At 45.9% G+C, this 72,089-nt stretch overlaps 1 protein-coding gene across 1 annotated transcript; it reads right to left on the bottom strand.

The window, feature by feature from the left end:
• Positions 1–20,115: 20,115 nt before the first annotated feature.
• LOC119163155 (uncharacterized) lies at positions 20,116–44,372 on the bottom strand. The gene is made up of 5 exons (XM_037415097.2): positions 44,151–44,372; positions 35,234–35,370; positions 35,102–35,169; positions 24,310–24,396; positions 20,116–20,375 (listed from the first exon to the last, which is right to left on the bottom strand). The coding sequence occupies exons 1-5, from the start codon at positions 44,259–44,261 to the stop codon at positions 20,224–20,226; spliced, it is 555 nt and encodes a 184-aa protein (XP_037270994.2). The 5' UTR covers positions 44,262–44,372; the 3' UTR covers positions 20,116–20,223.
• Between the last annotated feature and the right edge of the window lie 27,717 nt (positions 44,373–72,089).

Below are 72,089 nucleotides of genomic sequence, written 5' to 3'. Positions count from 1 at the left end.
GCTAGGCTGTCAGGGACACATCGTTCAAAGAACATCGTTTGAGGTCCTCGGCGACGGCCCTGGCCTGCTGGACGGCCCACACCTGGTCTTCGAGGGCAGGAGAACCTGCGTCAAAACTAAGCCGTTGGTTCTCTTGGAGCGGGAAGCTCTGCGCTTGTGTCTGGGGCTCCCTAGGTTTACAGCAATTGATGTTTTTATCAGGAAGCATGTCTGCCGACATTGCTGTGTCGATTCCGCTTGTTAACAGTACAGACATTTCTAAAAACTTGCAGCTTACCAGTGAGAAGAGCTGAATACGTTTTCATCAGTGACCCGAATTCGTTCATTCTCCCTCATTGTCCTCCTTTTCATACACCGCAGATAACTTATGTACAAAAGAAACTGACAACTACTGTCAACAAACTGTCAACATTAGTGAGGTCATTGGATCTGATATCTCAAACCATATTCTTAATTTAGAATATGATGAGATTTTTTCTCCACAATGTAAATTTAAATCCCGCAAATTCTGTGGAAACAGTCTAGCAGATTTCCTGCAGCACACACAGACACGGAACATAATAGCCACAAATGCTTACGTCATAGCTGAAAGGGCTGGCGTAGGAATAGCCTCCCAATCACTTGACTGGTCATTTGCCGTGAAGCTTCCCGATTTCACACCTGTTTTTGAGGCGGAGCCAATGGCACTCATTATGGCACTGCGAAAACTTCACAAAAATGAGAACGCGGCAATAATAATTACTGATTCGCTCTCGGTATGCACAGGTCTTACAACTTCTCATACCTCTCGTGTCATCACGACGTTACGATATTTAGCTCCATCTCAGCTGAAGTACCTGAAATTAGTATGGGTCCCTGGTCACTGTGGGTTAACACTAAATGAAATGGCTGACGCCTTAGCCCACTCATTCCTGGATCTCCCAATAATTCAGGCTCTCTCGGTGCTAGAATACCTTACCGCAATTAGGTTTAAAAGATCAGCTATCCACACAGATAGGATGGAAGCAACACCCACGTGGACAAAATAGAATCACCTAAAATATCCGCGGAAATCGCAGTGGAGCCATTCTCGACAAGTAGAAGTGATGATCACCAGATTTTGATGTCATGTCCCCCTATAAATATTTACTGGTACAAGGCTGCTTTGACGATATAACCCCTCGGCCAATTCTGCGGAGAACTAGGAAATATCGCGCATTACTTTTTGTCATGTGCAAGATATTCTCGTATCAGAACTCGAATTCCCATTACTCCTTTTACAAAAATATGCTTGACCTTAAGGGGGGAAAACGTTTTAACCTTCGTTGCCTGCAGTTTGAGATATTGCCACAAGGGTGCCTTTGACTCCATGTGTAGTTTCCTTTTAAATACTCAACAAGTACTATTTTATTCTGGTTTTAATATTGTTCGTCGTTTCTTTAGGTTAGAGCTTATGTTTTCAAAATTATCCCCGTCAGGTTATTACAGCAGTGTAGATTACAAGCTCAAAAGCGTAATACTTGTATTTAAATTGAATATTTTACGTAGTTTACTATTTCCTTTCTTTATTTTTGGTTGTATATATCATACCTTACCTAAAATAACATATACAGTCTCTACGTTGCATTCTTAGCCAATCCCCCAAAGTGGTTACGTGCCATATATCTAAGGAAGCAAAGGAAAGCCTTGTCAGACCTTGCTGCGACCATCGATCACCCCGCCTGTACAAAAAACATCTTTCACCATAACACAATTGGTGGAGAGTGCTGGGTAACGCCTTGGAACACGGGAAAAAGTATGGCGGAAGACACATCCCTGGAGCTTCACTGAAGCCGCAAACTCACAGGACTTCCACCGCTACACTGAAGCCGCAGACTCACAGGACTTCCACCGCTACCTGTCATCATGAACCCTGACAGCCAAATCCAACCAGCTGCGCCTAGCACCTCTAGATACCAGCATAGGGAACCGCACCCATTTTCTGAGAAACATGGATAGGACTTCGAGGAATGGCTCAAGCACTATTAGCGGGTGAGTCTGTATAACCGCTGGGACACTACCCTCCATCTAACTACGTACCACTTTTATTAGGGAACCGCGTTGAGGTGTTACAATAACCATGAGCAGAATTCGACTACGTGGGCGAACTTCATCGACGAAATCAAGAAATCTTTTGGAGATCCAACCGCTACAAAGACGCGTGTTGGGCAGGCCCTGAGCTAACGTGCTGAAGTCCTACGGGACACGTGCACGATGTATATTGAGGTAGTTCTCAAGTTGTACAAGAGTGTGGACCCACTAATGACTGATGAGGATAAGGTCGGGCATCTCCTCAAGGGCATTACAGAGGATCTCTACCTCTACCTTAGAGGAAACGATGACCTTCAGTGGGCAAATGACATCATTTGACATTGCCGAACATTTCAGGCCCCTAAATCTCGGTGCATTTCGGCAAAGTTTGGTAGACTCCCCAACGTCACTATGGTTGCAAGCATAGAGCGGTCCCTCCGCCCAGCGATCTGGCTTCAGCAATGCGACAAATAGTGCGCAAAGAACTTGATCGGCGGTACTCTGCTTTGCTGTCGATAGCACATGGTCGCGGATGTTTCACGCCATGCGGTCCCCGCCTGTGTTTGTCAAAGCTGCGGCCACCGAACGGCTACTACAGAACCGGCTTCCAGCAGACCTTCCGCAGTGATTCGCCAGCTTCTGAGCGGAGGGTGACCCCACCAGCCTCTTTCCACCAGCATCGGTCACCATCACTACGTCATCGGCGTCTCACTTCTCTACCGCCGGGAAACTAGACAACGCGGCCGATGGAGGTCAGGTCACTGGACATTTTTCACTGCGTACAAATATGCCTCCTCCAGTTTTTGTGCTACAAAACTAGGTCAGTGTTCTTATAGATAGTGTGTCCACTTCAGCGTTAGTCGACAGGGGAGCAACTGTTTCCGTCATGAACAGCAATTTGAAGACTCGTCCCAGTAAGAAAGATCTGTTTTCTTGGGGAAGCCAGGCAACCTTTCTTCTAGTGAGTGGAGAACCGTTGCGTCCATTGAGAGTGTGTTCTGCAACTGTTACTTTAGGCGCTAAATTGTGTAAGGTAGAATTTGCAGTTATTCGGAATTCTACTCATGACGTTATCCTGGGGATAGTCTTTCTGATAAAATGTGGAGCCACTGTGGATTAAGCAGCTGAAAAAGATTTACTGTCTGGTTTTTGTGAGGAGCCCACCCGTTGCCAACCAACTATCGCAGTCGTTGGTGAGACAATTTTGCCGGTCCAGTCGACAGTTCAATGCCTGTTGCTGTTTGTGATATCACAACCGATAAGGTTGACGTTATAGTTCCCCCAATTCAGCTGAGCTGAGCAAAGAACGATGTGGTTGTACCGCGTTGCATGATTTCTGCAAGTAATGGCAAAGCCTTGGTATGGGTGGTCAACTCCTCTTTGGAGCCGATTGTACTGGCTGTGTTTAACCCTTTATTGACGAACGTTGCCCACAGGCAACATAGCGGAAATATTTTTTTTTTGATCACTTTCGGTTTCGCGAGCTTCTTTTTCCCTCCAAAGTCTCCCCATGTTACTGCCACATGGATGTGTGGCGCCCTCCGATTTGTAACTAAGAAACCGACGAAGAGAAAAAAGAAGTTTGGCGCGCAAATCTCTGCAGAGCGCTCTACGACGCGACTTCAGCGTTCGAACATCTATTTCCGGGTAAGCATTCGTTGTTCTCTCTCTGGCTTTTTGCAATGACTTAGAAAAATGCCTCACTTTCCTCGTTGTCAAATTATATAAACGGCGCTGCTAATTTGGGCCCGTACGGGCGCGTGAGGTGTTTGTTGCCTACAGGCAACACGAGGCACAATGCTGTGTTTCTCATCCCGCTAAGGTTGCGCTGTGCAATTTTGTCTGGTAGCGCGCTCCTCTGCCTGCACTGCTTCCATTATCGCTGCACCACCTCACGCAGGACACGCAGACAAAGCAACGATTTTGAAGAATGGACCCGGGTGCATTTTATGGAAAATTTGCTGCAAAAGTGCCCCTGACTACAGTGATGACTCTGACCTGGGTTCATCGAGCGACGAAGAGCCTGAAAACGCTGTTTTAGCCCGGACAAGTAAGTATTTATTTTGTCGTGTCAGTCGGAACTACGCTATCATTCGATTGACGAATAAAGTACGGTCTCTTGCATAATAAAGCGCAGCGGGATGAGGTGAAGGAAAGGGTTGTTTGTATTACAAAAGGTTGTGTGGCCCGGCGCTTTCACTTGAGGCTGTCGGTATCTCTCACAGCAGACGCTTCTAGGTGTTCCCAAGTTCGGCAGCTCTGCGTGGGACGCGGATAGTCTGGCATTCCGTTTACGCTTTGCAGCAGGCTGGCTCTGTGTATTTCAAACAGTGTCATTGTTTAGGCCAGCTAGCGCAACAGTATTTCCGCAACTTTTTTCTTCACTATAAAATAGACTTTACTGAACACAGAGAGCACTGATGAAATTTACGAGAGTAATTACTATTTTTAATTTTATTGGCTTTTTCTTGCACTTTGTTGACATCGCAATCATTTTCTGTGCAATTTTTACAGCACCGCCAGCTGACAGTGAGGATGAAGAGGTCTCAGGAGCTCCAAGCGCGGGCAGTATCGACAATGCGCTTGAAGAAATCCCCAAGCCTTCGAAGGATTCTCCCACATGGAAGGCTGTCCGAGGCTCCTCGAGTAATGCCATGCCTGAGTGGAAACACGTACCACCCTACCCATCCCCGGTGGAGTCTCCCATCACCTATTTCAGAAACTTCTTTGACGTGACATTCCTGTCTCACATCTGTGAGCAGTCCTCCCTATATAGCGCTCAGAGGAATCCCAACAAAGTTACTTCAATGATTTAGAGCAGTTCATCGGTACAGTGCTCACTATGTCGCTTATGAAGCTGCCTCAAACACGCATGTACTGGTCGCAGAGGTTCCGAGTCAGTCAAGTCGCCGACACCATGACGAGAGACAGGTGGGAAGAAATCAAGCAGTCACTGCATTTTAGTGACAACCAGGAAGCACCAGACCAGAATGACCCCGAACGTGACAGGCTTTACAAAGTGCGGCCCCTGTTGGACCACCTGGTCGCCAAATGCCACGAGATACCAAAATCTCAAAAGCTATGCCTTGATGAGCATCTGGTGCCGTTCAAAGGCCGCAGCTCATTGAAACAGTATTTGCCCAACAAGCCCAAAAATGGGGTTATAAGCTTTTCCTTTTCTGCGATGAACGCGGCATAATGTACAACTTTGAAGTTTACACAGGCAAAATTCTTCCTCAGCAAGGTTTTCCCGACATCGGCGCAAGTGGCAACATCGTCCTGCGAATGGCGAGTATCGTGCCCCGCGGTCTAGACTACATCTTGTATTTTGACAACTGGTTTTGCGGCGTGGACTTACAAGTAGTCCTCAAGAAGGTTGGAATCAGTTCCGTAGGGACAGTACGCGAGGCTCGCCTAAAAGAATGCAAACTTCCATCCGACAAAGATCTGAAGAAGAAAGGGCGTGGCTCTTACGTGGAAATGGCGACCACATTTGAAGGGGTGAGCCTGAGGGCTGTCAAGTGGTTTGACAACCGCCCCGTGACTTTACTGTCCACGTTTGCTTCAGCGTCACCCGAGCAGGCCGTGAAGCGCTTCGACAAGAAGACCCGAACGACTGTGAGCATACCCCGCCCTGCTGTTGTCGGCATCTACAATGAATGCATGGGAGGTGTTGATCTTTTGAACATGCTTGTGGCACTCTACCGCATCCACGTAAGGTCAAAAAAGTGGTACAGGAGGCTCTTTTTTCATTTATTGGATGTAGTAGTTTTCAACTGCTGGCTCCTCTACCGCCGAGATGCCACCGCGGCTAACGTGCCTTGCAAGCACCAAATGACCCTGCTAACATTCAAAGCAGACATTGCCTGCGCGCTGAGGCAACAGGGAAAGGTATCAACCCCTTCGAGGAAGCGACCATTGGGCCCATCAAAAGTCGAGAATGAATTGCAGGCGAAGAGGCGGCGCGGGCCATCAGCTCCTGTTCCATGCAAGGAGATAAGGCTCGACACTATCGACCATCTCCCGATGTTTTCTGCAAAAAAAGGCCGTTGTAAATACCCAAACTGCACAGGAATCACGCGAGTCATGTGCAGGAAGTGCAACGTACACCTTTGTTTCACTCCAGGGAAGGAGTGCATGCACAAATTCCACACTAACCCGTAATAAGCACGCAGTGAAGCCTACCTTATGGCTCGTGCCTACTGTTGCCCACAGGCAACAAAGCTGTATTTTAGAAACTATACGCAGAATTTTTTTCTTTTTATGAAATATGCTTAGTCTTGTTGCAAAAATTGTAAATATGTAGAAAATAAATGTTTTTGCAAGTATTTTATTGTCTCGTCAATAAAGGGTTAAACTCGACGCCAGGAGCAACGTTAACATTGCAGCCATTAGCGTCAACAGGGAAAAGAAAAATGCGTCTGATGGGGCTTGTCCTAGTGGTAACATGCTCATGGGTAAGGTGAATACGTCACTATCGCCAGAGAAGGCACGAATGTTAGTTAGGATCTTCACCAATTATGCATTCGTTTTTGAGTCCGCACTGAATAGGCACGCAATTTCTGCGCCACTTTCACGCACTTGTGATGACATTGATACTGGTGCCACCCATCACATTCGCCAGAGACCATACAGAGTATCTTGGTGTGAGAGTAAGGTTATTGCAGAACAGATGGAAGAAATTCTGTGAAAGAAGGTTATACAGGAGTCGTCTAGCCCCTGGGAAGAACCAGAAATTCTTGTGAAGTAAGGAAAGACGATAGTTCCTGGAGATCTTATGTTAATTACCAGCGTCTCAACTTAGTCACACAAAAGACGTATATCCGCTTCCCCGCATTTATGACGTTATCGATTGATTGTCACCTTCACACAAGAAATTCAGCTCGCTAGACTTCGGGGAAGCGACTAGGGCTAGCAGAACCTCAGCGTTAGGTCAAGCTGCCCTTTGCTCACACACTCTTGTGAGCTTGTAGACAGTTAAGGCTAATAGATTTTCACCCCAGCAAAAAAGTTGTGACGCTTTATGTACAGCCACTTTATGTTACATTTTGTGGAGAGTCATTAGCAAAAAGGAGAGCAAAGATCGAAACGAATAAAAATGCGATGTGCACGCGGTTTTTTTTTTGTTTGTAATTTGCTCTTTTCAGGCACTCACCGACGGAAGAAAATTACCATAAACGATTAGAGTGGTCCATAGTGAATGGCATTTGCGCAAAAAACAGGAGTGCTCAAATGAGAAACCATGAGACAAGCATCTACTCTTAACTGAAAGTTTATTGTCTGAAAGATGTAAAATGCGAGGACAGATTGTTGATGTTACTGGCTGGCGGTTAGATGATCATTCTGAAGTTTATGTAAGGTCACCACTGGCCTTGCCACACGCATCACCAAATTTTTGAATGAAACAAAAGCGTTGAAACAAAGTGAAACAAAAGTGTTGTCAATGCTCAACGAAAATGATTCCTGTGAATATCGAGGTCTTCTGCATGCGCAATTTTAGCGACGTGTGTGTAGCAAAGCTATTGGTGAACTCGCATAAACTTTAGATTGACCAACTACCATACTATAATAATAAAAATGTGTCTTCACACTTTACATATATCTGAGTATATGGACAGTGAAGTTTTAGTTCTGTCATTATCTTATTTTTTTCATCAGCTACTTCTTTCCCAAATGCCATTCAGTATACGTTAAGAACAGGCCACTGCAGGGCATTCCTGCCTCAAGATTTTTATCAGCCTGTCTATCCGCTTCTTTAAAGCTCTTCTCAGCCATCTCGAAAAGAGAGACTCAGGAGTGTGTTGATTCAACAGGAGACACTTGACTCACCATGCAAAAGAATATAGGAAGAAACAGTATTCTGGCAACCGTGTGGAAAAAGGACGATTACGTGACCACTGTTAGCCACTTTGTGCCGTTAGTAGCAATAACATTTTTTGCTTGCCTGTCATAGATGCAGGTCATGCACACTGTTATTGGGAATTTATTCGCCTTTATGAAAAAAATTATTCCGCACATTTATGATGTCGGAGACCTTAGGTGTGTTTGTCTGCCTATTTTCAGGGCCTAAAACATTGTTTTGCTGGCATCATTTTGTCACCTAAAATACACCTTTGTAAATCCTACAAATCCAACTTCTAGTCATTATTTGCAGTTCAATAAAGTGCACTTTATGTCGACATTTGCTTTACGTGTGCATTTCAAGGGTCTTCACAGCTGATCTACTTGACGGAGTTCAAAACATTGCTTCATCACCAACACAAAGTGACACCAGCCTAACCTATGTGAGTTTAGACTCGTAAGCATGTGGTCATGCTTCCAAAGCTCAATATGGTCTACTTTACAGCTGGTAATGGGTTCTATTTCTATGTGTTTATGAGTGGCTCTTAAAATTTTATTTTCAAAATGTTCAGCTCCCTTCCACATTTGCTGTTGTATGCGGCCAGTGAAAACTTCACTGTTATTCAGAAACACTTGAATTGTTTATTTTTCATTCTTTCTGTATTGAGTCTCAAGTATGTTGAATGAAAAATTTAACATTTTCTGCCAATCTTATAGAATTTGTACATCTCTCTATTCAACAAGAAGCCTCAGAAAAAGAAAGAATAGCTAAGGACACAAGATAACGTGATCCCACTGAAGCTCTTCTTCTCCTTAGTGCCCTCCCAGCAGAGTTTTACGACGTTGATAGTGCTTCAGTAGTGTCCCTGTTGCAGTTAAACCAGAACAAGACGACGGAATCTCTGCATAAGGCTGTGCAGGTCAACACAGATACAGCACCCAGCATTAACCGAACACTCATGGATTCGTCTCGCAGTGACGCTTGTGTTAAAGCGTTCACAGGTGTAGAAAGTATGAGGCTTTTAACCACTATTGCTGAAGATGTGGCTCAGGTAGACAATGTTAAGGCAGACAGAACTGTATTATAATGCGTAACTATAGTACTCGTGCACCGAAAGAATTTTCTTTCCTTTATAATGCCTAGCAACATTATTTTCAGTGTGTGAAGCCACTGTGCACCGTTTTTTATGGCACAATAAGCCTCTTGGCAGCTGTTTCTAAAAGCAGCCATTCCATGGCCAAGCAAAGCAGAAGTGCAGCAGAATGAGCCTCAATCCTTTGAGACGCACAGGAATGTTAGAATCGTGATTGACTGCACAGAAGTTGAAGTGGAAAAATGTCACTCTGCATCACGCCGCATTCTAACATACTCCCACTACAAGAGAGTTCATACCGTCAAAGTTTTAGTTGGAGTATCCCTAGGTGCTCTGGTAACATTTTTGAATGACTGTTTTGGAGGTCGTGCTTCTGATAAGCGTGTGGATGTTTAAGATACTTTAGATAAGCCAGAACGTTTCAAGGACGATGTAATGGTCGATAAGGAATTTATTATTGATGCGTCTTGTGCAAGCATCAGAATTGCTGTTGTGCAGCCTCCAGTTCTGCGGAAGCAGACACAGGTCTCTAAAGAGGATGCGGCCGAAACGCTGCAAGTCACTCGGGCAAGCGTGAATGTGGAAATGGCTATTCAGTGTTTGCAACTGTTCCGAATACTGCAGGGCGGCCCTTTGCTGTAGGAAATGTTGGCTGTCATTGACGAAGCAATGAGTTTAATAGCCGGCATTGTTAATCTGTCCTCTCCTGTGCTCGCACACAACAGATTTCACTAACTTTTCTTGTCAACGTGAACCTTGTATATAGATTTGCAGCTGAATGTTCCAGTCAATATTTGCCGACATCATACTGCGATGAATAAATATAGAAAACAAAAATAGAATACCACAGCCAACTGTTCATCTGTTTTTGTTAACAATTGAAGTCTGATAAGATGAGGACAAAACAAAAACGTGGAACGTGTGAGCAAGAAAAGAAAATATAAGAGGAGAAAAATAAAGACGTGTGCGCGGGAACATAAAATTTGGAAGGCAGGTGGGTGCAGAAAAGAATGTTTGCCAAAACGGCAGATGGTGGAGGCCGCCTGGGTCCTGGCCGAGAACTTTGACACTTCGAAAGCTGCCCGAGTTCCCACCATGGGCAGCTGCTGTCTTCGTGCTCCGGTCGTCCAATTGGCTTACGGTGCATTGAGTGGCTGGGACAAGTTAGCGTCACGCCGCCCGCCTTGACAAGCCCGGGCTTGCGGACACTCGTCTCCCATGCCAACAGCGCACGGGCCAGAGTGGACTGCGACGTGCCTGGAGTACCTGCCGGCATGAGTACCATCACCGACGGCTGTGCACGTTGCGTCATTTGCGGAGCTGCTTTTACACTTGCGGAGACGCCAGGACCGACGGACGTGGTGAGCAACTGTTGGATGTAAGCGCAATCAAAAGTCGTCCCAGGTGGCTGACACAGCATCAATTTAGTCGGCAGTTACCGAGAAAGACGAGAGGAGTTTAGAGACGTACGTGAAATGTGGCAATGCCAGAATGTGTTATCATTTGTGTTTAGGGGAACTTAGTTGACTCTAAATATTTTATTCTTCTGTGGGTGTTATTTTTATAATTAGGATGAGAGAAATTGAGTGTGTTTTGGGGCCACTGTGTCCCCTTCATGTGTCAATCCTACAGACTCGGGCAAAACGTGCCGGGCACTATCCACATGGTGACACCATCTTTTCGCTTGCCTTATCATTACATGGTCATGTCCTTTATATACAGTCCTTTCGCAGACCCTCACACTTTTTTCCCTCCAAGTTTATGCTATGCGTACCATGTTATGTAACTGTGCTAGCACAAAATCTGGTTGAAACAAAGCTATTTGAGTGAAAGATGATTTATTCTTCCTTTGTAATACCGTAAAATGCTGAGAAAGCCACCCCTCTCGAGCAAGAACCTGCCTCTCTTCTTCAATATACCATTTAAAATAAGAACGGATGACCGAGCAAGTGCGGCCACTCCTTATTTCAACACGATCATTGCTTGTGTAAGAAGTAGCACTAAAACGAGCACACTGAATGTATATTTAGTTTATGAAATTCATTGCTGTTAATAAATGAAGTATTTTTATAGAAATACTGATGGGCCTTTTATATTTTTAACAGCTCTCTTGCCGCCATCTCGAATTTCGGTTCAGGACCGAGCAAGTGCCCCTCGACAAATCTGGTCGGATTATTTTTCATTGTAGGTGGGGAGGGGAGGCTTGCTCGCCTTTTTACGGTAGTATTTCTATAGCATGAAAATACTTTGCGGCAATAATTGATAGTAGTGGCTTCCACTTTACGCCTAGGTTTGTGACACCCGAAAGGTCTCGAAGTGGTGCACTCAAAATTTTTCATAGCCAGTCGAATAATGTGGATATGTTCGAATTGACTGATGGACTCATTGAGCAGACAGGACTATTCAGTGGAAATAACAAAGAAGTATTTATTCAAAAGAGCGCGATGGGTAGAGGTAAGAAAGTCAGCGAAGAAGAAGACATATATATTTGAAATGAAAAAAAAACAGCACAAGAAATTACACAAAGTTAAGACGAGGACAAACGGTAGTGTACGGACAGATAAATAACGAAATACACAGCGCTAACGCCAACCAGTCTAAATGGGCGCTCTCCAGCAATAATATTATGCACTGAATGAAGAATTAGTAGTTCAAAAAATGCATAGACATTGTGGTATGCTAATAAACTTCACAAGATAGATCAACAAAAACTATAAGAAAGATCATGCTCCTGCTTTGAAGTTTCTTGTTCATCACAAAGCGCACTACTACAAGGCTACCTGAAGCTATTTACATTTTTTAAAAAAGTTAACAAAATAGTCACATTAGAAAATTCTGGGTGACCATGCCTGCTCATTGTGCTGGTAGGGGAGTTGACGAAATTGGCACGGATGGTCTCGCCAGCTTAGATGACGAGGGTCTAGTGTTGCAGCAGATTTTCTGTTCCGCAGTCGTACTTAGCACATCAACTGGTAATTTGTTCAAAATGGTGTTCATTATTTTAACTTAAAATTAGCTCTCGTACGGCGTTAAAATCAGTTTACATGGATGCCTTAAGCTTTACCACGTGCAATGCGACTGAACAGATCACGCTTCAACAGTCGGATCCAACCAAGTATCTTTTGTTAACAAGCGCCTAAGAATGTAGTTTCGGCCGTTCAAAACTGTACACAGTCGTTCACTTGAGAACACGTGAGCATAAGCCGTACTCTTCAGGGCACCAGCACTTCCGTCGGAGGCGCTAGTCGAGGCGAAAACACAATAAGTAAGACGTCCAGCTCACTCCACCCCTGTGCTGCTTTTCCTTCCCTGCGCGGTGCTTCAGCCGTACTTTCCTGAAGGGCACCACAATCTGCTCGCATGTTCGAGCCAGCAGAGAACGACACTGTGCATACACGCATCAGCAGCAAGCGTTTTATCCGTGTGGGCCCTGTAGGCAACAAGTGTTTCCTAAATATTTCTCTGTGGCGAACAAATCAATTCCCATAAGTGCGGACAAACAAGCAAAGTCGTGGGCTTACCTTGATCGTTTCGTCACTCTCTAATTCGAACCACAGCTCGTGTGGGTTTTGCCGCACTTGTGATGTCTGCAGGCACAATTCTTGTATGGTGTATGATGATGCTGTACAAGCCTTCACTACGCAGCAAAGTATGTGCCCGGCGTTCAGACCTTATTCGCCTTCAATCAAACAGCGCAAACACGTTTCTGAGCTCCCACTATGGGACATAATACATCCTAACCTTAGTGATCTTCCGAATAACGCCATGACAAGACCCTGGCTGTACCCGGAGCGACAATGCGGTTCGAAGGGACGGACACACAACTGCCCGAACCGCTACCATGCCGGCACAATTCCCTAAACAACAACCATAGGATGTATGGATGGATGGATTGATGTGGCTGTACCCTTTAGATCAGGCGGCAGCTAACGCCACCTAGCCGTGATACTTAGTGAACCAACAACTAGATATATTTTTTCTTCTTTAAACATTGAAGTATGGGACTGGTACTTTGCAGTGATTGGTTTAACTTTTACTCGTGCTTTGACTATAGCCATTAATCAGATAACCTCCTTCCAGTTAATTCTACCCGCTTAAAGTCTAATTTGCACTCCCAGTCTCTAAACCCCAGTGCTTTGAAAAACTCTGCGCCATCATCCTGAACTATAGGGTGCAGCCTTTTACAGAACAAAATCAAGTGTTAGGCAGTTTCATACCGTGTCTACCCCTTTGTATTTGTCCCGACATGTCTTCGCTCACAATACTCCTGTCCTGGCCTCAAACAGTAGAGACATACCCCGAGTATTATCATAGATCCTTTCCTTGGCAATTTCCCACTTGAAAGTTTGATAGATCTCCAGTGCGGACTTTTTATTCATGCCGATTCTCCCCATGTCAGCCCCCTTTTCCTTCACCTTCTTCTTAACCGATAGTTCTTTTTGGTTTGGCCCCCTGCTGTTTTATAAGAATTTACCCGTCAATTTTCTGGTTCGCTTCCTTCATTATGTATACATTCTTCATGTACATGTACCTTAAAACCTTCCTGGCCCGACGCTCCTCCCCAATTTCTCTGAATCAATTACCAAATATTCTCTTGCTGCTAGCTTCCCGCCTTCAAACGATGTCAATCCTATATTACCTTGTACTTCCATAATTGAAGTGCTCCCGTGAGCTCCTAAAGCAAGCCTACGTATTCCACGTTGCTTTACTTTTAATTTTTCTTCAACCTCTGATATTATGCACACAACCGCTATGCCAAACGTCAGACCAGGAATCATGACCCCTTACCATATTCCTCTCAGAACATCATACCAGTTGTCATTCCACAGAGCCCTACTTTTCATCACTGCTGCATTGTTGTTACCTTTATTTGTGCGTATATATCGTGTTCCATTAGGTACTCGGTCCCATTGCTTATACATACGCCAAGATATTTGTATTTATCTGTTATCTCTAGCGTGACCTCATGTATCCTTACCTCACTACCTTCATTATCATTAAAAATTATGCCTGCTGATTTCTCTTACTGAATATGAAATCAAAGCTCTCGCTCTCATTACCGCAGATGTCCATCAATCTTTGCAAATCATCCTTTTTGTCGGCCATTAGCACTATATCATCTGTGAACATCAATGCTGGAAGTGCCTGTTCAATGAGTTTTCCTTGTTTGACGAAAGAACGGTTGAAGCCAAGTCCACTTCCATCCAATTCGGCCCCTAATACTTGTAGGGACATCATGAATAACAAGGATGACACAGGACACCCCTGCCTAAGCCCCCGTTTTACCTCTGTGGGCTTGCATACCTGTTTTTCCCACATTATACTACCTTGTTACATTTATATGTATCCTTTAAAAGATTAGTGACTACATCTTCTATGCCTAGTGTGTCCAGTATTCCCCACACTTCCTCTTGAACCACGCTATCGCATGCACCCTTGATATCCAAAAATGCTAGCAGCAGGGGCCTGTGTTATTTTTATGCTATTTCTATGCACTGCGTCAGTGAGAAGAGATTGTCTTCCAACCTCCTGTGTTTCCTAAACCCATTCTGCAGTTTCCCAAGCACTCCCGCATTCTCTATCCATGCCTGGAGTCATTCCTTTATAATCTGCAACGCCAGCCTGTAGACCACTGATGTCACTGTTATAGGATGGTAATTGTGTATGTCAGCTTTGTCCCCCTTTCTTTTATAGATCATGCTCATCCTGCTAAGTTTTCATTCATCGGGGACTTCACCATCGATTATTGTTTTGCTCACTGCCTCTCTCAAAGTCTGTTTAGACTTCGGACCTAATGTCTTTATCAACATAATTAGAAGGTCATCTGGTCCTTTCAATGTACTACTAGAAACCCTCTTCGCAGCCCTTTCCCACCCTCGTTGTGAATATGGAGCCATTGCACCACTTGAGCCATCCTTGTCTATTGTGGTGCATAAGGCACTTCTTCGTTGAAAATTTTCTGTCACCCTTGTTTTTATATAATTAATAGCTTCGTCCCCTTCTAGCCTAGCACCTTGAGCTGTAGTCATGAACCTCTGTTCTAGGCTTGTCTTATTTCTCAAGGAGTTTAGGTGGTTTCAAAATTTTGCAGCTGCCTTTCTATTCTTTTATGTACTTCTGCCAGCCACTGAGCCCCCTTTCTTCTAATCTTTTCATTGATCAGAAGGAATGCTTCCCTTCTGCAGCTTAGAATGATGTCCCATTTTCTTCCAACATCATCTGTCGGTTCACTCGCTGCCTAGCATGTCTGTGTTCCCTAGAGGCTGCCTGACATTTTGCTATGGCTCTCCTAACTTCCTCATCTCACCAACTTTTTGGTTTGTGTCTTCTTTTCCGGGGTGACTTGTCACGTGCCTTACCAAGCTCTAGCTCAAACAGTCTAATTAGAGTCGTGTATGTCCACACTGTTTTATTATCCTCAGGGATTACTTTCTCATTTTGTTTAGTAGCCATTTCTATTTGCGTTTCTGAATAAAAAGTTTCGTGTAGTTGCTCATCTCGTCTCCTTCCCAGTTTCATTGCTCTTCCAAAACGTAGCTTGATAGGTTTATGATCACTACCCAGACTTCTCGAGCCACATTCATATATGTGCATTCTCCTGAACCTACCGTAATCCCATGTGAAATCACTGCATAATCTATCGTCAACTGCAGCCTTCCTACCTCCAATCTTATTTGCCCTTCCCACTTCTACGTACTGTTGAAAATGATCAAATCTTGCCTTCAACACATATCTATGATCATTTCACCTGTTGGGTCAGTGTATCCATCTATATATTCGATGTGCGCATCCGTATCTCCTAGTATAATAATCTCGCAGTCCCCTTCTAATTCCTCAATGTCCTTTATTATACACTCTGCCATTAGTGGTTTTTCTCTCTGGCCTTTCCTCCCATCCACAAGTACACCAATCCATCTAGCCAGCTACTTTCCATCTTCACCATAAATGTTTCATGCATCCCTGCTTGACTCTTGGCCAACCTATACTTTTATGTATGAGTGCACCAATTCCACCCCCCTTTTTGCTGCCTTCCGTTCTATTGAAATATTCCTATACATAGTCCGGAATACAAGATGGTTGCTCCATAATCCGAAGATGTGTCTCCACAACCCCATATATAATTAGCTCCTCCTGCCTCAACCGATCTTCTATCTCTTCCCACTTTAACCTATTCCTGCCACCCTGCATGTTAATAAAGCCTCTGTCTGACTTAGCTCAGCCCTTGTGCTTACGTCGATTTCTTCTCCTACGGACTCCTTGTGGCTTGAATATTTCTGCCCTTTTAGAACCGTCTTTTTCTACACTGTTGGCCTCAAGGCTCTGGGTCCCATTAAAAATGTTGTGGCTTGACGACCCACCATATTACTGACCCTCCTGCTCGTCGCACAACTATAGTGCATGCCATCCTGTGCAAAGGGGCGAGCGCCGGGCTCGTACGCGTATTGGTTCACTTTTATTACGCTGTATCCGAGTTGCTGGCTCATACCCTTGATCACACAGTTGGTCTCCACTGTCCTTCTTTCAATCTCATGAGACTGCCCCCAAACCTCTGGGACTGTGCATATGGTCCCATGCACACTCCCAGAAGCTTCTCAGAGCATACGCATCTCATCCTTTAACTGTCTCTGAAGATTCTGATCCTTGCCCTTTAACGCATCATTGAGCTTAGCATAAATTATGACGAGATTTTGCCCTCCATGCTGTCCTCTATAACCTCCTGAGCTTTGGCCAGTACATCCACCATGCTCTTCCCTGACTGGGCCTCCACGCATACTCTACCATCTTCCTTCACTGTCGTGAAGACGCCATACCTAACACTGGCCACGTTAGAATCCCCCACCTCTAGGACCCTTCTACGCTCCAATCGCTGGCTTCCTGTTTGTGATGACGCCCCTGTTTGATTCACCTGTTTCTGTCCCTGCCGTCTGTCCTGTGTTCTTGCCCTGCTCGAAAACTGCCGCGCCACCGAGCTGTATGTTCTCGGAGCTTCCGTGCTGTGGCCAGACACTGCGGCCCCCTGGCCTCCCTTCTCGCCTGCTCCTCCCCGCCTGTCACCTCCTCCGCTACCCACGCCTTTCATCTCACACTGCTCGAGGCCGGGGCACAGCGCCATTAGCTCCTTCACCAGCTGCTCGAGCTTGGTCCGCCTTTCACGTTCTTTTCGAAGGTCGCCTTTCATTTGCTCTAATAGGCTGGTGGTCGCCTCCTCCCGCTCACGCGACGCTCCGAGATGTTTTTGAGTTCTACCCTCTACTCCTGTTCCGCCCCAAGCTCCTCCTGAAGCCCCTCGATGCTAGCCTCCATGCGCTGCACGGCCGCCTTCAAATTCTCGCACAGCCTGCACGCAAAGCTCGCCTTCTGCACGTCGGCCCAACTCGAGAATTCTGTCTCGCCTAAGTAGCACCAGCGCTTACATTCTTCGCATTGCACCAGCTCACTCTCGCCCGTGGTTTTCCTAGCCTCCTGAGCCATCACCCGCCCGACCATCGGACCAAATGCCCAACAGCCTTAAGTTCAACCCTAATCTTGCTATCCAGCCGCCCCCACCACTTCTCCTATCTCAACAACTGTTGGAAGCTGCCGCCTACACCACAAACACGTGTTCGATTTCGCTAGTGGCCTCTCACTATCAGGATAGCGCCCTATTGAATGCCCTCTACAGGCTGTGAAAGTTGCGAATTGCGACTTGCCCTTCCTACGACTGAACGCAACGCCGACAATTCAGAGAACTGTGTAGCCGCTCTGGACTCGCGGTTTCCAGATTTGGAAACGTTCTTTACAGAACAACTTCAAGACCGTAGTTTGGCTCTTTTTTTCTTATCTGCCATCGAGGAGCCCCATCAGTTTGCATTCGTCATGCAGAATGACAATCTGTGTAAGAGAAATTTTGCTGCAAACGGGGCCCGCCTACTGTTGGTTGTCCCCAAATCTTTTCGACCCAACGTGCTGCAAGCTATGCACAACGATCCAACATCGGGGCATATGGGGTTTGTCAAGACCTATTACTGCACACTGGAACGTTTCTACTAGCCCCGCATATGCGTCAAGCTACAAATAAATATGTAGCCAGTTGTGAGCATTGTCAACGATAGAAAACTTCAAGAAGTGCGCCGCAAAATTTTCTCCATCCCATAACGCTTCCAAGTGTTTGTTCCTTTTGAGGTCGTTGGTATTGACTTGATCGGCCCTTTTCCACGATCGATCACTGGGAACCGCTAGATTATAATCTGTGTTGACCACCTCACTCGGTATGCTGAAACCGCAGCGATCTCTGCTGCAATAACCGATCTCGTTTTTGACTTCCTACTACGCTACGTCATCCTTTGGCAAACGTCCCCTCGTGCCATAATCAGCGACCGTGTCCGGCAGTTTCTAGCCGACGTCATGGAAGAGTTTTTTCGCTGGTCCGCTTCCCAAATTCATCCCGCCACTTCGTATCATCCACATGCAGACCAATGGTCTAACTGAGCGTGTTTACGAGACGCTGGTTAACATGCTCGCAATGTACATCAATTCTGAGTATAAAAACTGGGACGCAGTTTTGTCGTTTATGACTTACGCATACAACACTGCGCTACAAAAGACCACCAGCTTTAGCCCATTTTGTCTTCTCTACATCCGTGGGCCTCGGACGACCCTCAACGCAATACTCCCGTTTTCCGAGCAAGTAAGCCCCTCCCTTGCAGAGACACTCTATCACGCAGAGGAGGCACGGCACATTGCGAATCTCTGAACTTTCGCAGCCCAAGACCGTTCAAAGGCTCGCTACGACAAGCGACATCGACGTGTGTCGTACAGCGAAGGAGATATGGTGTGGCTGTGGACTCCATACCGCAAGCATAGCTTGTATCGAATGTTCTTCGCCTGCTATAGCAGTTCCTTTTATGTTTTGTCCCGTCTTAGTGACGTTACGTACGTGATATCACGCCTCACATCTTCTGGTCATCGCTCCAGAAAAACTGACGTTGTACATGTCGCCCGGTTGAAGAAATAGCTACGCGCGACACTAACTCGCCCAGTGGCCATCGTCTGCAATGGGGGAAATGGTACGAGACCTTCGTCGAAGTGGAAAACAGGAGACTGAAGTGACTGCGTTCGTTGCCAGGCTTTGTTCTGCGACCATCGATCATCCCACCTGCACAATAAACATCTCCCACCGTAACACTATTTAGAGCTTTAAATTTCGAATTCCCTCTAATCAGCTTGACAGCCTGCCCTGGCCTAAATTAAATTAAAGAGGAGGCAAGATAGCCCTTCGTCGGGTACCCTTGGCTGGCATGTTTTTGCAGAGAGTTTCCCTAGGCAGGATGTGAGGATAAGGGTACATAGGATCCGCAGACTGTGAGGTTTGCCGGCTTTTTGAATAAGTATTATGGGGGCATTTTTTCATTGTTGGAAAAAGTGTCCAGTCTCCCAGAGTTGGTCGTTAATGTATTTACACAGAGTGCTCGAACTGCTCATCGTCCAAATTGGGGAGCCTGGGTTAGGCTATACTGTCTTTTTCGGATGATGACTTTATCTTTAATACTTGTGCGGCAGCAAAAAGCTCTGTCTTAATTTGAGGGGCGTCTAGCGTGTCAGTTTCTATGCCTACATAAGCGTGTTTAGCATACTTTACGCTTGTTGATTACACAAGTATTGATTGATTGATTTGCATTCGGCTAGCCCGAAAGTTCTGCAACCCTTCTTAATTACTAGTTAAGTCTTTGCTCCTTCTATATTTTGAGGCACTCTCTGCCTACAGTCCCACAAATGAAGCAGGTCCGAGTCGACCATGGGGTTTTTTGTAGTTTGTGTACTTTTCTTGGTAGAAGATTTATAAGCCTTTTTAAAACCCAGTGCACATTCTTCCAGGCATTCTGGCGTGTGTATAGCGAATGAGTACTTGTTATATAACGGCCAATCTATTATGGCTGCAAGACAAAGTCCACGTTAGAGTTTGTGAGTGGTAGCTTAGGATAAAATGATTGCTTCCCAGGTTTTGCCAACGCTGGTCTCGAACATTTAGCGAAAAGGTTGTGAAATGCTTATTACGATAAGATTGTCGATAGTAGCGTTTCTTACAAGCAAATGGTTTGAACACAACATCAGCAATAGAAGCAGATAGCTTCAGTTTCTTTTATTTGTTGGCTGGCAACGTAATTGGTTGTAATACCAGTATTGCTCACTGTCGCTGCTATAACGGTGAAGTATTTTAAGCTCGCTAGCGATAAACGTTTCATCTGAAAGCATGAGAAATTCACATGCGTGGACGAACAAGATGTTGGCATTCTGAAGTGTAAACATATATTTCTTGAGCTGTGAGGTTATGAAAGTGTCTCCAACACTCCCTGTGAATGACAGTTTCAATAGAAGAGTTCTTCACTCGAAGCTCATAATAACACGCTGCATCTACAATAAAAAAACGAGATTCACAATTTATTAAGTTCGAACAATTCTAATTTTTATGTACTTACGTATCCACTCAATCAAACTTGTATCTCAACAAAGGCAGCAGTTGCAAAGCAAAATACTTCAGGCCTGCGCCGATGGCGCAGCACAGCCACAGCGAAAGGTAGAAGAGCGGTATTTCAGAGCCGTTTCAAAAACGCATTAGATAACTACTGCAAGCCCACTTGCTTGATAGGCACTAGGGTTTAATAATTAATTTTTAGGTAGTAGGCCGGCATTCAATATGCTATTTTTGTCATTCTTCTGAGAATCATGGTATCCGCTGAACATTTGCAAGGAATTTTGTGCCAATCGTTCATGCAGTGGCAGACGACGATGATGAACTATGGCCCCGCCACGGTGGTCTAGTAGCTGAGGTACTCGGCTGCTGACCTGCAGATCGCGGGTTCTTATCCCGGCTGCGGTGCCTGCATTTCCGATGCAGGCGGAAGTGTTGTAGGCCCATGTGCTCAGATTTGGGTGCACGCTAAAGAACCGCAGCTGGTCGAAATTTCCGGAGCCCTCCACTACGGCGTCGCTAATGATCATATGGTGGTTTTGGGACGTTAATTCCCACATATCACTCAAATAAATCAATCGATGATGAATTATGGCTGAAGTGGATATGCGCCAATATCATTGCGACTGATGCATCTGTGTCAAAAGAAAAGGCTGGGGTTAGAATCTTTTCTCCTTCTTTAGACTGGTATTTTCGATTCGACTCCCTGATTATACTCCTTATTCATTGCACAATTATTGGCAATTGTTCTTGCCCTACGCAAATTGCCCTCAAGCGAATAATTAGCAGTTATCATTAGAAATTCGTTATCAGTGTGTAATGCACTTTCTGCGGCAGCAAATGCAGAGCTGATGAATACGTTTCTGCATTTAGTAGCGAAAAACGTAAAACAACTGCATTTGACATGGGCACCGGGACACCGCGGATAATAATTGAACAAAATGATGGACTCTTTAGCAGCAGTATCTCTGAGTGGGCCCACCATCCCGGTTTTGCCAGATACGGCTTATGTTACAGCGCCAAGGTTCCGAAATGCTTGTCTGCAATGGGGAATAGGTAATTTGGATAGATTTAAAGATTTCGAGCGTTTGAAGTATTGCTGGAATAAACAGTGGTGTGTATCTCACCAGTTAGAGGTCACTTATGCCAGATTGTGCTGTGCAGTTCCACAACTAAATTATTATCTTAACAAAGCTCGACTCAAGGCATCACCGCTGTGCATTTCTTGCAACAAAATTGAAACAATTGAATATTTCATTTTATTCTGTCATCGTTACTCTTATCAGAGAAAAAGATTTTTAGTAGCCCCATCACAAAAGCTAGGAATACAAGTAAATCTACCAGAGTACTTTTATCACTTGGCGGTACTTCATTTGGTTACTGCCACAGGGATATATATATATATATATATATATATATATATATATATATATATATATATATATATATATATATATATATATATATATATATATATATATATATATATATATATATATATATATATATGCTCCACTGTGTTTGATTACATCAACGCCACTAATGGATTACCGGGCTAGTGAACTCTAACCTTTTCAGATCTTTAGTTCATATTTCGTAGCGATGTCTGTCAAAAAACAAGAAATGGTTTGACCGCGTGCTCAGCAAACATTTTTGTTTATTGGTAGTATTATCTCTAAACTAATTTTTCAGATTGGCTTTAATTTCTTTTTAGTTACATTTATGGATCCTGCCGCCTTGTTCTTGGCCCATCTCCCTCTGTGGGTGAGCGCCATTCATCTGAGGTCATCAGCATCAGCATAAGCATCATAAGCGCCACAGTTAATAGGGAAATAAGAACAAGCTTATGTAATGGGTTGGCGCATGGGATCACCCACACGTTTGGCTATTAGCATTGTGAGACGACCGGTTGTTCTGTCGCTGTTTCAAAACGCTTTATACGTCGTATAAAATGCGATTACCTTCTCGACATCGAGTTTACCAACAAGTCAGAAGCACCAGCGTAGCTCGGTGTTAGAATACTGTGCTGACAAGCAGCGGACCCTGTTTCGAGCTCCATTGGTGCTAGTTTTTTTTTCTGAATTCGTGCCGCGATGTGGTTACGGATACCAGCGGTGGCGTCGTGGCGGACAGCTACGCTTGACCCGAGTAGTGATTATACCAGCTTTCGCGGTAAAAGTCGCCTTGGAGGAACGCGATCATATCAATTTGGCCGCGATTGGTTGTTAATCTTGCTTTGGAGAACAACGATAACATTTGATTGCAGAAATGAAGCGGTACTCTGAGTTCCGGTTTTATAGCATAATTAGGATTAGGCAAGCATGGCGAGAACTTTGCCCTAGCCGCCACAGGAATGCACATTGACAAGCTGTTAGTTTGTGAAAACGTGCGACTCAAGGCTTTCGCTGAAGTTCCTTCGGCGTCGTTCAAGCTGGCTGAGTTCGACGTTCAGATTGAAGAGACGACACATTTCCTTGTTTATAAAGAAATGCTCTGAGCTATCAATTTTATTACCAGCATTGTTTTCCTAAATAACGCAAAATAGTAAAGAACCAGCTGCGGCTTAGCTTCGCTATGCAAGAATATACGTACCGTGAGCAATCATGAGTACGACCACACGGACAGCCGCACAGATGGACAAACGCAGGCAGAAATAGGCTAGAGAGCGAGCAATACGATGTAAAGGTGCGCTAGACACATATAGAGTGAGTTCACGCGATTTGAATGCCAGCCCTTGTGGCAGGTCACTGCAGAAGCTCCCAGGCCTTCTCAAGAACGCCAGTTATGTGTCGCGTGACGTCACCGCTCCTTGGGCTTCTGCAGCAAGGCTCTCGTTAAGCCTAGCGACACTGCTCAGCCTGGGCCACTGTAAATTTATGCTACAAAATTACAGGCTGGGTTCTTAAAATGGTTGACATCGGTTCTAGCTTAGGTTAAATATTTATTTCTATTTAGTTCATTTTTGTACAATACAATTGCATTGCCCGCAGTCAGGACTAAAGGAGGTGGTTTGCTCCCTGAAGAAGTCCTGCTCGCGCTGGGCGTAACAGTGGTAGCGCTAAATTGACCTTAACAATATACAATCGAAAAACATCTTTTCAATGAAATATACATCTACCCAAAAGCATCCATCAGCTTGACGCCAGAACTCTGCACTAGAAGATGCCTAGAGCGCATATAATGAATAACGTTTTTATAAACGTGAATTTTTATAAACGCGCAGTCTCTAATCCATGGGAACATTATTTCTCAATTATAAAGGGAAAGTTCACGTTTACTTCTCAACTTTCATCTGTATTGCTAAAAACTGCCGGCGCTTCGCAGTTCGAAAATGTCACATATAGTGTGCAGCGTTGGTAAAACCCTGACAATGAGAAAAATAGCCCCAATACCCTCCGATGGCTATATGTGACCTCAAAGCGTTGCCGCAACCACTTAACCACCGAGCAGGATTGCTGCCATGTCTTTCAAACTATATGCCAAATTGTAACTCCGAAAGAGGTTCGCTTTGTAGTTCATACCTTTTTGCTGCGATTTGGTTTGTAGCACGTTACTATTTTTCATATGCCTACACCTGATGCCCCTGTATGTTATCCCGTTTCATTCACGCTTTTCGTAATATTTACCTGTTTCGTGGTTATAGCTTATTTTCGTCCCCTTTCTTGTCCATTTTGCTGCTTCCATGCCGTTACATTGGTAGTACTACAGCACGAACTAGCCCGATCCAGCACCCTTCTAAGTTCTACTTATAGCCATGCCCCATGAACGGAAGGAAATGCGCAGTGCCGTACGAGGAAATGAATGCGATGTCGAACAGCAATTGTGATGCCCATAGAGCATATTTGAAAAGAAAAAGAAAAACGGGTTATCGAATACCTCGACTTAGTAGCCGGAGCTCCAAAACAGCGCATGAAGAATTTGGAGCCTCATAAACCAACGTTTCCCGAGAAACAGCTTGCATGCCTGAAATTCACAAACAGATCGACTAAATCACTGCGACAAAATTTTACAGGCCACCGATAATATCATCTGGCTGTTTACAGTGAAGGTGAAAAGCTTTTACCAGCCATCTTACAACACACCTTTCTTGGACCAGCTCAACCCCCTGTTCCTCCTGGAATATCCTGGTTTATTGGTTGTGTTACGCGCGGAATTGAGAGGACGGCGATGAGAGAAGGAGTAACACATGTTGAAGCGGTAAGTTCCAACAGTGCTTTTTGAGACGCTGAATAAGAAAATATGAACATAATATTCAGGGTTCCTCACATTTTGATGCGTCAATGAATCAGAATTATTTTCTGGACAATGACAATGACACTGCGCCAACAGAACCCTTGTCCAGCCTGTGGGTGATCGCAGAATAAACAATGAGCCACGTGGTTCCATTTTGGTACACGCGTACAATAAATACAGGCATTCATCAAAAAGATGCCAAGTGCCCTAGATGCGGCTATGCCCGAATAATACACCATCACCTGGCCTCTTTGCATGGTCACGTTCTCTAAGGCACTATTTTGTATTCCTTACGTAGTCATTCGCATATGACATAGAAAGGTAGTAGACAACACCTTCATTACATGACACATGTCATGTTTCAGGGGCGAAGAACTTTATGGCGTGGCTTGTGTGTCCTGTTGTCGTAGCGCGTAACCTGTGGCATATTCCCGCATACCAGTGGCACATACCCGCCCCCAAACACATATCCGCATGTCCACATGTAACGAAAAACGTACCACGGCCTCGTTATCACGTTCTTGGTGTTCACAAAGCGCTGACAGAAATGTGGTAGATACTCAAGTTTATTCATTGAATTGTTTACTGCATGGTGGTAATTGGATATGATGAATATATCAGAAAAAGAACTGAGATGGCGCTACTTGAAGTGTTTACTGGATAAACTGGCGGACAGATGGACGGATGGATGCACGGATGAACAGACAGACAGACACATGAACGGATGGACGGACGAACGGACGCATGCACAGACGGACGCAAGAACGGGCACACGTGCGAATGGACTGACGCATGGACGCACGGACGGAGGGGCGTACGGATGGACGCATGAACGGACGCACGAACAGGTGTACATACGAACAAATGGACGCATGGAAGAAACCGCAAGGATTGACGGATGTTTCATCCTACTCATCATCATTCATTCCGTAGATATGCTGTGATTTTTAAATGCGATAGTCTTTCCTGGGAACCTTCGATGGAAAAATTTTGGTCTGTCTGTTTGTCTGTCTGTCTGTCGGTACATCTGTCTGTTTGTCTGCCTCTAACGATACCTCAAACGGCACCAAACGGCCAACCCAATCCGCAGCGCCCACCAATATTGCTCAAGGTTTAGCGTGTATAGTTGTGCAATTGTCTAGTAAAAAGCAATTATTGCGTATATTTGAGGCGCTATAACCCCACGTTGATGTTTTGTATGTCTGCCTTCATACTAGAAGAATAGAATAAGCACACACAAGTAACTCTAAGGACTGTAGCGTTTATCGCGCCGCGCTGACAGTGCAACGCGATGCCTGAAAAGGTAAGTGTTTCCAACGCTTTTCTACGACGACATGGTGGTGGCCCCTGCTCTTCGCTTTGCGTTCTACACCTTACCACCTCCGAGACCGGCGCGCATCTTTCTCCGCGGGCGCGCACGCCTTCGTTTTCGAAGAAAGCTGCCAGATGGCGCTCGTGTCTAACGTGCCTCTATGTGCTCGTTCGCCTCCGCTACACGCTCGAGGCACTCTAACGCAGAGCCACCAGAGTACAATTCACCAATTTTCTTGCGCAGAACATCAAATAAACGTTTTGTTCATTCTCTTCAGACGCAAGACTATCGTCTTTCGACGAAATTTGCAGTGCAACATGCAGATTCAGGCCACTTTTTTTCTATCACAGCTGCGTATTTCGCTAGCAGTTGCGTGGTGTGTTTCCGCAGTTTTCATAGTTTGTTTGAAAATTGAAGTGTGATATTAGTTCAATCAACCACTTTTTAAGTGCGGTGCCTTTTAGGTCTGCGGGTTGTGTTTAGGTTTTATTATACTCCGATGTTCGCGGCTCGCGCGCATGCCGGCGTTCGTTCCGTCGTGTCTCGTCGGCGATGACACGCGGGGTGCATGTCCACTTTCCAACACAAGAAGACTCGACGCAAAGGCAACAGCCAAAGTAACGCATGCGCAATATTGAGAAGAGTGCACTTTGTTCTGACCGAATCACAGTTGGTAAACACGAGTATGGGCGCTCGGTGCGGATGAGTCCGGCGCGCTCGGCGAGAAATGCAGTACGGAGCCGAGCGACGCCCGAGTGCATCAAGGGCCCTTTGGCTCGTTAGCGTGCGTGGCGTGCGGCAGGAGGATTGTACAGGGCTCCACTTTGATAACGCGATGCCACCGTGACGCACGTGAAAGCGTGTGGGCGCTACGCTGGAGTATATGAGCCGCTTTAGCATGTCGTCATACCTTGGCGTATCACAGGCAAAAGCGCATATGTAATGTACAGTATAGCCCACGGTGGAATTTCAGGCCTCCTCCTTATAGGACTTCCTATTTCTCAAAAAAAAAATGGCAGCAAATCCACGGAGTGAATGATGGGGAGTGGGGCGAAGCATTCGTCCGTCCATTCGTTCTTGCTTCCGTCCGTTCCTGCGTACGTCTGTGTAAGTGTCCATGCGTCCATCCACCCGTCCGTGCGTGCGTCTGTTCGTGCGTCCGTCCCTGCGTTCGTCCATGCATCTGCGCCTGCATCCGTTCATGCGTCCATCCATGCATCTGTCTGTGTGTCCGTTCGTCCATCTATTCAGCACTCCAAGTACCACCATCTCGCATCTTTTCATCATATATTCTCCATATAGAAGCACCGCCACTCAGCGGACATTTCAAGGACTAAACGGGAGGTGGCACATGCACACTTTCTTACGGCTTGCGCTTCTGGTTTACTTCCCACCTTTAACCACCTCGAGTTCATGGTATATACTAGCTCACTGTATTCATGGCTATGCGGCCCAACGCTCGCTAAACCTTCCTAAAACCAAAGAGGTTACGCGCAGCGAGTATAACGTAGCAACCTTTTCCTGTCAGATAGTGCTCGATGTACATGCCAATGGCTGCTAATGGGAAATGAGAGACAGGAGGATTCAGCTTTTAAGTTCTTACGGCTTGCACTTAGTATCTGCTTCCCCCATTTAACCACCTCGAATTCATTCATGGTATATACTAGTTCATTGTATTCATGGCCCTGCGGCTCAACGCTCGCTAAACATTTCTAAAACTAAGGAGGTTACACCCAGCGAGTATAATGTAGCAACCCTTTCTTGTCCGTTAGTGCTCAATGTACATGCCAATGGCTGCTAATGGGGACCGCAGCGTGCGCGTTGACTGAAAGCCGAATGCTCCTGTCTCTCATTCCCCATTAGCAGCCATTGGCATGTACATGGAGCACTATTTTTATTGTTAAACAACGCACAGAAGAAATCTCTCACCGGCACCACCTTGGAGGTCAAATGTTATACCTATTTCGGGTATGTGCCACTGGTGGGTACGTACTACGAGGGATGCCGAAGCCACGCCATAAGGAGCTTCGCCCCTAAAAAAAGGGAGACGCAGTGTTGTCTGGCTAACGCATCGGCAAGGAGTAATGTTACTCAAGGCATACGCGCGAAATGCAGAATGTAGCATTTCACACCAGTTGTCATCGAGGCCGCACCGACGGACGCTGGTCGCGCCTGGTACCAGACGATACCTGCCTCGCGTTTTGCTAACGTAGCATCGCTGTGCCCATATAGCGCGCGCGTCAACGCTACATTGAAGTATATTGGGCTCTTCATGATGCGCTCGCGGCTGTTTGGCTAGCTCTACATATACCAAATTGGGTTTTACGTGACGTCAATGAATGACAAAATATATGACTGGTGCAAACATGATAATCCCGACACTCGTGTCATGTAGGACCATGTCAACATACCACGCTCATAGCGTGCTCGTGGCCGTTTTGCTTGCTCTACATATACTAAAATTAGTATCACTTGACGTGAATAGATGACGAAGGTAAACGTCACATCCAAGCACTATATACATGACATAAAAGTCTTCTATGGCATAATTTGCCTCCACCTCATAACGTTGTGGTGATTTATAGTGGCATATCAACATTTCTCATTCATGCTTCGCATATTATCGATTCCCACTGTACCTGGGATCTGCCAATTTTTCAGTGTTATGGTTTTCTTTCCAATAGAAGAAGAAATCACTTTCAACTCTGCCACCTCATTTTTAATGATGAGCCTAAATGGTTAAGGTGGTGAAGTTGAACAGGTGAATATTTACTGAATGTTGTCTCGTAACAAAGCAGCTTCAATCCACGCGAAGCCATATAAAGCCAAAAGTACGAAGATTAGACAAATCCGTGCACTAACCATCATTCGCATGCTCGCTGAAGCACCGTGCTTCACAGCTCCAATAGAATCTAGTGGCAGAGTTCTCTATAGCGTATGTAAAGGAAACTTTATGGCGTAGTCTAGAGGCGGGATTTCAGATGGCTCATTCGCCGCACGTTTTCACCTTTACCCATGGAGGAAGGAAAGGTAGGAGAGAGCATGCCTAGCCGGCGCGCAACGTGAAAAGTGTGGCGGAAATGACATCACGGCGGCAATATTCACTGGGCACAATGGCGGCCTATGGTTACGTGTTGCGCTGTAGAGCAGCTGCAGCAGTGAGCGACCGCGGCTGGCGGCGGCATGTGTGCCTCCCTATGTCTCGTGCTGAGCCGTGGCGGACAATATCCGTGCTCTGCGCCACGTTATTGGTTACGCAGTGTTCTCCTGGCATTTACTTTACTCTTAGCAACGTTTACAAATCCCTTTGTCCATCACGGGGTTTCAACAGTGCGTCGTGCGGCGGATGACGCGGATGAAGCAGTTAGTGTTCAGCGAAATTGCGTTGGGCACCAAGACAAAGCTGAACGACGACTAACGCCTTGCGAGTTAGTGACGGTTGAGCAGTCCTCCTGCTTGTCACAACGGACGATGCTGTTGAGCCCAGCAAGAAGTCATGAGGATTATGTGCACATACGCAATTTTGTGTTGTGTGTGCAGTAACAACTTGCATGTGCGTATTAAAACACCTTTTCTGTTCCGTTTCGTACACTATCCACCAGCATGGCACGTAGTCTCAACGTAACAGCAACCGCGTTCAAGTGTCACTTGCACCGTGCTAAAAGTTACCATGGTCGCGGAATGCTGACGCCGGTGTTTCACGTGGAACACGGACACAGTGGCCGGACGCTGCTTCGGCCGCGTGGCGGAATGCAATCGTAGAAAGCGCACGGCCGATCGTGTTGTGTGTACAGTTGCTGAATTATTGACGTGAAAACACCTGCCGTTGTCAGTGCATCTAGCTCACGTTCTCTTGTGCTTGCTTTGTTGTCGGCGAGCCGTTACTCCCTGTTATTACTCGGACGAAATAATTTCATCGAAGGTGTCACGCTGGCTCAGAGTGTTGAGCCCCGTTCCATCAGTTTCGGATCGTCACGACACGTGCGCTGCGCAGCTCACGTGCTTTCCGAGCCGGAGAGAGGGTCGTGCATTCTGCTTTACATTCGAATGTAAACAAGAGGGGAGAATTTGCGCAGTCAATATGGCCGACTACCGGCTTCATCGCGGCTTCACAACGAGCGACGTCTGGCCTCTGCTACCTTTCCTTCATCCGTGCCTTTAGCGTTTAGATGTAAAGGCTATGTCAAAGCTCACCAGTGGTGCTGCAATTTCTTACTGCTCTTTCAACGGCATGGCGCTCGCTTTCTTGCACGCATAACAGAAAGGCGCAACGAAGGAACGTTAAACCAAAACGGTTGGTTGCGCCGTTTCATAATCATGAGCCCTTACCAAGTCACGCAACAATCAGCGCTACTGAACGAGACTTTGTCAAGCTCTCGTTTTGTGACAACGAGCCAGAATTCAGTGAACTTCGATATCCACTCGAATTATTAACAGTTTTCAATTTTACAGGAGATGCTCTTAATTGACGAAATATCTGTTCAAAATGCATTTGCTGGTTATTCAGAATCGAACCATCATTACATATAATTATGCCGCAATGTCGGTACGACCCATGGTGTGTAAAAAATGCATCCTCACACAAAACAGTGCAGCTGCATTGAGGCGTCACAAATTATTCCTGAATGGCAATGAGAAATATTGCACCAGCTTTATAATGCAGAATAATATAAAATTTCCATTTATGCGAATTCTAAGAAAAACTTTTCGGTGGTTTGTCTCCCGTCACAGCGTCTGTTTTACATCGCATAAGTCATGACGCTTCATTTTCCAGCCTAATCTCACTGCCGTGCAATTTGCTTTCTATTGAATGTCAATATTTTAGGGCAAACTGAGACATAAAACAGAGTGTAGATGCAACAGCTGCGTTAACGAGGCGTTTCCCCGCTACACTATGCTTAGTTCAAGTACAGCGACGAGCAGGCAGCGCCTGGTAATGGTCTTCTCTTTGGTGCACATAAGACTACTTTTGCGAAAAACTACAAGCTGCTGGACATAGCAACTTGCTGTTCTTTGGTGCATTCAGGCCACTCCTTTTATGGAGAATAAATTCGCAGTCGCTAGGAACCGTTTCTATAATTTCAACCTCGTGCTTTCTGATTGTTGTTAGGTAAATCACCATTAAACACCTGTGAGAAGGTTAGTTGTCAAGCTCAATAAAAAGAGAAAAGTGAGCTCCGCAACTGTCTGCAGCTAAATGTGACACCTCAGAAATAGCTCATGAGGGACTGGGATAAGGAGGGTTTTAGAAAATTGGACCCGGTCGAAGTAGCCCAGGGCGGGGTGTCAATCGGCCTGACCTACATGGTGTCAGGTGCTCGCACACAGAGGGCCGATCGGCGAGAGGCTGCCGTCTGAACAGACGATACAACCGTTCAGCATGACATCCACCAAGAGAGTCCTATGTCATTCTTTTTTGAAGCTTTTATGCATCATGTGTGCAATTATTGTTGATGATTTGTGAAAGGTATTCATCATTCGTTAAAGGCACAATGTCTTTAACAGATACTAATTCTTGCCATCAAACCTGTTTCACTTCAAGGCTTACAATTACGAAGAATTTCTTTGCGCACAGCAGACTAATTTAGGGTATCTATCTATCTATCTATCTATCTATCTATCTATCTATCTATCTATCTATCTATCTATCTATCTATCTATCTGTCTCTCTGTCTATCTATCTATCTATCTACCTATCTACCTATCTATCTATCTACCTATCTACCTATCTATCTATCTATCTATCTATCTATCGAACTATGTTTGGTGTCCTCGTGATCACCCCTTATCATGCGGTAAGCCATACTTAGTCTGAGAGGGAATGATCGTCTGATGAATGTGACGCGCTGGTCATACCATGAATAATGCTACAACCACGTCACGTGCGTCATCAAACGCTTTCCGTCTGTCACATGTGGCACTTACTCGAATACACGGCCGGCTTGCCACTGCTGTCGTGCTAAAAGGTAGCTGTGGGCCTTTGTCAAGCTGCCTCTTTTGGAGAGCAGCTTTTACCTGCAGGTGTCCTTCATCAAACTATTGATGGAACATTAATATTATTATTATTATTATTATTATTATTATTATTATTATTATTATTATTATTATTATTATTATTATTATTATTATTATTATTATTATTATTATATGTGCAACAGGTGGTTGACATTTGATATCAATCCAGGAATGGCGACAACAGACACTTGTGCTTTCAACAAGAGAGTGCTGAGACAAAGCTGACATCGGCAGCATTGACCCGATGAATGCAAACAATACATTTCAAGGTCCCAGCAGGAATCGAACCCAAGCATTCTGCGTGGCAATCAAGTATTCTATTTCGGAGTCACGACAGGTCCTGATTGCTTTGCAAATGGACGCTAATGTTCGTGAGACTTTAATTGTGGTTGCGGTGCTGGTTATCCAGTGAATCAACATTATATATTTATTTTCATGTCAGAACGTTCCCGTCGGCGTAACATCAATTGCAGTTAGGCCTCTTCCATTTAAATTGATTTATTTAGTAGCGCCTAGGGCTGCTATACTCGGAGACAACTTTCTGTCGCAATGAAGGGAAGGCTAAGGGGGACAAAGAGAGTGCGTGCTACTGCTGTAGAATATAGTGCCACAAGTGCTCCCGGGTCCTGATTTCCCGAATGAGAATATTACAAAATAATAACATTATTTTTTACTGCATGCTGTTTATAAAGAGACGCTGCACGCACCGAGGAGATACTCATATCTGTTGTTGCTTTCTGAACAGCCGAATCGAGTTCTGGTGCGTCCGAAAACAACGCAAAGTTTTATGTGCACCTCACAGTCAAATTGTAGTCTTCGTCTCTAGGTAAGTGCACATCATCTTCCATTTATTTCAACAACCTGCTGAAGGTGCTTTTGTCGAGTTTCACTCCCATATAGCTGTGCAGGCAGACGTATCAAATTGTGTGAAGTGGCCGTTATTTGAAACGTGAGCCAAACCGGACTGCTTCGCGAAAAGTACAGAAGTAGTAGCTCCGCCCCTTTAGCTTTCCCTTCATTACCACAGAAAGTTGTCCCCGAGTACATCATGTTGCTGTTGGCTTCGTATGCGCAGCTGTACAAAACTACTAACATAAAACATTAGCGTATGTTCAACTTATGCGTGTGCATACAACATGCGTACATGTATTTTACCTCATATTGTAACTTCTTGCTCGATAAAAAAATCACAGCTTCGCCACAAAGGCGGAGCGATGAACGCAATAGCAACAAACTTGAAGGTCACGCGCAGAATGGCAAGCAGATCGAAACGTGCTCACTTTTCACACACCCAAATAACACAAAGTGTACTAACAGGTACAGATTAACGCCAAAAATTGTATCAGTTGTTACTACGCTGTGTGTGAAAAGCGCGCCCTTTTCGCAAACGGAGACTGTGCAATGCGAGCAGTTACCTTCGTGTGCCCGGTAACTACAACAGAATCGCTCTGGTGAAAGCCCAAGGCATACGATTGTCCCCACCACGAGATCAGCAAGTGCATGCGTGGGCGTACACCCTGCCCCCTCTTGGAGAGGCAAAGTACGCGTGGCAGATGAGAGCGCGCGCCATTGCGTCGTGACGATGTGGCGCCACGCGCGCACTGCGCCATCTCACAGCTGATGCTTGAGGGCTCCATTTCTCGTGTTTTGGCACATTATTAACGAGATCTAACAGATAATAATCCCAAAGAAAGTATAGGGGAGGTTATTAGGCCAATTGTATTGTAAACGTCAAGAAAGAAAAGTTGGTGAAAAAATAACTTGCCGTGGGCAGGATCCGAACCTGTGACCTTCGAATAACGCGTGCGATGCTTTACCACTGAGCTACCACGACAGCTATCCCCCCGCCCCAGCCACAATATTGGGTATCTATGTGAATTTAAACGTGGGAGTGTCAGTCACCGCCACCAGTAGCCATGGCGGCGAGGGTGGCACATCTTTATGAACCTGTTTGCGTCACGTAGCACGTGAGCGTATGACAGCGTACCAATAGTCCCTCGTATACAACCTAAAGGCACTAAGTCCACCCGTACGCGACCCTCGTTAATGAATAAGGGAAACAAGTGTATACTTAAGGGCTCGCTTAACAGTCACGTTCACTCCACATGCTTGGGAAGACATTGGTGCCGAAGGTACGTCAGATCTGCCTATATCTTTTTACTAAGTAGTTTCAATGCTGCTGGCCAGCCCGGCCTTTATGAGGCTCATCGGCTCATTGAGTAAGCATAACAGCATGCTTGAGAATGGGACCTGCGGCTCGAGAAAACTAATAAAATCGATTTAAATACCTAATATAGATTTGCGGACACGAGTATTATGTGATATTAAGACAATGTATTGATGAGGAAAAATAATACAAGTGCACGTTGTTACAATTAGATGCACGAAAAAGAAGCCGATGGGATCAGATTTCGCTAATCCTCCACTGTGGCGCCTCCTGAAATTATATCACAATTTCCGATGCAAAACCCTTAAAGTTATTAAACTTGCAAGATCTTAACCATATAGGTTTAGAGGCCTCTTATGTGTTAAAAATATGCCAGAGAAAATACAAGCCTTGTTTTGTTTTGTGAAGGCCAGCGAATAAGTATATAAATATCAGAACCACTCTAAAAAGTAGTTATATGCTCTAAATTACAGGGCTAGAAGAGACGGACATAAGCAGTTCAGATACCAGAAATGCCGACTGTCATATGAAGATGAGCATTACGGCGGAAAAGACAGGAGGCAAGAAAACTTATCGCCGGATGCCACCGCAAAATGTTACTTATCAAGCTGGTACACGTGGTAGTCTACATGAAAGGTAAGTGCTAAGCCATTTGAATTCATCTTTATAGAGTATAATCAACGGCTGACCCATGCATGCAATACTACTACTATCACTATGCTACGCCCAATCTCATACAAATACCCTCAATGCTATGCCGGTACAAAGCCGCGCATTGATCAAGTTTTCGCGTGCAGTCTCACCATGCCACTAAAGTTTTGAGGAAGAGCTGTTTTCTTTTTTTTTAGCTACAGGCTCCACCTGTGACCATCATGTTGGCAGCGCTTCCGTTGCGCTCGTCGGTTGACATATTAAGCGTGAAGTACGTATGCGTGCCGTACCTAGGGCACTCACATCCATGCGGTCTACATGTCGGGGGTCGAATTCTCCTTGAAGCTGAATGCTAACCCTGTGAATTAGAAAAATAAGTGCAAATTAAAATAAATCTAACAACTAATAAGATAAAAACATACCTTTGTGTTCTGATCAAGAAAGTCCTGTTGAAGAAAATTGCTCGGGGGTCTATAATTCGCATTTGCTCAAACTGACAGCGAATGGCAGTTTGCATAGACGCTCTGACTGTCCATATGCGTTCAGATGTGTTGACAAACTAAAAAGAAACGCCAAAATCAGAAAAAAATTAGGCTGGTATTTTTTATAAATATTTACAATTAGCTCCAATCAGTCTGCGTATGAAACAGTTGTAATATAGTTGAGTTGCCTCATTTAAGATTAGCATATACGCGGGTTTTCTTTTTCCCTGTGTTTTTTTTTTTGCACGAAAAGCCTAATAACTCTGATTTCCATCTATGTCAACTCGCAGTTTTACTTAGCATATGCAACGCTAACAGATCATAGAGAGAAATAAAACTGGCAGCTCAGGAGCTTCTCTCACTATTTCTTTTGTGATTCCTTTGTGTACACGTTCCTTTCAATTGGATGTGCTTAGAAGGCCTTTTGTCGTGCTCAAAACCGAAGCAGATCAGCAGAATGGCTCACAATGTTTGAGAGAGAGAGAGAGAGGGCGCAGAAATACTCCTCATTAAAATGTCAATGTTTTTGTGAGTTAGACTTCATAGTGCGATGTTCTGTAACATAATGTGAGATGTCTTCTCTTGTTTTTTAAGCCAGCATCCTGAGTCATTTGGTATTTTGTTTGTTCAATGAGCGTAGCATTCAGCAATACATACTACAAAACCATTGATGTAAATAACTGCATCTTGCACTGGATTCATGCACACACTTCTGGTACTGTTAACCGTTGTTCGTTTCTCATTCACATGATGCGCTGGTCATGACATCAACAAAGTCCTAAAAATGCGCTTCAGTTGCTACGGAAGACGAAGTTAGGGAGGAGACAAGAATTGATGTGGACAGCGCAAGTGCAACTGAAATTCATATATTGTCTCCTCCCTAACTTCGTTCTCTGCAGCTACTGTAGCGCAATTTTTCAGTCATGAAAAACCAACTAGCTCATTACCTCACTTTTCTCATAAATAATGTCGAAATCTCGTCGCGTACGTCGTCAGACACTTTCCAAAAGCAGTGGCACATATACGGGGTGGGTATATGCCACAGGTTTGGACATTTTACATTTACCCAGTAACGGCGAGAACACACAAGGGCAACCTTAACGCTTGAGCATTAAGGAAAGGGGCCAATAGCAGCGTTGACCCAACAAATGCGAACAATGAATGTCAGTGCCCCAGCAATTTGCGGGGTGATGATATATTCTGCCACAGAGCCATGCCAGGCCTCGGATAGACTTTTGAAGCAGACCCCAATGTTTCCGTAACGTCACTTGTCTTCATAGTACTGGCTATCAAACTCAACGAACATTACACGTGTACTTTAGACGTGCCTGTGGCAGCCGTCATTTTGAGTTAACAGAAATTGCAGTTAGACGCCATTCGCTGAAGTTCATTTGTGTAACAGTGTTGAGGGATACCATGCTTGCGCGCACCAGTGCAAACACCAGCGCTTCATATCTGCGAACCATTTCTGGTGATGGTAATATTCATTCACTTTTGGCACTTTACGCAGCTGTAAAGAACTGCTAATATAAAACATCCGCTGCTGTTTCTGCATGTGCGTGCTCGGATTTGTAAATATATTTAGCGCCACTTCATACCACTTCTCTGAATAAAAAAGCAAGCACATTCATTTTCCATCCGCCGAATTTCTCGTCATTGCATCAGATATTATATACGTTGTCGAAATAAAAAATTAAAGAATTAGGCAAAAGTTGCGGAAGCAAGTATAGGAACACCGTATGACAAATTTAGCCATTGATAGGGCTGCCGCCCTCATTTGCAACATAAAGTATAACTTTACAACCTTACCTCCTGCCTCGTATTTTTTACACATGAGTAAAAGCTCACGAGCGCTGAGGATGAACGCTGCTGGAGCACAGAATGGGCCAGCTACCTCCGTCACACTGACGGCGCATGCGAGTGTATTCAGTCAATGCTTCGCGAGATTAGCGGAATAGAAGGAGCGAAATGCGCATGCGCAGTACGCTAAACAACGAGTAGCGTGTGCACCATACGTGCGCTTTTTTGCATACTTATAGCTACAGTATTTGCGTGGTTAACGTATTGTACGTCAAACTTGGTGGTGGTTTCAGACGCCTGCTTCAAGCTGAATTTAGCGTTAGTAATGATAGACTCACTTCTTTCGTAGGAAACGACTGTGCGAAATAACCTTGCTGGCCTTTAGCTAGCTTCGTTGATCGATTGTTGCGAATAACTTAGCGTTGTTGTTCAGCTTCCTCCTCATTTTGAACCTCTCCAGACTTATTTATAAGATCACTGTAAACATGTGTAGAACAAAATATTTGTGCTTTTGGTTCGTAGTTCAATGTTATTTACTTTTGTTGTTACAAAATAATCACAGCATATCCATGGAGGGAATGATGGTGTGCGGGGCGAACCGTCCATTCATCTGTCCGTGCTTCCGTCCGTTCGTATTTCGGTACTTTCATCCGTCTCTCCAAACGTGCTTTCGTCCGTGTGTCCATCAGTCCGTCCATGCTTCCGTCCATCTGTCTATCTGTCCGTGCTTCCGTCTGTCAATCCAACCGTGCTACCGACAGTCTGTCCATGCACTGTTCCATTCGTTCATGCTTCTGTCCATCAAAAATGGATACGCGTAATGCTTTAGTCGGGCTCTTTCTGTTGCAGCTCTGCTGCTCAGGAGGCGTGTCTTGCACCGGGCCGCCAGACATGCCAAGGTGTTAAATTGGAGAAACCTCCACCTTTCTATTGGCTCAAACAAGTACGAAATACATACGTACCCTGAGTCAAAGTGCCTTTTGCAAACTGGAGAATTCTCTCCAGTTTTCTCTCCAGGTTCTTGGTATGACACGTGCACGCTTTTCTAAATCATCTTTACGGGCAGGTGCACGAAAATGGGAGTTACAGGTCTCTTCAATTTGGCTTATTGCACTGCTTGCAAAAGTTTTGAAAAGTGTCACAGCGGCGCCAGCGGTGCTGTGGGCGCACGGCACCGGTTCAGCAAGTGCAGGTGCAGCCATGACATTAAAGCGAGTAAAGCACAGTGGGTACTGCCAAGTGCAGGAAGAGTTCATGATAGTTATCAAGGTGTTGTTTACCATCGATACACGCGGCATCTATCAATGGCGTTGCTTAACAAAAACACTGCCGCGATGACTGTCTTCATGCCATATAAAAATTGGCATGAGCTTGACTTAGCTGTTCTGGTACGCGTACCCTGAACCACACACAGCTTTGTCTGCTCCAAGTTTGGGAGGAGGAAGGGGCGCACGCCATGCTGCATCTTTTTGCACCTCCTCTTGAGCAAGTGCAGCCTGGCGGAGAACTCGAGCAGCCGCTTGTACCACGACAAAACGAAAGAACCAGTGCAGAGCGTGCGCGTAGCACCAGCTAATTGAGAAGAAAGGTGCTGCATCCGTTGAACAGGTGCCGCCATTGCAACCAAATAAAAGAGACCCTATTTCAACACAGGTCTTGAAGCAGTCCTCGCACCCTCGTACAAAACACCACCTCTGCGTTTTTTTTTTTTTCCCGTCGATGCCATTCTTCACAGCGGTTCAAAAATCGACGACATCCGCTGACACAATCGCCTTCAAGGAATCGGGAAGCAATAGAAAAACAGGCCACACTTTTCTAAGAGCGCTGCTCCGTACGAGGCGCGAGAAACGTATGTTCACAGTGGGCACATGCCAAGGGCGCCCCTGACTGACGCGCCAAGTTTTCCTGCAGTGGCGAGAAGGCGCAATGTGGTCTCGTGAGCCAATGAGAGCGCCACAGCAATCATCACACCTCCCCATTCTAGCCAGCCCACCACCACAAGTCCAGGTGCCATGGCCGTGAATGCACTTTTATGAAGGGTGAGGCGGAGAAAATGTCATGTTTCCCCAACCAGACAGGTAAAAATGTCAAAATGTTAGCCTTCATGTGCCCTATCTCTCAAATAAAATGCTTTTTTTCTCTCTCTATGACAACCAATGCTCGAATAGAAACAGTTTTGACATAGACAATAAAACAACGCTGGCCTGTGAACAGAACGTAGAAAAAAAAATTTCCTAGAATAATGGCGCGCACGTTGTAAGCCTCCACGTGCGTCACCTTCCATGACCTCCGGACGCTTTCACAGACGTGTATGTTGGGTAAACTGGTAAACCTTACACTAATTTGTCAGTATATGATGAAACTGCAGCTGGCATAGATGGTGTGACGTAAGAACCTTTTATTGCCAATTTATTTATTTTTTTACGTAGTATTGAACATTTCTCTATTTTGGGATTGAGGCTGTTAAATTTGAAGCAATACATGCTAATGCAAGTACTATACTTTGAAAAAGTTCACTACGCCGATCACCAAAACAGAGTGGGCATTAAAGATAAAGAAAAGAAAACAAGAACAAGGCCAACTTCTGTGGAAAAGAGTTCTGCAAAGAAGAATGAAAGTACGCTTTTCTTAAACACAGGCTAAAACACGCAAACTGTAAGTGTCTGATTTGCTTGAAGTGAGACGATCACCATGAACTAAAGTTCGAGTGTAACATCGGAAATAATATCTGATAAAACTAGGCAATCATCACGAAAGGCATTCCTGATGTCGTCTTCAAGATTATCAAAATGTACCCATTTGGTTTCAAGAAGTCCTTTCGCATGTTTCAGAGATAGAGCTATTGATTTAGAAATATATGAGAAACTTTTGTTCATTATGAATTTCGTTCGTGTCACGGAGTAATGTTCTTTATGATGTATAAGTTGCCTGACACCACAGCACATGAGATCAACTTCTTGATATTGAACGCCGGTACTGCGTGTGTGTGTGTGTGTGTGTGTGTGTGCGTGTGTGCGTGTGAGCATGTGCGTGTACGTGTGCGCGCGCGCGTGTGTGTGTGTGTGCGTGTGCGTGTGTACGTGTGTGTGCGTGTGCATGTGTTCGTGTGTGTGTGCGTGTGTGCGTGTGCATGTGCGTGTGTGTGTTCGTGTGTGTGTGTGTGCATGTGCGTGTGCGTGTGTGTGTGCGTGTGCATGTGTGTGCTTGCGTGTGTGTGTGTTCGTGCGTGTGTGTGTGTGTGTTCGTGCGCGTGCGTGTGTGCGTGTGCGTGTGTGCATGTGTGTGTGCATGTGCGTGTGCGTGTGCGTGTGTGTGCTTGCGTGTGTGTGTGTGTGCGTGTGCATGTGTGTGCTTGCGTGTGCGTGTGTGTGTGTGCGTGCGTGTGTGTGTGTGCGTGCGTGTGTGTGTGTGCGTGTGTCTGTGTGTGCGTGTGTGTCTGTTCGTGCGTGTGTGTGTGTTCGTGCGCGTGTGTGTGTGCGTGTGCGTGTGTGTGCCTGCGTGTGAGTGTGTGTGTGTGTGTGTGCATGTGTGTGGGGGGGGGATTTAGCGACTATGCATGGCCTGAGTGTCCCCAGATTTTGTGCCTCTCCCGTGAGATGCAGTTCTCATGTATAAATATTTTTTTGCTGATTCATGCAGGAAGCAATCAACTGAACTCTTGCGTCATCAATGAAGCTGTGAATGGTCTTTTGGGAATGGTGAACAGTTGTTCCCGGTGGCCACGCTTTTCTTCGTTTGCCGTGCACAGTTTTGCGGCATTCTGGGCTTAGTTTTGAAGCGCTTGGCTTAAAACTTCAGTGCTGTTGGTTTAATGGGATTTGCCTTCTTTTCTTTCACTTTTTGTGGCGTTTTGCATGTTTCTTTCTTCTTGTCTATTCCCAAATGCTGGGTAATCAAGCATTGAATACAGCGTATTTGGAATAAAAAAAGAACGAGGACTCAATTGTTCTCTTGAATTTCATCTGCTAGAACTCTGTCAAAAGAAAATACACAGTAACAATGAAGTACTTGCATAAGAATTGCGATTTCCATTATCTAACTGTCGCGTGACACGATCAGCATAGAAGAAACAGAGGATGAAACAGTTCAAAAAGTTTCTGATACATCTCACTGAAATTTCGTCCGGACGAAGAAGAAACATTCGCGAAATACTCCGAAGGTGCCCCACAAAAGCTACGGATAGTCGGAGTGAATTACCCACGAAAAATGCTCCCGAAATTTCGCGTAATCATTTCGGCCAGCCGGAGTGAATGGCCGGTAAAAAATGCTCCGGCGGCACTACGCAATTATTCCGGCTGGCCGGAATGAAATATCAGTGAGAAATGCTCCAGATGTGCCACGTAATCGGTCTGGTCAGGCGGAGTAAACACTTTGTTCCAGAAGTTCGGAGCAAAAAATACTACGATAAGGGGTTTGTTAGAGGACAAGCGTTATCTTCCGACGTTGGAGTCATTTTTCACACCGTGGTCTTCCTTGCGCCGGAGTGAACATACAGTGAAAAAATTTGGCAGATCCCACGTTCCTGGGAATCGACGTTATGCGAAGCGTGTGGAGGAAAGCTGACCATGTTGCAATTTTTTTTACTGCGACATGGCATGAAATGACGCTAAATATATGTACGAATGTTGCACGCACACACATACGTTGAATAGTTGCAAATGTTTAAATAACCAGTTGCCCGCACTTGCGCAGCGATGCCAACTATAACATGCGTATTAACAACACCAGAAGCTGATATTGAACGCTGATGTTCCCGATGATGCTGGCCCTGGACACTGCTACACAGGTGAGCTCAAGCGCATGGCAGCTAACCACAATTGACGTTCACCCGAAGTGAAAACTGTATCAAAGGAGTACATATGCAGTGTTAATAAAATTCAGTTGGCAGCACTGCAACCACTGTTGACGTTTCACGAAGATTAACGTCTATTTGAAAAGTCATTTCGTAACCGGGCGTAGCTCTGTGGTAAAACGCTTCATTGCCATGCAGAATGCCTGGGTTCGATTCAGGCTGGGACCCTAACATTTATTCTTTGCATTCTTCGGGTCGACGCTTCCGATGTCGGGTATTTCTTTACACTCGCGCGTTAAAATTACTCCTGCGTGTTCTATTCGTTCCTCGGCAGATACTAAGTGCCAATCACCTGTTGCACATACCCGCATACAAGCGGAACATACCCTCCCATGGGTATGTGTCACTGCCTGGCGGGAAGTGTTTGATGACGTACGCGACGGCATTGTGACATTATTCATGTCTTGACCAGCGCGTCATATTTATGAAACCATTTTAACCTCCCAAGCTAATTTTGGTTCACACAACAAGTTAGGGGGGTGATCACGAGAGCACGCAAACCTAAGCGGCTAAATAGATAGATAGATAGATAGATAGATAGATACGCTCAAAGTCAGCGAAGTTCGCTAAAAAATGCTTCGAGTTAAACCGCCATGCCTGCGCGAAACCCGCACCACAGTCACTGCGTAAGCTAGAAGAGCGGCTTTTCAGAGCCTTTTGTGAACACTCATTTGGTAACTGCTGCAAGCACACTTGCTTGATAGCCTCCACTGCGTTAATATTAAAAAAATCGAGTAGTAGGCTGGCATTCACTAAGCTATTTTTGGTCATTCATTTTAGAAACATGTTCCGCTAAACTATTGCGAGGAATTTTGCGCCAATTGTCCATGCAGGGCCTGACGACGATGAGGAAATATGCCCGAAGTGGGCATGTGCCACAGTCAATAGCTGAACAAAACAAGCTTGTGTAATAGGTCGGAGCATGGGACAACCTACTCGCCACGCTATTTGCATTGCGCGTTGACTGCATGCTCTTCCGCTGTTTTCAAACCCTTTACAAGTCGTACTAACGTGATTTCTTTTCCGACATCAAGCCTGCATAAGGCAAGTTTGTCAACACGTCTAAGCGCTGGTGTAGCTTAGTGCCAATAAAGAAAGAAAAGAGCTGGTGTACCTCAGTGGTCAATAAAGAGCTGGTGTAGCTCAGTGGTAGGATACTGGGCTAGCAGCCAACAGACCCGCGTGCGCGCCCCGGTGTTTTACTGGTGAAAGTTATTTTTTTCTAAATTCGCACGATGTGGTTACGGACACCGGCGGTGGCGGCGGCCGCGGCGGCGGCAGCGGACAACTACGGCGCTGTGCGAGAACCGAGTTCTGATCTCGTAAGAGCTTTTGCTGAAGAATATTCTGGAGACATTAGACAGCCACTACAGCCAGCCGGTGTGATATATCAGTGATAATCGCCCCCGCGGCACACCGAAATAACTCCTGTTGACCAGAGTCAAATATTAGGGAAAGGTACACCGGCTGCTCTAAGTTATTACTCCGGCCAGCAGAAGTAAAAATTACTTAAAACAGGGGGTTGCTAAGGAACAGGTATTTTACTCCCTTTTGCGAGTATTGTTTTTCTACAACAGTGTATGGAGGGGGAAAGGGAGCTCAACATCAATTGTGGTGTCAGTGCCAATTAGCGATTTACCTTTGTTTCAATGAAAAAAAAAAAACTTAAGACATGTTCTTGTGTTAGGCAGGCGTCATAAGAGCTTAACGTCAGTTGTGCTGGAAGTGTTGGGTCTGCTTTTACAGAAACATAAGAAACAGTATTTGTATATATATGATTCAACAAGCTATACTGAATTGTTGCTCAAACTCAGAAAAATACACTCATTGAAAGGAGAATGTGATATTTAGGCCATCACCCCATAAAGTGCAGTTGGCTTCGATAATACTGACTTATATCCTATAGAATTGGTGCTCACGTTAAGAAATTTATTATTTACTCGTTTAGTGCCCATGTATTCCACGTCCTTATTTACGCCACAATGTGGATACAGGCACTGCATTTGTTCAGACACGTCGTTTCGTTGGGAGCCAAAAAAATTCAGCACAGTCGTTTCTTGGCGACTGCTTCACATAAAATTCAATTTTAAGACACTGATTCTGGTGAACTCTTTTTAAAAATAACTCGCTGTTTTCAGGTGAAAGCACCTGCTTGAGCCATGTAAAGGGCGCCATTCAAATGAAGCGGAAAAAATAATAACTTACATGCTTCATCGAATATCTGTGTCGACGACGTGTCGGCAGACAGCGACGGATTGTATTCGTTTCACCGGCAATGTAAAACAAAATCATTGGCACAAGAATCTTTTTGTACATGGCAGTATAGTGGTAGGTCTGAGTATGACTGGACGCATAAGTGAAGTAGAAGTGTCAATGCAACGGACATCGGTAGGCTATTCTGCTGCACTTCTACTACAATAGAATCACCTAGCGAAACTTCGTAGTTTAATTTTGAAAGGCTCTGGAGCATCTGTGATTCCACAACATCTGCATATTCGTAATGGTTAGGCAGTGAGGAGTATTCAACAATGAAGTGTGTCAAGCCGACAGGTCACTTTAGAGAAGCAGCCTTCCAGTGTGTCACTTTTTTTTGTCGGGGCATTATCAAACACATAACAACATGCTGCTCAAAAACAGTGTAAATAAATATAAAATTGGGTAGCATCAAATGCTTTTTTTCGTTACTCTACGCTGGAAATAAAACGTTAAAAATTTTTCTTTCTGTGCCGAGAGGACTGTTTGTGCACCACCATCTTTTGGCCACAACTGGGAACATAATGTAACAATTGTATTACAAGCGGGTGAAGTATGCTATTTCTTTGAGTGCCAGCTAAAACTATTTGCAATTTTTTCTCAAATCTGCTTTCACAGCGCACCATTTTAAAGAAGAATATTTGCGAGGTTGATACCTCCATGAGGTAGGTAACAAGAACACACTGCATAAAAAAATGGCCCCACTTCACCAGAAGGAATCGTGACGAAGTGTGAATGCATTGCGTAGCGTCGATAACAGCGTTTCGCACGGGAGAACTCGCGGTTAGAAGAATAATGTTTTCTTTTTTTTAAATGCGAACCATTTCTTAGCGAACTTCGGTGACTTTAAGCGTATGTTTCTATCTACCTAGCCGCCTATGACTTTTAGCTCTCCTGGCCGTTTCGCTAATGGTATCGACACCAAACTTGGTATGGCATAGCATGACTGTATAAAGAACATATTTGACTAGTGATAACATGAAGATCTTTATATCAATGTCATGAAGATTATGATTCACATTCGTAATTCTGGAGCTATTGCGGTGGTTTTGTTCACATGGCATGTTGCAAACCTGGTATGGTATGGCATGATTGCAGACCGAACACAAGCGACCGACCCTAGAATGTAAACCATGACATGCTTGTCACGTAACAACATGACTACATGACATGCTCATGATGCGCTAGTGGCTGTTTCGCTAGCGTCCCATAAGTCAAACTTGATATTACAATACGTAAATAGATGGCAAAGGTATGGGACTGGTGGAAAACTGAAAATCATCAGATGCGTGTCATGTAACAACATGACTACATGCCACGCTAATGACGCGCTGACGGCCGTTTCGCTAGCCTCACTTACAGCAAAATTGGTATTACGGGACGTGAATAGATAACGAAAGTATGTTACTGGTGTTAACATGATAAACTTAAGATGCATTCTCTCCTACACTCTCTCGCAACACATGCTTTGAATGCTAAACGCGATGATGAGCGCGTGCACTCGCAGCAGTTGCATAGAGAGAGGGAGTGCGAGTGGAAAGATAACACCTGCCGGCGCGCGGACACCGCCGCGGACAACACCCGCCGGATGCTTGACATAGCCCAAATAAGAATAGTGTTCTCATATAATAGTAGCACAGTGTGGCGAAATAAGGTACTACTACTATAGTAGCGATGACCTGGAGCAGAGAGTCTGCCACGGTGGTGAAGCGGTTAAGATGCTCGGCTGCTAATCCGAATATCGGAGTGTCGCGAGTATGATCCGAGCTAATCCGGTCGCATTTCGATGGAGCCGAAGTGCTAAGAAGCCGTGTCTTGTGCGGTGTCAGTAATCAATAACGACCACCATGTCGTCAATACATCGGGAGTACTCCACTACAGTGTGGCTCATAGAGCTTAATGCGTGTAAAACCTATGAAACTGCTATTCCCTGGAGCTGCCGATTGAGCACGTGGCACAGTCTGTTCCGAGTAGTGCAAATAACACGAGACATCAGGTCCTGGTAGAATCCAACACGACAATTTATGGCTTAGCAAAGTGGTTGCTTTCGGTTCCACCATCGTTAATTTGTGTATTATCGACATTACTTGAGACAGACATATACTATAGTCAATATTACTTGAGACATGCCCTTTGTGGCGACAGTTCGCTATTATGAGGAGAAATGTTTTACACCTGTCACTTTTGCTTTCTCACTGTGAATTGATAACAAAGTTCTTGGGCTTTTTTTGCCATTGCTTACGGAAAATATTTGCAGGGCTTTTTTGCAAAAATATACTTGAGGTCTGAAATTTGCCTGTGTTTCCTTCAGGCTACTCAATATAAGATGTTTTCAGAACAAGCCGTCAAGTGCTGTTATGAAGGTATACGTACGAAATGTGAATACTAGTGAACTAGTGACTAGAATACAATAAGGTTGAACACAGTGGGACAAACTATGGTTCTTTACCGCGCACCTGGATGCAAGTGCACGACCATCTTGCATTTCATATTGGCTACTTCTCAACAGTATTTGTTTTACGGTTGGGGAAGGGGTGGGTCGGTGATGGAGCGTAGCGGGTTGTTTGCAAGGACGGAGTAGTGGGCAGTTAGCAAAGAGTGAACTATCAGCGGTCAGGTACATATTGTCACCCACACGTAGTGGGTAGACTGCAAGAGCGGCTCCAATCTGGAGGAAAAAAGAAGATCGCGTGCTTCTTCTCTGCCCGAGAGCCAATCATGACTGACGCATCATTCTAGTGCTAGCTTCTCGGTGGTCTAATAAACCGCATTACTTGTGATTTATCGTGACAAACTGGTGGAAGTGCTGGATAGCCTCACAGATGCTGCAGATTCCCTCCAGAGAGCCGTATTACGAGTCCAGTATCAGTTAATACTTCCTTTCATCGAACCAGCCGCCGAATCAGGGAATTGCCTCCGGAAGTCGACGGTACTGCTCCTACTACGTCGACAAACATGACAAGTGTTTCGGTACAAACCTCGCCAATCGGCACAGGAAGCACGACGTCAAACCGCTATACGTTGGAAAGCCCATGCTCTCCAGCGACGTTCCATGTTACGGAGGGTGAGAACGTTGAGGACTGGTTGGCGGACTTCGAACGCGTAGCCACCTTCAATCAGTGGGACGAAGTGGCAAAACTGGGTCATGTCTATTTTTATCTCGAAGACGGGGCATGTACGTGGTATCAAAATTGAGAGAAGCACCTGACGACGTGGCCCGAATTCTCTCGTAGACTTCTGTAAACTTATGCCAGCGCTGATCACCAAAAAAATCTGAACGAGCTATTCTGGCCCGCGTCCAGTCTCCAAACGAAACTGTGAGCACGTACGTCGAAGACATGACGCGACTCTTCCGACGGGCCGATTCAAGAATAATGGAGGGTAAGAAGTTGCGTCACTTGATGTGCGGTGCAAGGACCAGCTTTTTCCCAGCCTCGTGCGCAGCCCTTCTAAGACGGTCGCGGAGTTCTTGTCCGAAGCCTTGATAATGGAAAAAATGCTGCAGCAGCGATCCAACTAATACGACAGGCAAGTCAGTGCCATGTTTACTGTTGACATTTGCACCGCCACTGAAACCAGCAATGACTCTCTACGTGAACTCATCCGTGACATAGTACATGAAGAGTTGCAAAAGGCTGGTGTAACACCTCATCTTATGGTTAGCTCTATTGCAACTGTGATCAAGGATGAGCTGCACCAGGTCCTCTGGAACACCTTGCCTCCTGCTACAGCTGCGCCAGCTTCTGCTGAAAACCGCCGTGGGACAACCTATGCGGAAGCCTTGAAACGCTTTGCTGCATCGCCGCCGTTGTTCGTTTATCCTGTCCCTGCTGTTTCACTCGAGTTAGCGCAGCACAAACCAAACTACGAAGGCACGTACACGCCACCGATCTTGCCCTTTTCCCGTGGCACCTCTGTCACCCACTGTTTGGTGCAACCGGTCCAGTACATTGACGATCGGCACACGTCTTCTCGGAATTCTCATGCTTGGCGCACACCCGATCACCGGCCTCTATGTTTTAACACAGCAGAAGCTGATCACTTGTACCACTAGTGCCCATATCACCGCCTTGAGATTCACGGCTTCTTTGCCTACTCGCCGCCACTTCGTTATGGCCACACATCACGCGACATCGAAAACCATCTCTCCCAGCAGCATGCACCACCATCACCAGGGCGCCAGTCACGCTCGCCATCAACGAGGCGATTTTAATCAACGCCCCAGCGGTATTCGGCCACACGATCTTCCAGCCCCCGCCGACAAAACTAGCTGAAGCGACTTCTGGGGGCGGGGTTGCTGAACGTCGAAGCACTAACGGCCTCCTATAAACGCAGAACCGTACAGAAACTGGTCCAACATCACCTGCTGCTGCAAAGGATAGCCAGCTTTCACTCGACATAGAAGTGACAATTCATGGTTATGCAGTTAATGCCTTAGCGGACACCGACACAGACTATTCCTTACTGAGTGGGAAACTGACAACACAGCTGAAGAAAGCAGTTACGCCATGACATAACTCGCTGATTCGGACAGCTTCTGGCCATGTCGTTACTCCACTGGGCGCCTGCACAGTCGAGAACAGATTCAAGAGTATGCATTCGTAGAAAGCTCCCTTGTTCTACGTGTATGCTCCCGTGACGTCATTCTGGGAGTTCACTTACTACAGAAAACGAAGCTATCATTGATCTGCAAGAGCTCCACGTCACGTTCTCAGCTCAGCGAGCAATCGATGTGCAGGTTGATGGGAGGCGTGTCGATGTACTCCGTATTTCTGAACAGAGCGTGACGCTTCCTCCCCGAGCAAGTGTTCTGGTCGACGTAACATGCTGTGGTTTGAGCGATTGCGATGTGGTGCCCGAGACAAATTTAGAACACCTGCTGCAGTAAGGCATCTGTGTAGCTAGAAGTGTAATACGGCTTCGTTATGGCCGATCTGAATTGCTCGTTACCAACTTTAGCAACGAGCATCGACACCTTTACCGTGGCGCCTTGAAAGCATTGGCCCACGAAGTAGCAAACGTGTCTCACGTCAGAACTAGTGAATACTGCAGACATGTCAATAAGTAATATTGACGTCAATCCTGATCTCTCCACCGATGAACAGACTGCGCTGCGAGCGCTCTTGTTCAAGTCCAGGTCTTGCTTCGAAAGAAGCTCAATGATCCGCCAGACGTCCATCACCCAACACAGGATCATCACGTAGGAGGACACACGCTCGATACACCAGAATCCCTACCGCGTGTCGGCTAACGAACGTGAAGCGATACGTCAAGCACATCGTGAAGTCCACGAGGTGCTTGACGATGGAGTTATCGAATCGTCTAACAGCCTTTGTAATCTCCAGTCGTGCTTGTCAAAAAAAGGGCGGGTCGCTACGCTTCTGCGTCGACTACCGAAAGCTTAACAACGTCACCAAAAAGGATGCGTACCTGCTGTCACGTATCAATGATTCGCTGGAAAGACTTCGTCGTGCCCACTACTTCACTTCTCTTGATCTCAAAAGCGGCTACTGACAAATTGAGGTACATCGGAGAGACCGCGAGAAGACAGCCTTCCTGACTCCAGACGGCCTACACCAATTTCGAGTACTTCCTTTTGGCTTGTGTTCAGTGCCGGCAACTTTCCAGCTAATGGTGAACACTGTCCTCACAGGGCTCAAGTGACAGATTTGTCTTCTCTACCTTGACGATGTGGTGGTCTTCTCTGACACATTCGAGCAGCATCTTCACCGCGTGCGCAGCAGGCTGGAGGCTATCCGATCAGTGGACCTCACACTAAAGCCAAAGAAGTGCCACTTCGACTATGAAGAGCTAAAATTTCTTGGACATGAAGTTAGCCCCGAAGGAGTTCAACCCGATCCGGACAAGCCTGCTGCTGTTGCCGAATAACCAGCTACTGTCGATAAGAAAGCCGTCCAGCGCTTCCTTGGTGTGTGCGCCTACTATCGTGGGTTCATTCACGGCTTTTTACAGGTAGCAAAACTTCTCACTCGTCACCTATGGGACGACACGCCGTTTGTTTGGGAAAACGGGCAACAAGCAGCTTTTGATGAAAGGTGGCAGTGCATGCAATCAACACCCGTTTTCGCTCATTTCGACGGTGATGCTGACATGGAGGTCTATACTGATGCTAGTAACGTTGGGCTCGGTGCAGTGTTCGTTCAGTGGCAAGAGGACATCGAAAGAGTGATAGCCTACGCCAGCCACTCTCTGTCCTGTGCCGAGGCGAATTATTTCACTACGAAGAAAGAGTACCTCGCAGTCGCGTGGGCAATCACCAAGTTTCGCCCGTACCTTTATGGTCTTTCCTTCAAGGTAGTGAAGGACCATTACGCCCTTTGTTGGTTGGCAAGCCTGTGCGACCCTTTAGGATGGCTAGCACGGTGTAGCTTGCGGCTGCAAGAATTTGACGCCACCATGATCCATAATTCCGGCCGTAAGCACAAAGACACGGACACACTGTCACGCACACCCCTTCATGTCGTCAGTGAGGAAGCAGAGGAAGACAAAGGCTTCCTGGGCGGCATTAGCTCATCAGACTTGAGCAAAGGGCAGCGTGATGACGCACAGATTCGTCCAATTATCGAGCATTCAGATGACCAGGGTACAATCATGCCACGTCATTTATTCCGCTCGTTCCTGTTTTTCTACCTTTGAGACAGTGTGCTGTACAAGAAGAACGCTCGTTCGAACAACCCTACGTACCTCCTCGTGGTTCCTCGAGACATGCGAGACGACGTCATCTTTGCTTAACATGACGAGTTCATATTCAGTCATCTGGGCTACTCACGGACACTTGCCAGAGTGAGCGAGAAGCGCGGTTGGCCAGGACTTTTGGCAAGCGCCAAGAAGTACGTCAAGAGCGGTCGAGAATGTCAGCGCCGAAAGCAACCGTCTGTTAAGCCAGCTGGTTTGCTTCAGCTCGTTGAAGCACCTTGCGCGCCATTCGACCAAGTCGCATGGACATTCTGGGGCCGTTCCCCCTGTCTGCGGACAGCAAGAAATGGGTGATCGTCGCAACCGGCCATTTGACACACTACACTCGAAAACGAACTAAGTCGAAAACGGCCGAAATAGGAGCGACGGCTATTTTTAGTCCTTCAGATCAACTGTTACTCCCCGAAAAGACTAAGCGGAACAAGATGGCCGACATGTTCGAAAACGGGGGAGCAACTCTATTAGTCTTAAGTTTGTAAGGAAGCAATAGAAGGAGGAACCCCTGCAAATGCTCTCGTCACGCAACGGTTACTCCCCTGAAAGACACCGCACACAAGTATGCATGTGACCCACATTGATAATAATGGGCGAGATTATTATTTGTTCTGTGTGCCGAACTACACCGAACCAAACAGTGATTTATTTTAGCATCCGCAGATAATAAAATGGCCGCGCTGGCTGAACACAAAAGGCCTGAGAATACAGCTCCCGCAAGTGTCTAACACAGGCAGCAGCAGCATGGAGAGTTGGCATGTCAAAGCGGACCAAACGCCGAAACCCGTGCAAAACAAGGATAATAAAGAAAAGCCTAGACACGCCGTTCGTCTGCTAGCGAAGGGCGTCAAAGCCAATCAAGCACCGAAAGACATGCAAAAGGAGCCTCCCCCACCCCAAATTTATCGGAGAAAAAAAAGCAGACCCAGACGCGCTTTCATCAGCTGTAAAACTTAAAAATTCGTAGCACGCTTCAACGTGTAGTTTGAGGGCAGAATGACAAATATGCACCATCTGCGGCCGCACGAGAAGTGTGGCGCTAGTATAGCAAGCGATGTAACTTATAAAGTGATCATTATTCAATGTTTATGTGTACTAGCACCAAATCTAAATTAAACTCAATTTTTTACAGATATTTATGAGTTTTAGTTTAATTAAGTTTTTTATAAGTGTATTAGGAGAACACACACTGAAAGCATTGCGCTCACGCCTGTGCTGTCACTGCTCGACGGTTCTTTCGGCGCAACCAGGTTCGCGTTCGCACTACTCATATTCATATGATTTGTGGTCAGCGAGTACATGGAGTGGACATGCCAGCTTGTGTACCATGTTTCGATCGTGCATGTGTGTCGCAGATTTGCGTTTCTGCTTATTCGTGATGAAGGTTATTGTATATTTATCTTTAGAGAGCGCACTGTTTCTGTGAATTTGCTGCTGGATGGAACAAACACAATGTAAACACGTCTTCAGCTATCTGCAAACCTGTTCGCTTGTAGGACAAAAGACTGCTCATGCATCAGCTTGCAGGTGAGTGGCATTTCCAGCAACATTTGATGCTCTTACAGTCTGGGTAAGTACAGTCTAAAATTTGTTGGGGCATTTTCAACCTTAAAATTATGCTTGTTCACAGCTTGCGAAAAATTTTGAGTTCTCCAACAGCTGGCTCACTGTTTTTTCTCCAAAGACATTGTTGAGTGGTTGCGCAATGAAAATAGAAATGATTTGCTCTTGCTTATCCACCGTATTCATTGCTAGCCGTATTGGGCTAAATTACATCTATTATTACCGCCTGCATACCCTCTTGCTGCCTCTGTCCCCACTGCAGTGCCAGTGTGCTTTCACTGTTAAAAGTTCTTTTCTGCAACAATACCAAGTTCGAAAAAACATTGGGGTGGAGTTGTAGCTGCCTTCATACTGGTACTTGTCTCTCATTGGCTTTATGTAATGTTAACGGCTGGTTGTTGGGGCCTTCGGCTGCAGTTTTTTAGAGCTGTAGAGTGTATGTAACAGTAAGTGAACAAATCATTTTCGCATCACTTCACTGGCACAGTCAGGTGGTGGCGCACGGAATTTTTTTAAGCGGGGCATAGGGAGCCCAATATGACGACCATATTTGCTTGCCCGCCCTCCAATTCAGATAAGTGGACCCCCCTCTTTCCCCGCACGCCTAAAAAAATCTTCCTACATCACTGCGTCACTTGCTTCACCTCTACACTGAACGTATTATTTTATAAGCGCACCATCAAACGAGCACTTTGCATATGGACACAACAATGGGAGGAGAAATGACCCAAATCTTCCAGATTTCTTTAGTGATGCAAAACTTTTGCAAAACTGAATATTGTGAAAGACACTAATAAATGCTGTAGCTTCACGTTAGCGTTGTCATTATTCTGCATCATGCAATATTTATACGTTGTGAAAAGTTGGCAAGCCATTGTAGTCATATTTTGACGTCAATAACAATCAACTAAAATTTCGACAACCTCAGCAACTCCATTTGGGATTTGCCGCATGCACATAATTAGGCTGATTGCCACATGGCTGTTCTTAACCAGACTTCATGGCTACCAAATAAAACAATATTTGATGCATGTACTTTACTACTTTTTTCAGGTGTATGGCATAAATTTCGTTATACTGCAGATAATCATGCCAACAGTGATGCTAAAGTACAGAAAGCAAGTGAATTTTGATAAGTGTGGACTTTTAGTACTACGTATATGAAAGCATCGCTTTTTCGTAGACAAACTGTGCACGTGTTGGCCAGCGAATAGTGTATCATGCCGCACGGTTACACTGGCACTGACAATTTTACATGGCTCCGCTGGCCCGTGTGTGGCCTTACACTGTTACCGTCAAGATAAAAAGTTTATGTTCTCATAGCAGGAATTGCTATTCGTACTAGAAAGCCAACTGCCAAGATTTGTTTACGCGGTGCTACTGAAAGTACGTTTTCCCTATATACACGGATTTTGGCTTGCGCAAAGGATAACACTTGGGCCTAGATTCACAAGGTTGTCCGTGCACAGGCCTTCATAAGAGCGTTTCTTGACTTGCCTCTACCCTGTGTTGTGCACATATTTCAAGCTTTCAAAAGTGCCAAAGCATGTTGACTTCTCCCAGTCTGAAACATTCTCGTTTAAAGTTCGGCAAGAGTGTGATTAACTTTCTTGTGCACCTCCTTGCTGTTCCAAGATACTGAAGTGTTATGCTTTTGTATAACATCACGTTGACCAAGTATAGGACGTTGGCTTGAATGGTAGCACATCCTCAACAAATGTCTCTGTGTGCACATGTAGAAGGCAATACACAATAAATAGGCAGACACTCACACCGGGCGCTAACTTCTAATAATGCCTTTTTTTAACCGTGGTGCGCTTATTGCAATTTGTCTAGCAGAGCAGTAGCCTGTTTGGCTGTGAACCAACAAGGCATTGAACTGATAAAAGCTTCACATATTGTAGCGCTCAGATATATGTGTATCGGCAAGCTATCTGTGACACTTTCATACGAAAAATTTCCCGCAGGGGCACCTGCGCAAGTAGGCGTTTGGTGTGTAGCGACACCACGAACCCGAGCTAACGGGGGAGTTTCTACCCCCTACCACGCCTAGCCGTGCGTGGCTTTCCCGTGTCCGGGGAAAAGGGGATCCTGGGGGTTAAGCCGACGCTGGGTGATTGGACCGTTAAGGCCCCCCGGCAGAAGCAACACACCCCTTTTGCCCCGGCTTCACCTAGACGGCACCCCTGGGCTGACCCACCCAGGGGAAATCGGCAGTCGCCTTTTCCTATCTCTCTCTTCCTATATCTTCGTCTTTATCTCTTACTATTTATCTCTCCTGCCTTCTGCTCTCTTCCGTTCACTTCTAAACTTCCTGGCGGCTAGGGTTAACCCTGTGCAAACAGCGTACCTTGGTCTAGGCGCATTGGGTTATAGTGGCGTTGTACTGCTGGCGTCTGCAGGTTTCAGCATCCGCAAATTTGTGGCGTCGCCTCGTTGGGCTCCGTGGTGGGTGGCCGCCAACGCTGCTGAACAAAAATAAGACAGGCATGCATAGAGAATTCCCCCTACTGTCTGATCGTACCGGCTTAAAGCGGGTCCACACCGATGATATAAATTTTTTCAACCAGCCAAAAAAACATATCCTCACTTTCATGTTATCCACTGTGAAAAAACTGAAAAGCAAGCCAGGACCGTCTGTTCTTTCCTAGTTTCTAGATGTCCTACCGAAACTTTTGGCACAGGATACAAGGTAACCAAAATGGCTAGCGGAGACCTTATCCTCGAAATCCGTGACAAAGAACAATTTGAAAAGCTAGACCATCATTCAGATTTCGGTGGCATACCAATTACCATAACACAAAATAGATCAATGAACACAACTCGCGAAGTGGTATCTGACATGGTCTACTTGACTTGACTGAGACTGAACTTTTGGAGGGGTGGAAGAGCCAAAATGTCACTAATGTACAGAGAATCATCATCAGAAAAGATAATGAGGAACACCGACCAAACACTTAATACTCACGTTTTCATCCAGTAAACTACCCGAATCTATCAAAACAGAATACACGAAGACATCTATCAGGCCGTACATACCAAACCCTCGTCGTTGCTTCCAATGCCAGAGGTATGGCCATGGCTCTAAAACCTGTCGTGGTCGCCAGACTTGTGCACAATGTGGAGTCCTAGGCCACGTGTCTGAGAACTGCAAACAACCGCCACACTGTGTAAACTGCAAAGGAAACCATGCCGCATATTCACGCTCCTGCACATACTGGAAAAAAGAAAAAGAAATAATTACGTTGAAGGTGACGGAGAACATTACATTTGAGGAAGCACGGCGAAGAGTCGCTCCATTTTATGGACCTACATACGCTGATGCGGCGCGTCAGGGGGCAACGCCGCACCAGCCCTCGCCACCCCTTCGGCCCGCGCATACCGAGCTGGTGGTTGTGGCACCTGCCCCCAAGTAGGCTGTAGCCCAGGCTACCAGGCCTACTCCCAAACAGAGACCGGAGACTCCAGAGTCCTCGGGTCTCAAGGCCTCACCTCACCAGGCGAGGCCTGAAATTCGAACTAACAGCCCACACGTGCGGGCATCCAGTGCCTCCGAGGAGGCAATGGATACGTCGGTACCCTTGATGCCGAAAGAGCGGCGTGGCTCCTTGGAGCGCGCCAAGAAAACAAAAAATCTGATAACAGGGCCTGGTGACGGCCCTGTTAAGTGAACTCAAACTCCCTGTCTATACAGCCATTCGCTTTTCGTACACACAGCACTATTTGATATTCACCATGAACACTCAAATTATACAATGGAACGTCAGGGGCCTTCTCAGAAACCTTGACAACATCCAAGAACTCTTACACGAACACTCACCAAATGTGCTGTGTGTACAAGACACACACCTTAATTCAAAACACACAAACTTTCTTCGTAAATACGTTATTTTCCGAAAGGACCGTGTTGATGCCATGACATCATCTGGAGGTGTTGCCATCATAGTGAATCAAGGAATTGCATGCACACACTTACAACTCCAAACATCCCTTGAGGCAGTGGCTGTTCAAGCGGTTCTTTTTGATAAACTGATCACAATCTGCACTATTTACATTCCTCCTAGCTATCAGCTGCAAAAACGTGATTTACACTCTTTAATTTATGAACTTCCGGAACCTTATGTTCTTCTTGGAGACTTTGATGCGCATAGCAGGCTATGGGGTGACTCTCGGTATGACGCGCGAGGTTTACTGATCGAACAGTTCCTTCTCTCGTCAAGCGCGTGTCTCCTAAATCGAAAAGAACCAACCTATTCTAATCTTGCTAATAACACCTACTCCTCCATAGACCTAAGCATAGTATCTCCATCTCTTGTGTCTCTACTCCAGTGGAAAGTCGTCAGTAATCTGTACGGAAGTGACCACTTCCCCGTAGTTTTGAGCACAACTACAGTAACTGAGTGTCCACCACGTGTTCCCAAGTGGCTCATAAATAGAGCCGACTGGAAACAGTTTTATACCATCGCTTGTCTAGGTTGGAATGACATATGTACTTTGAACATTAATGTTGCTGTCAACTACTTCACAGCGTTTTTGATTTATGCTGCAACAAAATGCATCCCACAAACAAATGGACACCCTAGAAAACGGCATGTGCCATGGTGGAACTCTTAATGCCGAAACGCGCGCAAACAGCAAAACAGAGCTTGAAGGCTGCTTCGGAACTCACCAACAGCCGAAAGTTTTGTTACATTCAAGAAAATAAAGTCTCAAGGCAGGAGAACGCGTCGACAGGCCAGAAGTGAAAGCTGCCAGAAGTTTTTGTCAGGGATCAATTCATACACACAGGAGGCTAAAGTCTGGAACATGGTCGGTAGGATAGCAGGAAAGCAAGTACACACACTTCCACTCGTAAACACTCAAGGCGATACCTTGGAAGATCAGGCAAACTTCCTCGGTGTACACTTTGAACAGGTGTCCAGCTCATCCAACTATACTGACACTTTCCAAAAATACAGAACAAGAAGAGAAATGCAGAAACTCGAAGAAAAATGCACTAGATACGAGGCATAACCAAGCTTTCAGTCTAGCTGAGCTGCGAACGTCTCTAAACTCCTGCAGTACTTCTGCCCCAGGTTTTCACCGTGTGGTGCATGAAATGTTAAAAAACCTATCAATCGAAACACGGAAAACCTTACTTTGTTTTAAAATGCTATCTGGTTTTCTGGCACTATCCCTACCTCCTGGAAAGAGGCTATTATTATTCCTATTTTGAAAGAGGGCAAGGACCCTTTTTTGCTTTTGAGTTATCGGCCTATTGCACTTACAAGCTGCTTGTGCAAAGTCTTTCAAAAATGATAAACTGCCGACTTGTACATTTCCTTGAAATAAACAATTTGCTCCACCCAATTCAGTGCGGGTTTCGAGAAAGTAGATCCACCACAGACCACCTTGTTCGTATCGAGGCACAGATCAGGGACGCCTTCGTCCATAAACAATATTTTCTCTCTGTATTCCTCGATATCGAAAAGGCTTATAATACAGCACTGCGTTTTGGAATTCTAAGAGACCTGTCCCACCTTGGCGTGCACGGAAGAATATTTCACATAATCGAAAGTTACCTGTCAAACCGGACATTCCGTGTCCGAGTGGGCACGGTTCTTTCCCAATTATTTGTCCAGAAAACAGGCGTGCCACAAGGTGGTGTACTAAGCTGCACACTTTTTCTCATCAAAATGAATTCCTTGCGCTTGTCCATTTCTCACAATATGTTTTACTGTACATATGTCGATGACGTCCAGCTCGGCTTTAGATCTTGCAATCTGGCAATGTGTGAGCGGCAGGTTCAGTTACGTTTAAACAAGGTCTCCAAATGGGCAGAGGAAAACGGATTCCGACTGAACCCACAAAAAGCACGTGTGTCTTGTTCTCTCGAAAGAGAGGCATGCACTCAGAACCCGACATTGAACTGAACGGTCAACGTCTGTCTGTTAATGCGCGGCATAAATTCTTAGGATTAATCTTGGACAACAAGTTGACCTTCGTACCGCACATGAAGTATCTAAAAACAAAATGTTTAAAAGCCATGAATGTTTTAAAAGTGTTGTCACGTACTACGTGGGGTAGTGACAGGCAATGTCTCATGAACCTATATAGAAGCCTCATTCGCACCCGCTTAGATTATGGGGCCGTTGTTTATCAGTCCGCGACTCAAAGTGCTTTGAAGATGCTGGACCCCGTGCACCATTTGGGCATCCGCCTTTCGGCGCGTGCTTTTCGCACCAGCCCTGTAGAAAGCCCTTATGTTGAGTCAAATGAGTGGTCGCTTCATCTGCAGAGAACTTACATGTCTTTTGTTTATTTCCTTAAGGTGAAATCAGACAAGAAGCACCCCTCATACTCTACAATTAATGATTTGTCGAGCTCAACACTGTTTCAAAACAGGCGTTTGATGAGGCAGCCCTTCTCAGTTGGCCTGAAGAGTCTAGCTGAGGAAACTGGAGTCTCACTTGAACACAGTTTAATGGCTCCTGTAGCATACCCGCCACCATGGCAATGGCAGACTATAGACTGCGATGTGTCTTTTCTAGAAGTTATAAAACATGGGCCTATTCCCATATCCGAACATACTTCCTGGAACTTCAACACAAATACACACGTCCTGAGTTCTTTACAGATGCCTCCGATTCTAACTCCTCTGTGTCTTATGCTGCTGTCGGCCCATCCTTTTCGGATGCTGGCCCTCTACATCCAGGCTCAAGTATCTTCACAGCGGAAGCTTATGCGATACTTGTGGCGGCTAAACACATCAAGCAATTACAGATACCTAAAGCAGTAATCTATACGGACTCCCTCAGTGTGGTACCGGCTCTGCACAGTCTTAAAAAACACAAAAACCCAGTCCTTGTCTCACTTTTTTCCATTTTTTGCACACTCTACACACTCAAACAACATGTTGTAGTGTGCTGGGTGCCAGGGCACCGTGAGATTCAAGGCAACGTGAGGGCCGATCAGCTCGCTGCATCCATCCACAAAAGCACTGCCCCTACACCCATATCAATCCCAGCCCTTGATCTTAAGCTGTCTCTCAAACGAAACCTCAGGGTATACTGGCAGAGCAAGTGGGATACACACACACAAAACAAACTACACATTATTAAGCCACACCTTGGTCATTGGCTGCCCGTATCAAAATCGCGTCATACAGAGGTAATACTAACGAGACTCAGAATAGGACACACATACACGACACACACATATATTTTGTCCGGTGACGAGCCACCATTGCGTAACAGATGTGGTGAAGCATTAACAGTCCTTCACATGTTAATCCAGTGCAAACACTTAGAAACTCTAAGAAAAGAATATTTTCGATTACCCTACCAACAACATATACCTTTACACCCTGCAATGGTCATCGGTAGGGAACCGCTTTTTAGTCATAAATCATTGTTAGCGTTTTTAAAAGAAATTCATAGTTTTCGTATCACATACCCGCGCATTCCGTAGCACGACCTCTCCAGAGAGGTTTTTGCTGTGGTGGCTACACAAGAAAGCACTTGCCTCACGGCCCTTGGACGCAAGGGTATGAACGAGTGAGGCACTTGTGCTAATTCCATACATATCCACCATCGTCTTTTATTATCACCAACTTTTGACATCTATTCACACCACACACACCTTTCACGGCATGGTCATGATTTTATTACTTGTACGTTCTTACCCGCCTTACCGCGAGGAATTTATGGCCCTTATACAGCCGCTTATCACAATAATTGTCCATATTTTAGTAAGATTAAGTGGCGCTCTTTGGCCGTGAAATGGCCCTTGCGCCACAAAACATCAAACATTATCATCATTCATACGAAAAATTAGAGTATCTGTGCATGCGTTATGATATATTGCTTTGTTGAAAGATCTTGTGGCTGTGACTTGTCAACCGAGTGATCAAATGCACTTCAGTTTTCTAAATTTAAACATTGTTTGAAGGTAGCACGGTCTATATTTATTTGTGTCTATTGTTTTGCCCAGCCGTTTATGTCCGGTACAAGGAAATATACTGAAAATTATCATGTAGCCTCTGCAAATGGTTGCTTTCAAGCAGGCTTTGCATGCTTGGCTTGTGCCTACAGGTATGTCACAATTCATGACGCAGCAGCGTATGATTGAACAGTAGAATCAAGATCAACTATGTGCGCGAGCTAAATATGTATTTTAACATGAGCGAATGGTACGTGTTATTTGCCACACACATGATCTCGCTTAGAATGCCCATTGGTAAATGGGATCATAGAAATATTACTCAGCTGTGTATAGGAAACAAGTTAGCTTAACCTAAGGCTAGCTTTAACTGCTACAAATATAATGTCTTTTTGAGGTGCTGCACATTTTCTTCCAGAATATTGCTATCTAATACATCATGTGAAGAGCGTCTTCCACATCAGCTTTTATATGGCTTGCAAAGTAACGTTTGGCACAACCTACCATTTTGTCACATTTTGTTGTGCAGTAGACATCCTAGAATGTAGACGCTGCTGCATTGTGTGTGACTCCTTGATATGTATTGATTCTGGCAGGTTAAACCTCACACTTCTATTTCTTTTTGTAGCAATGAGATGCTTCACATATGCCTGCGGTGACGTTCCGCTGCGCTAAACTGATGAAAACACCAGTCCTGCGCAACTCGAGTCCTTCACAATTGGAGAAGTTGCGCTTCAATCTGCAATGATGACACAAACTGCCATATGCTGGGAATTGAAGATTGTTTTTCCACGAAATACGCAGGAAACCTTTCTTGTAATATGGCGCTTGGGTAGTGCTGGCTGTGGTGTGGCGAAGTCTACTTCTACGTGTGCTTACACATTGCCTCAAAAAAAGAAACAAAAACAATAAAGCATTTCTTTCCTTTCAATTTTGCCCACTTTTTGTGTTAGAAGCACCCAAGCAGTGCTCTTACAAGGAACTCTCGCCATTTGTTAAGCACGTGACAAGCATACGCGAGATAAATATTGATTTCCACAAGGAGTAACTGGAAGCATGTGCAGTTGGTCCTCAGAGAGTAACTGCGAACAAGCGGGAGCAGCAGTAAAGACTACCCGTTTGTCTTAAGGGTCCAACTGGTGGGAGTATTGGTTGGTCCACAGGGATCAACTGGTGGAAGTAACAGTTGGTCCGCAGGGAGCAACTGGAGGGAGTAACTGTTCATCCTCCGAAAGAAGATCTGAAACGAGAACAACGATTCATCCCAGTAAAGACTAGCCGTTCGTCTTAGGGGTGCAACTGGTGGGAGTATTGGTTGGTCCGCAGGGATCAACTGGTGGAAGTAACTGTTGGTCCGCAGGGAGCAACTGGAGGGAGTAACTGCTCATCCTCCGAAAGAAGAACTGGAACGAGAGCAACGATTCATCCCAGTAAAGACTAGCCGTTTGTCTTAGGGGTGCAACTGGTGGGGGTATTGGTTGGTCCGCAGGGATCAACTGGTGGAAGTAACTGTTGGTCCGCAGGGAGCAACTGGAGGGAGTAACTGTTCATCCTCAGAAGGATCCCTGAAACGAGAGCAACGATTCATCCCTCTGCAGTTACTCCTTTTAGGGGAGTAATGGGAGTGGCAATGCAATTGCTCCCTGAAAGGAGCAACCCCTATACCCCCGTTGCTCCCTATGGCTTAGAGTGTTCGATGAGGCGCAGGCGATCCCACGAGCCTCGGCTTCTGAGGTAGCACCATTTTTTATGCGCCACATCGTGTTAAGACACGGTGCTCCTTCCAGTATAAGAACGGACAGAGGGGCGGCATTCACGGCGCACTTTATGGACTAAGTTTTCAAACTGAGCAACCAGACACTAAAAGACTACTGCGTACCATCCGCAAATCAACGGACTTACCAAGCGACTGAGTAAGACCCTCGCAGGCATGATCTCAGTGTACATCGACGTACAGCACTAAACATGGGACCGGATCTTACCTTTCGTGACTTTCGCGTCACGAAAAGTAAGATCCGGTCACACCGCTGTGCAAGAAACCAGGCAATTCACGGCATTTCGGCTTCTGTACGGCCGCGAAGTGAAGACCATGCTGGACTCAATGCTACCGTGTCAAGACGAAGACGAGTTGGCAACTGACGCCGAAGAATTCGCAGAGTGTGCTGAGGAAGCCCGCCAGCTCGGGTGACTCTACATCGGCCTGCAACAGCAGGCAGCCGCACGACTCTTTAACACCCGCCAAAGAGAGGTGTTTTGCAACCCCGGAGACCAAGTTTGGGTGTGGACGCCCGTACACCGTTGTTGCCTTAGTGAAAAGTTTCTTAGCCGGTACTTTGGCCCATATAAAGTGTTACGCCGCGTCAGTGACGTGAACTACGATGTGGTTCCGGACTCAACACCGAAGGCACGAAGCAGAACACGACCTAGGCTTGACGTCGTTCTTGTGTTGCGCAATGTTCATAACATCTTTTTTTACTGTACACCGTTCTTTGTGTTTTTATTCATTTTTGTGAACTTGCTTCTTCGTTCATTGACTTTTTTTATATTGGCATGCTCTTTAATTTCTACTTAAACTTTATCTGAAATTTCATTTTTTCCTTTTTTACGTGCCGATGTTGTAACATCGGGGTGGCGCTATGTACTTTTCTATCCGTTTTTCGGAACTCTTTTTTTCTTTTCGAAAGGAGTGTAATGCCACCCACACGTAGTGGGTCGATTGCAAGAGCGGCTCCAATCTGGAGGAAAAAAGAAGATCGCGTGCTTCTTTTCTGCTCGAGAGCCAGCCACGACTGACGCATCGTTTTAGTGCTATCCTCTCGGTGGTTTAATAAAACCCCAGTACTTGTGATTCCTCGCGACAATATATACAAGGAATAGAAAGTCTTACATTTTATGAGCTTCGCCCCTAAAATGGTTCTTCCATCAATTTCGAACTCATTTTTTTTAAGCTCATTCCAGAGATTCAAGATGTGAAAATGTGGATACAAAAAAGGGTCTGTTTTTCCTATGGGGTACGCATCGTTTTCTCTGTGGCCAGCCTGAAAGCATCGAACATGCCTTTTTGGATTGTTGAAAAGTTTTTTTCCCGAGAAGTTCTGCAAAGAACTATCCAAAATGATTTACCGCTCAACACCTATGAATTCGGGTTTCCCACTTGATGAAGATGTAGCATTTTATGATACTCTTATGTTGCACGGCCTTCACAGTGTTTGGAAAAACAATACATGGCTGCTCGTTATGCCGACATCAATACGCTGCCCATTCATAAATATTTCTGCCAATAATCACGAACAATATTGAAGACTGAACTATTAGATGTCCGGTACCAGAGTTGCCTAAACAGCTTGAGCTACTTATGCGCATAAAGGAATTCTAATTACTATGTAATTATTGTGTTTGTTTCCTTTGTATGTCCTGCTTGTGCACTGTATTATAACTGCATGATGCGCAAAAGAAAAAAATAGAGAAAAAACAAAGTGGCCTACACTTGTATAGAAAAAAAACTGATCGTAAACTATATGTTATGTTGAGTAGGGAAGTTCATTTTGTGTTCATAATTACTGCTTTGTGTTAGCGAATCTAGGATAGAGTTGGCAAAAATGACTAATTGTGCACATTCACGTGGTGGTTGTTGGTTGTTTCCAGTCATAAGAGATGCATTGTAGAGCATATCGTGACACCACATATCGAACAACCAAGCCGTTTTCCATGGCCATTATCGCGATCATCTTCATTGTAATCGAGGCAAAGGCGCACGCCAACCCACCCAATCACAAGTATCGACCTTAAGGAGCTTCACCCCTAATACTAATGAAACACATGCTTATCGCCATTGAGCACAAAGATCCAGCATAATGAATCAGGACGAAAAGCTGCAGCTCAGATTAAGGAAAAGCATGCTATAGTGACTAGAGAGAGGAGTTCTAGCTGAAGAAGACGAGCAATTCGTTGTTACTGTGTTTTTTGGGTATTAACATCCATTTATTCCTTTCAACTATTAGTATTTATCTACTTTATTGTAAGTTACCTTATGATTATTCACACTTCTTCTCCCTCGATGACTAAATTATTATATATTCATTGATTAAAATTTTAAAATTTGTTTTTCTTATTATGGTAACCACTGGTTTAACGGCCCATCCTCCACAGTGGGTGCGAGCCAAGGCATATAGGAACAAGCAAGCAAGTAATCAAGATTGGTCATCAAGTAGCGTGCGAAGAACCTCCAGGGCTTCTACCAGCCGGAGCCTCCTGCCGAGAATTATTCAAGGGAGGAAACTACAGCAATAGTCAGCGACCTGTGGTTCTGTACAAACTTCCATGCTGGCAAGGAAGCAGAATTAGCTGGTGTTCTCGAACGAGCAGCGTCTTGAGCTGCCTCGCGAGGTTGTCTCTGGCATCTAAGCGTCTCGCCTACCATCCAACGTTTCCTCGTCATAACCAGCCAACATGGGTCCACTTCAAATGTCAAAGCCTCCGCGTTTTGGTTGTGCATGCGTTCGTCAATCCTACTTTTTTCGGCTAATACTGAAGACGTTTGACAACGATGACGCACGGCGTATAAACACATGCTCAAGAGGAAAGTTGACACCAGAAACATTTGCACGTTTTAAATGTGTACGCGTCCTGACTTCCTGCTTCCGTTCGCATTCTCATGCCCTGTTTTTTCTAGAATGCATATGCAATCACTAGCTCAGCTCTGTAATTTTGCACGCGTTTCTCACGGCTCCACCACTCAGCCACCTTCTAACTATATATCTTAATTCTATGAACTCTCATTTTGGTCGCTGTTAGGATTGTTTTATCGTGCATGTCGGTCATTTTGTAAACTATCTATTTTCATGTAGATAGATTGTTTTTTCCCTATTTCTGTATTAAAAGAGTGCACATGGAGCCACGGGAGCGGCCGCGTCAGCAGCACGTGTAAGTGAGCTCTGCACATATATGCCTATAACTTTAGCAATTTTAGTTCTAGAAGGGTCAGAGTGGTGTCTATTTGTTCGTGAAGATACAAGGAGTTCAACCACTACAAATGCTGCTATTACAAACGAAAATTTTAAATTTTAAGAGTGGAAAACAGTGTGAATCTGTGAAAACAACAACATTTAGACAACGTGTTTTTTACGATCGCTTGTAGCTTCATTAATATTCTACCGGGAAACTTCTTACTTATAAGGTTGAAAGTCCTTAGTGTATACCTGACGCTACTGAAGTTTGATCAGGCTAGGTTTATTAGTTCCAGAGTTATTCCGCAATCAATATTAGGCCTAATCACTAAAAAGAATAAATTGGTAAAATCACCTCGCAAACGCTTTTAAATTTTGCCCGCTTAATATAATATTAAACCGCACCCTATAGGCTACCAGGAGGCCCAATTCCGTACACTCTAGGCCCTTAATTAAGGTGGTAATCAGCAAAAAGCTCATTTCATTAAAACAATCTTTCAAAAGGAGCTACAAACGCCACCGAAAAATAGCTAATATCTTCTTTTAGAACACAACAGTCCGGTTTTTTTCGTGTAAAAATAATTTTGATAGCTTAAGGTAACCGGAAGATACAGAGTTAGAAAGAATATAACAAAAACCGCTAATAAACGTGTGGCGCCCGCGTCCTCCCTCGCTCAGAGGAGGAGGGTGGCTCACTGCTCGGGAGAAAGGTACGCCCGTCAGATCGAAGTCTTGAACCACATGTCTTTTTTTCCTTACGATCGCTTTTCACTTTGCTAATAACCTACCGGGAAACTTATAACTCATAGAGTGCACAGCCCTAATTGTAGACCTGTCGCCGCTCAGGTTTCATCAGGACAGGAGTAATAGTACTGGAACTATTTCGTGACCAAAATTAATCCTAATCCCTAAAAAGATTCATTTGGTAACATCACCTCACAAACAAATTTAAATTTTGTCCGCTTAATATATTGATACGTGTATGGAACTGTCGCCCCGACACAGCTGAATTGGCACCCAAATGAAGAAGACGACAACGTGGTTGTAGTGGGTTGGACTCTCGAGTTTGCCCCGTTGGCCTGCTTGACTGTGCGCTCTCTAAGCCGTTAGCAAGACCAGCTCTCGGTGAATAAATCTTCCCCGTAACATCTTTTGGTGGAAGGTGCTGGGTCTTCACACAACCCGGCTCTGGAACTCCGCAGTGGACGCCAGCTTTGTCCAGCCGCGATGCCTGAAACTGGCACTCAGGCCTCGCCATCCGCGCCGGCTCCATCACCTGTGATTCCCCCCCATCTTCTCCACCCTGGAACGTTTTCCGGGACGGACAGCACGGACGTCGAAGAATGACTCGCATTATTCGAGCGCGTCAGCAAGCACTACAGGTGGGACGAAACGCTTATGCTGGCAAATATTCTATTCTACCTACGGGGTACGGTACGCGCCTGGTATGAGACGCATGAAAAAGAATTAACCAGCTGGGACACATGCAAGCAAAAGCTACGCGATTTGTTCGGTCGGTCAGTTGCTCGTCAGATGGCAGCCAGGCAGGAACTCGCGTCGCGTGTTCAATCATCGACGGAGTCGTACGTCACGTACATCCAAGACGTACTGGCACTGTGCCGGAAGTCCGACAAAAACATGTCCGAGGCGGACAAGATCAGCAACGTGTTGAAAGGCATTGCTGATGATGCTTTCAACATACTAATGTGCAAGAACTGCACCACTGTCGACTCCATCATATCTGAATGCCGGCGATTTGAGCAAGCTAAAAGCATCCGAATCACCCACCACATCGCGAGACTACCAAACACTGCTGCGACTTCGTCTTGCGAGGATTCTGCAGCGCCCCGTTCACTTGCGCCTCCTGCCAATATCGCAACTATTGTTCGCCAGGAGCTGGAAGTCATGGCACCCGCTTTCTATCAGCCCCCTGCACAAGACAACTGGGCAACAGTCTCGCTAATTCAAGCCGTCGTACGTCATGAGTTTGCTAACCTGGGCGTCCAGGTTCCCCAGCCCGCCAGACTTATGCCGCAGCCCATGAGCACTCCCGTCCACAACGCTGACCACCACTCTGCTCCACTTGTCGCTGCGGCAGCTTCGACACCTCGGTTTCCACCACGCTACCGAAATCCATCTGAGTGGCGCACGCACGATGATCGACCCATCTACTTTTCTTGCTCTCGAGTTGGGCACATCTCCCGCCATTGCCACAACAGGTGGTATTTCCGGCCAAGCTTTCGTAATGTAGATCGCCGTCAGGACCACGGACACTATTCGCAACCCGGTTTTCCGGAAGACCATATTCCGGACCTTTCAGCTCGCCGTTCATTTCCACGCTCCGAACCGTCCTACGCTGATGTCGTCGCCCAGAGAAACTGGTCTAGCCGCTCGCCGTCACCTCAGGGTCGGCCGTCACGCTCCCCTCAACGCCGCCGCTCTCCGTCACCGGCTTAATCTGCCCGTTCCCCGGGAAACTGACGAGTTCAGCTCCTGGAGGTGGCGCTGCATTGACGACTCGGAACAAAAACACTCAACCGGCTACAAATTCAAGACGCAATTTTACTTCGGGTGTTCATTGATGGCCACGCCGTTACTGCTCTAATTGACACTGGTGCCCAAGTATCTGTTATGAATTCTACACTTCGATCTCACCTGAAAAAGGTTCTCACACCAGCTATGTTCTCTACTGTTCGAGTTGCCAACGGAAGTCGAACATCGGTGCTTGGTATGTGCACTGCCCGCGTTACTGTTGCTGGCCACCACACTTCCGTTCTCTTCGCAGTCCTCGATGCTTGCCCACACGACGTCATCCTTGGAATTGACTTCTTAACCGCCCACTCCGCCCTCATCAATTGTTCTGCCGGTATCTTACGGCTCGAATTGCCTTTGTGCTCCGAATTCACTCCTCCAAGTCGCACTCGGCTACAATCCGTGGAGTCTCTACGGCTGCCGCCCCAGGCTGCTATGTACATTCCTCTGTCGCCCTTCCCGTCCGTTCCTGATGAAGACTATCTGGTAGCTCCCCTCATTGATTTGACCCTTACGCACCACATCGCACTACCACATACTATAGTGGTTGTTGCTAACAACACGGTGCTACTTCCAGTTCTCAACTTCTCTACGTCGACCCAAGTGCTTTCCCAAGGCATCACTTTAGCCGATCTTTCCACCCTTGATGAATGTTCGATTTGTTCTTTTACACCTGACACTAAAACCATGACGAAACCTGTCATCACGTCGCAAAATAAGACGTTCCTCGACAAAATTATATACAGCGACCTCTTACCTTCCCAAGTTGCGGCACTCCGGGGTGTTCTATTTTTTTACTTGGATATCTTTGACGTCGACGACCGTCCCCTGGGCCGCACAAGTGCCGTAACCCACCGCATCGACGCCGGCGACGCCAGTCAACTCCACAAACGCCCTTATCGCGTGTCACATGCTGAGCGCCAAATAATACAGACGGAGGTCGAGAAAATGCTGCGTAAAGACGTCATTGAGCCTTCATCGAGTCCTTGGGCCTCCCCTGTGGTCTTAGTTAAAAAGAAGGACAACACCTGGCGTTTTTGCGTCGACTATCGCCACCTGAATCGGATCACCAAGAAGGACGTTTATCCTTTACCTCGAATCAATGATGCGCTCGACTGCCTCCACGGCGCCAACTATTTCTCGTCCCTTGACCTTCGATCCAGATACTGGCAAATTTCGGTCGACGACCGCGACCGCGAGAAGACAGCATTCATCACACTCGACGGCCTTTACCAATTCAAGGTCATGCCTTTTGGGTTGTGCAATGCCCCGGCTACTTTTGAACGTATCATGGACTCTCTTCTTCGCGGTTTTAAATGGTTGACCTGCCTCTGCTATCTGGATGATGTAATAGTTTTCTCGTCCTCCTTCGAAAGCCACCTGTCTCGTCTCTCGGCAATTCTTGACGTTTTTCGTTGCGCTGGTCTCCAACTGAATTCGTCGAAATGCTCATTTCGACGTCGGCAGATTAAACTACTCGGCCACCTTGTTGACGCCACTGCTGTTCAACCCGACCCTGACAAAGTCCGTGCAGTCCGAGAAGTCCCGGTTCCACGTTCCACACAAGAAGTTCGCAGTTTTATTGGGCTCTGCTCATACCTTCGCCGCTTTGTCTTCGATTTCGCGGATATTGCTAGGCCCCCCACGGGTCTCCTCAAAAAGAATGTGGCCTTTTCTTGGGGAAGGGACCAAGGACATTCCTTCGCGTCACTAATTACCGCCCTCACATCACCACTTGTGTTGGCTCATTTTGATCCAGCGGCTCTAACAGAGCGTCGCACCGATGCAAGCGGCCATGGCATTGGTGCTATACTCGCTCAGATACAGGATGGCACCAACCGTGTGATAGCCTACGCTAGCCGCCTTTTGTCGCAAGCGGAGCAAAATTATTCCATCACTGAGCGGGAATGCTTAGCCCTCGTTTGGGCTATTGCGAAATTCCTTCCGTACTTATACGGACGTCCGTTTGCAGTCATCACGGACCATCATGCGCTTCGCTGGCTGTCGACGCTTAAGGACCCTACAGGAAGACTCGGCCGATGGGCACTTCGATTACAGGAGTACACGTTCTCGGTTGTTTACAAATCTGGAAAGCTTCACAGCGATGCTGACTGCTTATCCCGGCACCCTGTTGATCCACCTAGCTCCATTGATTTGGAATCCGATGCCTGCGTTTTAGCCATCACTGACTTTCTGAACGTAGCCGACGAACAGCGCCGAGATCCATCGCTGCTCACCATCATTGACCGCCTTCAATCGCGTTATGCTGACCCTTCTCTTAGCAGATACCTGCTTCAAGACAACGTTTTGTACCGCCGCAACTTACACCCCGACGGCGCGGAACTTTTACTCGTCGTACCGCATCACCTGCGAAAGGATGTTCTGCGACAATTCCACGACGCTCCAACTTCTGGATATCTAGGAGTCTCCAGAACTTACGATCGCATTCGACGACGAGTATTCTGGAAGGGTCTCTACCACTCTGTTCGCCGTTACGTCACATCTTGTGACCTCTGCCAGCGCCGAAAGAAGCCTACAACTCCCCCTGCCGGTCTACTTCAACCTATTGAAGTTCCAGCCGAGCTATTTTATCGAGTGAGGTTGGACTTGCTAGGCCCCTTTCCTACTTCTACAACTGGAAATAAATGAATCGCAGTGGCCACAGACTATGCGATTTGGTATGCAATCACTCGAGCGCTACTAACCCGCTGCGCAACCGACGTTGCCGACTTCCTGCTGTACGACATTATTCTCCAGCATGGCGCTCCGACTCACCTGCTCACAGACCGTGGTCGCTACTTTCTATCTCGTGTGGTTGATGATCTACTCCGATCTTTTGCTACCCGTCACAACTTCACCACATCTTACCACCCTCAGACTAACGGCCTTACGGAGCGACTAAACCGCACATTGACGAACATGCTTTCCACGTACGTATCTACCGACCACATTGATTGGGACATCGCTCTTCCGTTCGTAACCTTCGCCTATAACTCGTCGCGTCATGAAACAGCGGGCTACTCCCCTTTTTATCTACTCTTGGTACGTCATCTTTTACTGCCCTTCGACACACTGCTTTCATCAGACCACCCATTCTCCACCTCGTACGCTCAGGATGCAATCACCCGTGCCCTCACGGCACGTGTGGTAGCGCGTGCTCGGTTATCGTTGTCGCAGACAGCACAGAAGTCTCTTTAGGACCGTCGACATAGAGATGTCGTTTTTCGTGCGGGATCTCTCGTTCTCCTGTGGCTCCCATCTCGACGTGTTGGCCTCTGCGAGAAACTACTATCGCGATAAGCTTGGCCCTACCGAGTCATTCGTCAGGTCACACATGTGACCTACGAGATTGCCGCTACCACAAACTCATCAGCTGCTGCACCCAGAAAAGAAGTAGTCCACGTTTCTCGTCTCAAGCCCTACAACGCCGACTCGCTCATTTAACAGGCACCGAGACGGTGCCTTACGGACCGGGGTGATGACACGTGTATGGAACTGTCGCCCCGACACAGCTGAATTGGCACCCAAATGAAGAAGACGGCAACGTGGTTGTAGTGGGTTGGACTCTCGAGTTTCCCCCGTTGGCCTGCTTGACTGTACGCTCTCTAAGCCATTAGCAAGACCAGCTCTCGGTGAATAAATCTTCCCCGTAACATCATAAATAAACAGCACCCCATAGGCTAAACGGAGGCCCAACTCCGTACTCTCTAGACCCTTAATTAAGGGGGTAATCAGCAGAAATCTCATTTCATTAAAACGTTCTTTATGAAAACAGCCACAAACGTGACTGATACACAATTGAAACCTACATTTAGAACATAACAATCCGGGTGCGGCGATGGCATAGTGGTTAGAGCATCCGCCTCGCATGCAAAAGGTCCGTGGTTCAAATCCCGGTGCCGCGCAGCTCACAACCGGAAAAAAATCCGCGTGTTGATGGAACTACATTAGGAGGCCTGAGGTGCAGCCTCACCGGTAACCACTGCCGGCAACGCACTCCCTCACCAGAGAAGGATTGCCCACCTTGGTGCAGTATCTGGCAACTACCTCCCACATGCATACGTCAAATAACTCACGGCCCTGAGTTCCCAGCAGCTGCGAAGCAACTGACCATGGCGGCGGTCAGATCTGCAACGCAGCAAAGGGTGCTAAGAATCTCTGCACTACAGGCTGCCTTTGAAACCTGAACTTGGCAAGGTTTAACGCTAGAACCTTATCT

The sequence above is a fragment of the Rhipicephalus microplus genome, chromosome 9 (assembly GCF_043290135.1).
Source record: "Rhipicephalus microplus isolate Deutch F79 chromosome 9, USDA_Rmic, whole genome shotgun sequence".
Lineage (NCBI taxonomy): Eukaryota > Metazoa > Arthropoda > Arachnida > Ixodida > Ixodidae > Rhipicephalus > Rhipicephalus microplus.
This window is presented reverse-complemented; position numbering and strand designations above follow the sequence as displayed.

Coding starts and splice junctions, on each gene's coding strand:
- LOC119163155 (XM_037415097.2), bottom strand. CDS start 44,261: ATGTACAAAAAGATTCTTGTGCCAATGATTTTGTTTTACATTGCCGGT. Junction 35,371..44,150: donor ACAGATATTCGATGAAGCAT/GTAAGTTATTAT, acceptor GTTTCTTTTTAG/TTTGTCAACACATCTGAACG. Junction 20,376..24,309: donor GCTCCGGCTACTAAGTCGAG/GTATTCGATAAC, acceptor TTTTTATTGTAG/ATGCAGCGTGTTATTATGAG.